Here is a 72,089-nt window from a genome sequence, read left to right on the forward strand (position 1 = left end):
AGTTTTTATTCATTGATTTCAAGTGCTCTCTGCTTTCACCTAAAAAGTAAATAAATGCATTTCCTAATGTTTTACCCTTAGTTCTCTTTTTCTCTATAGTTTCTATAACCAATCTCATCCAGTGTCTCTCTGTAGAGCACGCCCCCCCCCTTCCCCGCCGCTTTCTTTCCTTGAGGTGCATACCCTTGTTCTCTTTTTTCTAAGCTCCAAGGGCCTTCTTTTGCCTCTATGACTTGTTTCCTGCATCCACTCTGCCCAGCTGGCTGACTTCTACCTCTGTGATTTTCTAGATAAATTCTACTTATATTTGAGTTCTTGCCTCAGAATTCTTTCATAACCAAACTCATGGACCAAGGTCTAACTTCACTGGTAACATCTGATGCCATTCACTGTTAGCAGTTAGTGTTATTAGTGATACCACTCATACGATTATTCTGTACTAAGAATTGCTACTCTATTTAAATATGCAGCAACTCAGCCAATCAGTTTAAGGTTAATTTCTTCAATTTAGAAGTGTCTGCCAACTTATTTTGATGAATAATTTAAGGCACATATATTTTACTCAGAGACTATTTCTTTCACTAGGTGTTTATACTAGGAAACTTAAGTGAATTAGATCAAGTGTCGAGCCTAATTGATCAATATATGGTTTCTTTACTTTTTTAAGTGTAAAATTAATGTAGGCTTTTTTACAAATGCAAAATATTCTTTAGTACATATATAATAACTGAAACCCTAGTTCCCAGAAATAGCCACTATTCAAAGTGTTTGGTATGTTTATTTCTTACAATTTGTTCTACAAGCACACATGTTTATTTTTTGTTGTTGCTGATGTTGTTCTCTATCTCTGCCTCTGTCTCTTTCCTCACCGCTGCGTTTGTATGTATGCTTGTGTGTATTCATGTATATATACACAAAAGAATCTATGTAAATATATTACATGACATGTGGATATTGCAGTAGGCAGAATAATGGGCCCCCAAAGGTGTCCACATCCTATTCCTCAGATCCTGTAAATATGGTACTCTGCATGACAAAAGGAACTTTGCAGATGCAATTAAGGTTAAGGATTCTGAGATGGGGATATTATCATGAATTATTCACTTGGGCCCAATATAATCTCATGAGTTCTAAAAAGTGGAAGAGGAAAGCAGAACAGTGAATCAGATGAATGTGACATTAGAAGGACGTGACCTGCCCTCGTTGGCTTTAACAATGAAGAAAGAGAGCCATAAGCCAAATAATGTCATGACCTCTAGAAACTGGAAACTGGTCTCAGTTTACAGCCAGCATGAAAATGCAGACACCGTCATGCACCTGTAAGGTGATGAATTCTGCCAGTAAATGAATAAGCAAGGAAACATAATCTCCTTTAGAGCCTCCAGTAAGAAAGGCAGCCCTACTGACACCTTGATTTTAGCCTAAAGATATCCAAGTCTGACTTCCAAACTACCAAACTGTGAGATAAGCTATTTGTGTTGGTTAAGCCACTAAAGTTGTGGTAATCCGATAGGACAGTGATAGAAAACTGATACAGATATAAACATATTTCTATAGTTATGAACATAGTTTTACAACTTCATTAAAAAATAAATTCATGTGTACACCTGAAATTTATGTTACTAATTAATGCGATCCCAATAAATTTAATAAGAAAATACACATGAATTACAAAGAAAAATCACAGCATTGCACATCCTATATAATAAAGAGGTAATATGCAAATTGACCATCACTCCAACACACAAGATGTCCACCACAAGATGGCCAGCAGGGGAGGGCAGTTGTGCGTGATCAGGCCTGCAGCCAAGGGCAGTTGTGGGCAAGCAGGCCAGCAGGGGAGGGCAGTTAGGAGTGACCGAGCCAGCAGAGGAGGGAAGTTGGGGAGACCAGGCCTGCAGAAAAGGGCAATTGGGGAGGACCAGGCCTGCAGGGGAGGGTAGTTGGGGGCAACCAGGCCAGTAGGGGAGAGCAGTTAGGGGTGACCAGGCTGGTGGGAAGGGCAGTTAGGGCCAATCGACTGGCAGGGGAGGGCAGTTAGAGGTGACCAGCCCTGCAGGGGATGGCAGTTGGGGGTTATCAGGCCTGCAGAGGAGGGCAGTTGGGGGTGATTGGGTCGGCAGGGGAGCAGTTAGATGTTGATCAGGCTGGCAGGCAGAAGCGGTTAGGGGCAATCAGGCAGGCAGGCAGGCGAGTGGTTGGGAGCCAGCGGTCCCGGATTGTGAGAGGGGTCTCAGATTGGAGAGGGTGCAGGCTAGGCTGAGGGACACACACACCCCCTGTGCACAAATTTCGTGCACCATGCCTCTAGTTATAGTTATAATTTTGTAGGATAAATTGTTAAAAATAGAGTAGCTCACACAAAGAGTAGTTTTATCAGATGCAGACAGTTACCCTTTAAAAAGTTCTACCAATTAATATTTACACCAGTAATATATGGGAATGTTTATATTCCACATCCTTGCTAAAACTAGATATTGTTGGTTATTTTAATGTTATGGCCTTTCCCTTTTCCAGGAATCAAAATTGCTTTTACAACTATTTAGTACCACTATTTATTCTTTGTCTGAACCTCACATGTATTCTAATGTGACACTTTAGAGACCCACACATGATTGCATAAGAATGTCCTTTTGACCTTGTGTATTTTCTTAGTGTCTATGATGAATTGGCAGTATAAAATTAATTATTAACTCATAAAATACTTAAAGACACTTTTGAATAAAAGGTCCATACTCCCAAGCCCCAAAGTGTGGGGAAGCACAGGACTTGGTTGGAAAGTCTGTAAGGAGGAATCTCCGAAAGGTTGGGGGCTTCTAGGGAGACCTTGTTGAAGGTGGCAGACCCTGCCTTGACTTTTCCAAACAAGTCTGAGCCCTCGGGTGTTTTACTGGAATCTTTATATTTAGACTTCAAAACGTCTTCGCTTAAAGACACTGCAGATGCATGTGTCTTCTCAAGGATGCTTACCCTGCTGATAGTATCGATAGTTAATTTTAGTTCAAGCTGTTGCTACAATAAAAGCCTAAGGAGGTGCCGAAACCAGTTTGGCTCAATGGATAGAGTGTCAGCCTGCGGACTCAAGGGTCCCAGGTTCGATTCCGGTCGGGGGCATGTACCTTGGTTGCGGGCACATCCCCAGTAGAGGGTGTGCAAGAGGCAGCTGATCGATGTTTCTCTCTCATCGATGTTTCTAACTCTCTATCCCTCTCTCTTCCTCTCTGTAAAAAATCAATAAAATATATATTAAAAAAAAAAAAAAGCCTAAGGAGGTAGGTGAATGGGGCTGTCTGGTTCCTTTAGCCAGGCAGTTCTTTAGCCCTCTCTTTCACAGAAACATGTGTCAGAGTCCGTCGCTCAGGGTCTGCTGGTCAGCCCCAGCACCAAAGCTTTGTGCTTGGACTCAGCTGTTGGAGCAGCTAACTGTCCATGTTCAGTTGGCTACTTCATGTGCCACAATTGATGATGTCAAGACCTATACTTGCCCTGACGCCAGTGCTTCTGTCCAGTCTCTTCCTACTGTCAACCTAAGAAACATCCAAACCTGGAGAATTTATATGAGTTTATTTGAGCCAAACTGACAACAGTTGCCAGTAAGCAAAATCTCAATGGAGTGAGAAAATGCTCCAGGGAATTACAGTTTTGCAGTTCATTTTATACGTCAGAAACGAAGAGGGCTGCATCAAATCTTTTGGTCGTAGATTAGGGGATGAGAGAAAGCAAATAGGAGAAAATTCTAGGTTTGCATAAAAAGCCAGACGGAGAGAGACATACTTCTTTTACGTTGGTGGGTTCCAGGATAGTTAAGGATTAACATTTACAACACATACAGATGGTATGTGGGCAGCGAGATAACAATGAGGGGTTCTGAGGCCATGTGCTCTGGTGTTGGCGGTTGTGGCTTCAAGAGCTAGGAAAAAATTACTCTGGCATTTCAAAGGTGTATGATCCTGGATGCATAAGAATAATGAACAGAAGTCACTTTAGGTACAGATTGGCCTTTTCTAAGGAAGGTATTGGTGTGGAACGTGATTACCTGCGATGGCCTGCCCAGTTAGGAGTTTGTGATCAGACTGTCTTGTGTGGTGACTTTTGGCCACTGAGCTTGTCAGGCCTGCCATGTGGCCCCCTGAAGCTCGTCAGGCTTATTGCATAGCCCCTTTTTTGTTCACACTACCTGCACAACTTCAGAAAGTATTAGTAACTGCCCCAAGTTCAGAAAGTATTAGTTCCTAAGTAACTTTAAGAAAAGTTAGTGGGGTGCCTTGGGATGTTTTGTGAATACATAACTAATATTCAGTGAGTTAAGCTAAAAGTATCCAATCATGTCTGACTCAGAGAAGTCTTTCATGAGGAATTTACTTAAAATTACACTTTCTTACCAAATGTTCTCAAATTCCTCCTAGATTATCCTTAGTTGGTTTTTTTTAATTATAAGATGTATATTTTTTAAATCATGGTACTTACCATCCATTTAAATTTAGTCATATTTGCCTGAGACTTAAGTCTTTTTTCTTGTTTCCTTGAATCTTTTTTTAGTCCCTCTTCTAAAACTATCTGTGCCTAATGGGTTGTTGCTATTTTATTTGTATTGTTGCTTTTGCTTTTTGATTTTAAATTATTTAATTTTGACACTTAAAAGTATAGTCTCTCCCCACCCCCCTCTCTCTCTCAGCTCTGCTACATATTAAAACCAAACAGTTTTCAATTTCTATGCATGGGGGATGGTGGGCTATCTAGTTCACCCAGTTGGGTTCACCAGAAGTTTTATTTTGAAATTTAAAGTAAGGTTGATGTGAAGAATTTATGCTTTTATTTTTCTCGAGCTGCACTGACAGAGCAATCCTTGCCAAAATAGTGTATTTTGCATTGACAATCGCTCCTTTATTTTGGCTACAAAGTCACATGGAGAATTTTCAAAGAGATTAAAACACTCCTCTCTAAAAGCCTGGAAAGAAAAGTAGGAACATATTCATATATTGGTAGGACTTTCTTCTAGAAGAGGGAGTATAGTATTTTCTATAGCTCCACAAAGAGTGCTAGGACCAATGTATGAAATGGATAGGGAAACTCATTTTAACTTAGTTTATGGACAGTTTGCAGCAGTTTGTCCTGGCTTTGGGAGTGTCAGTTGCCTATTCTTGGCTGTTTCAGAACAAAGTATTATAACCAACTGCTTGGAGTGTTGAAGAGATTGATCTACTAAGACCGTGGTTGGCAAACTGCGGCTCGGAAGCCATATGCAGCTCTTTGGCCCCTTGAGTGTGGCTCTTCCACAAAATACCACAGCCTGGATGAGTCTATTTTGAAGAAGTAGCGTTAGAAGAAGTTTAAGTTTAAAAAATTTGGCTCTCAAAAGAAACTTCAATCGTTGTGCTGTTGATATTTGGCTCTGTTGACTAATGAGTTTGCCGACCACTGTACTAAGAGAAATGATGTCCAGCTGAATTTTTACTATCCTTTTACACTGTAAATTCTGAATTGCCATAACTCCTGCAAAGCACCAGTAGATGCAAGCCTGGTGTAATCAAAGGGGGGAGTTAATGAGCCTAAACCAGGTAATTCCAGTCAGTAAAATTTTTCAGATCTACATGTTAGTATTGGTAGAGGGTGTCACTAAACTTCCCACAGGAGGAGATTAAGGGAAAAGAAATTTCAGGTCCAGAGGCAAAGATGCCACAGGGAGAACTAGGAAGACAAGAACTGTCTAGGGAGCTTGAACGTATCTAGGAGGAAATCAAAATTGAAAGAGAAATTTTGGAGAAGCCAACATATTCTCTCTTCCTTGTTGAACCAAATCTAAAAATTCCTCATCTTATTTTTTGAATAAAAAAATAGCATTGATACTTACTTGAAAAATAGCTTTGACATTTCTTTCAATACTCTTCCTGAACAAGATGTACAGAATATAAAAATTAATGTTGTGGAATAAAGATATTTCATATCTTGCAGCAAATTCTAAACCTACAAAAGCCATTAAAATGTATGTATAAAACTCTATTTTAATAAATCTTCTTGAGAGCATATTATATTCTTCTAATGAATCATAAAATAGTACTGAGATATAGTAGTTAACAGAATATATATGTATATTTCTCAACTATGAAGTCATTAATGGTAATTTGAGACATTCTGTTTTTATTCTTTCATTTTTTTTTTCTTTAAAAGAAAATTAAACACCATACTCAATTTATTTTGAAAGAAGCAGGAACAGAAAAATGTTACCACCAAGTTGTCACACACACACACACGCACACACAAATGCACACACACAAGTGCTTTGGTCCTTATTCAGTCAATAAAAAATGAATTTCTCGCTAATAGATGCATTCAATTAATCAAAAATTTGAAGATTTTCTTCATGAAATGCACCAAACTAGGTGCTATTAAAATACAATAGGTGCTATTCATACAAAGGTGAATGAAGAAAAGCCTGCCTTACAGGAATACAAATGCTTTTGAGAATATAGATTATCCTAATATATAAAAACCAAGGGTCCATAACGACTGACCGAAGGCTCAACCAAACACCAGAAGTCAGTCCTGCAGTCAGTGCTGGGTCGCCGTGGTGACCCAGCACTGACTGCTGAGGGAGCTGCGGATAAGGCTCAGAGAGAGGCCCGAAGAGAGAGGCAGGGTCTGATCCACAGCCTCCGTGGAAGCTGTTGATCAGCCATTGCCTCTCTTTTTTTCTCTGGGCTTCGCCAGCAGCCGCACCTCTGTTTCTCTCCAGGCCTCCGTGGGGGCTGCTGATCAGCCCCGCCTCTCTGATCAGGCCCGGAGATAGGCCCAGAGATGCTGACTGGCATGGAAACCGACCGATCAGAACCAAATCTGGGTGAACTGTGGGGAGCCAATGGCTGCCTAGGAGGTGGAGCTTATGACACTGACTGGTATAGAAACTGAACAATCTGAACCAAATTGGCTGACAGGGGAAAGCCGTTAGGGGCGATATCAGGCCTGCAGGGTAGGGCAGTTGGGGGCAAGATCAGGCCAGCAAGAGAGGCAGTTAGGAGTGACCAGGCAGGCAGAGGCAGTTAGGGGTGATCAAGCCAGCAGGGGAGAGCAGTTGGGGGCGAGATCAGGCCAGCAGGGGAGGGCAGTTGGGGGTGAGATCAGGCCAGCAGGGGAGGGCCATTGGGGGCAAGATCTGGCCTGCACAGGAGGGCAGTTGGGGGCAACCAGGCCAGCAGGGGAGGGCAGTTGGTGGCAAAATCAGGCCGGCAGGGGAGGGCAGGTTGGGGTGATCAGGCAGGCAGAGGCAATTGGGGGCAAGATCAGGCCGGCACAGGAGGGCAGTTGGGGGCGAGATCAAGCTGGCAGGGGAGGGCAGTTAGGGGTGATCAGGCAGGCAGGCAGAGGCAGTTAGGAGTGATCAGGCAGGCAGGTGAGTGGTTAGGAGCCAGTGGTCCCAGATTGCAAGAGGGATGTCCCTGTGGGATCAGGCCTAAACCAGCAGTCGGACATCCCCCAAGGGGGTCCCCGATTGTAGAAGGTGCAGGTTGGGCTGAGGGAACTCCCCTCTGTGCATGAATTTTGTGCACCGGGCCACTAGTATATGTATAATTGAAGTAATCCAAGCAGTGGTAAGTGGGTAACTAATATAAACCACACCATGTCTATCTGTATCTCTCTTGATAGATGTCAAGTGTCTAGAAGACAGATTTCTTATGAATTAGTGTATTTGGAAAGTAGGCAACACCTAAATATTGTGAATAAATGAATAAGCAAATGAAACATCTATAATAATAAAAGTATAATATGCAAATCGACTGAACAGCCGAACAGTGGAATGACCTTCTAGACGACCACACTATGACACCCACTGGCACCAGGCCAGCCAAGGCGGGTGCGATGCAGTTGGTTGGGGGGCCCTGCCATCATCCCATGATCACCTTGGGATGAACTGTGGGGAGCCAATGGCAGCAGGCTGCAGCAGGCTGCAGCAGGTGGGCGCCAGCCAGCAGGCTGCAGCAGGTGGGCGGGGCCTCCCTCTGAGGGGTGATCCATTGTGGAGCCCCAGCCGGGTGAGCAGGGTCTAACTCTTTGGGGCAATTGATTACAGAGCCCCGCAATCGATTGCCCTGCAGAGGGAGGCCCAGGCTACCTGGCCAGTGGCACTGTGGTGGGTGGGCAGGGCCTCCCTCTATGGGGTAATTGATTGCAGGGCTCTCGGACTGCAAGAGGGTGCAGACTAGGCTGAGGAACCCGCACGCCCCCCCCCCCAAGTGCATGAATTTCATGCACCAGGCCTCTAGTCTACACTAATAAAAGAGTAAGATGCAAATTGACTATACCTTCACAACGCCCACCAGCCAATCAGGAGTATGCAAATTAACCCAACAAAGATGGTGATTTAACTTGCATATGCAGGTGCGGAGCGGCCAGGGGCAGGATGCTTGCGTCATCGCTGTGGAGACGATGCAGGCATTCCTCACCGCTCCCAGCAGCTCATGGCCTATGGGCAGTGTGGGAAGGTGGAAAGGTGGCTCAGGCCAGAGTGAAGGCGGTGCCCTCAGCCAGGGGAAGAAAGGCCCATTCTTGCACGAATCTTCGTGCATCAGGCCTCTAGTATTATCATAAAACTAACATATTGAGCAATATTAACAAACTAAAACCATCCTACAACAATCAGAGTAATGGTTGATAAATAAAAACCCCAGGTTAGATAAATGTATTTAGTTTTAATTCTGTAGATATATTTGAAGGATGGTGTTTCTCTCACATCCAAAGAATATTTTAAGGCTAATAATAATAATAATGAGTATACAGTACATCTACGATCTTCCTTCTCACACATCATTTTTAAATAAACCTGAGCATCTTGTAATGGATGTAATGTTTACTAAATACTTACTGTTCATTGCTTTATTTACTTAACACATTTATTGAACACTAAGGCTACTGGAACAAATGACCATAAACTTGGTAGCTTAAAAAAACACAATTTCTTGAAGTTCAGGAGTTCAGAAGTCTGAATCAGTTTCACTGGGTGAAATCCCATTGTTGGCACAGTCACTCACCTGTAGGAGGATTAGGGGAGAATCTGTTTTCTTGCCTTTTCTAGCTTCTAAAGCTGCATTCTTTCAGTTGAAGCCCCTTCCCCAATCTTCACAGCCAGCAGCACAGTATTTTGCTTCAGTGGTCACCTTGCCTTCTAATCTGTCAAATCTCCCTCTGTCTGTCTCTTATAAATAAAAATAATAGTTAGGGCCCATCCAGAGAATCCCTATCTCAAAACCCTTAATCACATCTGCAAAGTCCCTTTTGCCATATCAAGTAGCATTTACAGGTTGAGAGGATTAGGACTTAGATATTTTGGGGGGGCCATTATTCACCCTACTACAAACAGTACTGTGGCATATGTCAGTAGGTGCTGGAGGAAGGAGACTCAGAGACTCAGATATTTCTGTATCTGCGCTCATAGAGCTTGGCATTATGGAGAATAGAAGAAATGTATAAAGCATAGACCTGCTTTTTAATTGGATTCTCTAGCAAAGGAATGCATTAGCAGAGAATAAATGCATTTTTTCCTATTTTTATTCTAACAAGAAAATTGCCAGCTACCTCTTAGAATAAGCAGGCACAGAAAATCACCTTTCAGCAGATACTGTTGAGAAAAATTAACTTTTTCTTTCTTATATAAAGACAGGATGAGTGGGCTCATCTATCTTAGGAAAAAAACAAGCCTTTTTTTTTTTTTCTTTATGTCAACAGAGGGTGTTGTTACAGCAGAGGAATCTTGTTTGGTTAAGGAATCTTAAGGAATCTAAGGTATCCTGCAAAGGAGGAAACTCAAACCCTAAATGCCTTAGGAAATGACCTAGTAAAATCTGGACTTTAAAAGTGGTGTAACATTTAGGGCTTGGCTGGTTAAGGTGTGAAACTAATGCCTGATTACAACACATGAAACTTCCTTCCTTCCTTCCAAACACTGAGAGGCTCCCTATCACCCTGTCTTCCCTCCCTGGAAGTGCTGCATCTCCCCGCTTGCCCAGCTTTCAACTACAGGCATGCATCCATCTCAGCTGCCACCATCCTTCGGATGCCTTATGGCATGTGACCTGACTGGGAATCAAACCCACAACCCTTTGGTATATGGGATGACACTCCAACCAACTGAGCCACACCAGCCAGGGTGAATGATACGCTTTTTATTGAAACTACACTGGTCCTTGTACCTATCAACATCAAATACAGTTAACCAAAAGAATATCTACCACTTCTAATGCGAGGACCAGGAGTACACTTAGGTGTGTCTGCCCCCAAAATGGTATTAAAGAATTTGATGGCTTATAACTGGCACTGGGAGAAGACTTTCACTGAATGATTGTTTTATTCCTCTGAACACCTAAAAACCTATATTCACCACCACTTATATTGGACACTGGAAGACTGATGTGTGGTAATATTGTCAGATGCTGTCAATTTTATGGCAAAGCTTTTGTACCCTTTTTATTACCTTTCCATAAGCAGGTACATCCCATAGGAGAACTAAGCTGCAATGTGATAAGCTATATATTCCAAGATCTTGGATTGGGCCCAAGTATCTTGGTAAAGTCTGTCTCCTCTTTCTCTACTCTATTCTCTGCTGAGGTAAATCTTATTCATTTCCTGCCCAATATCCATTCTTTGCTTCTTTCTTAGTAACAGAACTCTGACTTAATTGGGGGTAGGAGTTGTTGAGCACAGGTGAAAGGCCACACTTCTAAGAGTCCTTTGCAGCTGCATATGGCTGAATGACTCAATTACAGTCAATCATGTGAAAGCATAAATGGTTGGATTGTACTTCCCAGAAAACTCATTATTTTAATAAGTAGCCAGAAGAGCCATCCTTGCCCTTTTCAACAGTTCCTGCTACCACTTCCTTCTACTTGCTGACTAGGATTCAGACAAGATGTCTAGAGCACAGCAGCCATCCTTAACTATAAGGTAGATATGAGGATGAAAACCAGCATATTGATAGAGGATAGAAGCCAACAATTAGGACTGTGGAGCAAAAAAATAAGTAAAACGAAATAAAATAAAATAAAATAAAAAGAGGAGTCTGTGGAGTTACAACTGTGGCGTTACCTTATGATCCCTGGACTCCTTTATACAAGGAAATAGCAAAGCAAAGCTGAGTCTTATTTACAAAACTGTTGAGTATTCTGTTTTATGTAATTAAAGCTAATCCTAACTGGCATAATTTCTCGAATACTATATATTTTGTATGTGTCTGAGGCTCATTAAAATGGAGACAAAGAAAGGAATGGTGGTAGGTATAAAAGTTTGCACAGGACTGGGAAATAAGAGGATCTTTATTGCTAATGCCAAAAGAGAAGATGGTTCTGTTGTTCTAGTAGCAAGACAAGATTAACTCCAACGATCTTATGAGGTGGAAACTATTATAATAATCAATGGTAATTAGGAAAAACTAAAGGCTACTATTAGGTTAATGCATGAGAATAGAATTTGATAAGAGAGAAGTATTTAAACTTTTTTGAAAAATGTTTTATTATTTTTTACTAATTAAATTTACTGGGGTGACATTGGTAAAGAGCATTATATTGGTTTCAAGTGTACATTGTTATGATACATGATCTGCATATCGCATTATGTACCACCACCCATATGTAAACTTTTAAAATACATAATTATGTATAAGTTAATTTTCAAAAGCAAAGAAGCCAATTAAAAATTAGTTAAGAATTGACAACAGGCATTTCACAGAAGCACAAATAGTCACTAAGCATACACAAAGATGCACAACCCAGATAGCAAGGGGGAAAATGCAAATTAAAAGAGACTATTTCCGGGCAAAAGTTTTGAATCTAACCACAGCAGGTGTCATGGATAATGATGTGCCAGCTTAGCCCATGTGAAATGGATTTAAGTATATGTGAATCTCAAAACCTCAGTGTGTAGTGAAAAAAGAAGAGTATGATTCATTATATAAAATATACCACCAGGATAACTATATTTTTATGGAATCATACATATATAACTTGTTTAAAGTAAGGGGATGATTAATACAAAATTCAGCATAATGGTATTTGATAATGATAGCTGGCTATTCTTTTTATTATTCTTTAAAATGTGCAAATATGGGATAATTTATATATGTATACTTCACAATTAATATGTGTTTAAAAAATTCAGTGAGATTTTAAGGAGTGCAAATTGAGTACATCAGTAAGTTCTAAACTGTGCGGCAGGATTTCCTTGTTACCATGTAACCAAACAAAATAGATAATTCTCTTGGCTTCTGAGGCTGATGTAAGATGGTACCTTCAGCTGTAACCACTATTTCAAAAGTTCTTTTTTTCTTCACACCCTCCTCACTGTTCTCAATTACCTCTATAAGTATTGTAATACAAAGGTGATGTTCTATAATACTTTGCAAATTAAAAATGTCACCTTCATCTGTCTGCTTTGGCCTTCCAAGTAAAGTTCCATTAAACACAACGCGGTTCCTTAATTTAAAAAGGTTGAAAATAACCAGTGTACTGGAGTTAAACGCACAAACAAATTAGCAGCTCCTGTTAGGTTATCAAAATCAGCTGACAGTTACTGGTGAGAGCATCCCAGTGGAACCTTAGAGGACCAGTTTCTAAGAGGGGGGCGAGTCATCTACCCACGGAGAAAGAGGACGGGAATCCACCCTGACTGTATTTCGACCTTTTCTCCACTATTAATTAGCTCAGGACACACTAAAAACCTCTCCGCTCTCATCCACTTCCATCCACTTCCATCCACTTCCCTCCCCATCCGCATTGCCAGAGGGGCCTTTGCCAGGGGAACCAGAGCCCCGCCCCCGCAGTAAGCCCCGCCCCCTCAGCAAGCCCCGCCCCTCAGCAAGCCCCGCCCCCGGCTCCCGGAACGCTCCGCGCGCGCCCGTTCGGAGGAGGGGCAGGTTGGCCGAGCCGCCGCAGGCCGCAGGCGCCCTCCCGCTGCCCTCCCAACCTCGGCAGCTCGGCCGGCGGAATCGCTGCCAGTGGCCGGATTCCCAGACCACGGTGAGTAACCTGGGGGAGTCGGGGCCCCGCACTCGCGGGTGCGGCGGGCACGGGGGGGTCCAGTGCCTGCGCCTGCGCGCTGGTTCGCCAGCCAATCTGCTCGCCGCTCCCGTGCACCCTGGGGCCGGCGGCGGGAGGTGGGAGCGGCGAGCCTCGGACCCCGGGCCGCTGCGCTCTGTCCCTCGGACCCCTTATTTCCGCCTGGGTTGGTTTTATTGCCTTCTACCTGGCTTTCCCCCCCGCCCCGTCGGTGTCCTCCCCGCCACTTGGGCATGGAGCCTCCACTTGCCTCGGTTTTCCCTCCCTGTCCCGAGCAAATTGGGAACTGGGGAGCGAGGACCCCACCTTGTCCCTCTGTCCCCGCGGCGGCCGGGCCGGGAGCGAGGGGCGGGGGCAGCGAGGCCGGCCCGGGGCGGGGGCAGCGGCCGTGCGGTCCCTTCTCCCCTGCTTTTAGGCGTGGGGAGCCGAGAGCGAGGATGGCGGGGCCCCACAGAGACGTTTTTTCCGTTCACCTGCTAACATGTTGGGCACTGTCATCGTAGACTTATATTCTGCGAAGTCTCAGGGTGCAACTCTGGTGGATGGGTGTCTTTTTTTTTTTCATTTTCCAAAGGAGGAAATTGAAATTCAGGCAGTTGTGATAGTTTGTTTTGGTTTTATTATTGCAAGACTCTACAGATAGCTGTTAAGGGGAAATGTAGAAGTGATTAAAAAAAAAAAAAAAAAGCAAGGGAGAATACCGTTATATGAACTTAAAAAAAAAAAAGACAAAAGGGACTGAAATGGGTTATTTAAACAATAGTTGAAAATATTAATACAAAATGAAATTTAGAGATTGGCAAGGATATGTCACATTGCAAATCATGCTCATGATGTTACTCTATTCATGTTAAGCTATATGTAAGCCCCTTGAGTGCAGTGAATATTGGGATTTTTCAGGCTCCACGCCTCAAACATTGGTCACGTGATGAATAGTAAGCGTATGATCAGAAAAGAAGCTGTTTTGAGATGAAATTTGGGCTACAATTTTTGAGTAGGTAACAGTTAATCACTGTTTAATGAAAATATGGTCACAGGTCAGCAGTGTTATATTCTGTAAACTTGGTGTGTCTAATACGTTGTAGGAAGGTGGGATGGCGTGAGGGCAAAAGCTTGAGTTCTGGAGCTAGACTGGCCCCGCGGCCTTGCTAGTTGTTTAACCTCAGGCAAGTAGAAAGTTATCAAGGGCTCTGTGCTGTAGTTACATCAGGTGTAAAATAGCGTGAAAAGGGATTTCTACTTCCTAGATTGTTGTGAAGATTAAAACAGAAGGATGAGATTACGCTTAACTGAATTTTTGTTAGCCAGAGGGTACAAGTGTTTACTTAAAACCGACCTGCAGACCTGGGCAGGAAGCCTTGGTTCTGAAACTGATTTTGAAAGTTCCAGCTATGTCCTACAGTACTAGTGTATTTCTAGTGGCTTCATAGAAAATAAAATTAGAAGAAAACAATACTAAAAAAAGAAAAGCACCAGAAGTCTGTATAAAAGAGAATTAAAAGGTGAAATTTTTTTGGCTTTTCTGAATAACAAGATAACAGTAAATACTTTTTTAAATAATAGTTAAATCATACGGCTTCTGGATCCCTTGGTCCTCACTAAACCTCCAAGTCAAAAACAAGCACTTCAAAGATTAAAAACGCAACACACCAATGTAGAAACCATAAAGTTTAGAAAGAACCTATGATGTAATGTGAACTGTCCTTTGCAGATAACAGATTTTCAATAGCCAATACCTGGAGTCGGTTCCTGCTTTGAGAACCTATACATCTATAATTAACTTGCAGGTTTTTGTTTTTTTTTCTCTCAAGTGACTTCTGAAACTTCTTTTGTGGAACTCAAATAAGTAGTTCCTCTATACCTTTCCTGTGAGATCATTACACCTGCTAGGCATTTCAGTGGTCATTGTGGTTTTGCTATGTTGGACATAATTTTTATTAAAATTGATTTTTTAAATTTTTGGATCTGTCTGTATACCTATGATTCTTCCTGTATAATCAGTTCACTGTAGACTATAAACATGTTAAGTATATGTATATGTATAGTCATTAGAATCTGTCTATACACATATTGTCCAAATACGTACCAGTATCAGAACAAAAAGGCCAGAAATTAAATTGTTTAAGATGGACACTTAACAGTCACTGACTATGTATAAGATATATTGGGCTCTACTAGACTGTAGAAGTAAGGTTCTATTATATTCCCTATGTAGTAGGGAATATAATACATGTAAATAAATTTTAAAAAATGTATTGCATAATGTTATTTATTTACATGTATTATATTCCCTATAGGTAATATAATACATGTAAATAAATAACATGATGCAATACATTTTTTAAAATGCCAATTTAAAAAGCAGGTAACGCTGTAATAATAGAATATGTGAGAAAGTGAGTGCTTTTCTCTCTGGAACCATTAGAGGTATCAAGAAGAAGAGGCAACATTCCAGCTTTGTCTTGAAGGATAAGTAGTATTTTAAAAGTTAGCCATATAGACAATAGGCATTTAAAGAGAATAAATCATGTTTTAGTTTTCAATTTTTTGCCTGACACCCAGCTTTGATAGTAGTCATTGTCATCATAAATGCTTGTTCATGTTTATTCAGTGTAACGTAAGCCAGAAAGATTCTAAGAATTTTATAATGTTAACTTATTTTATCCTCACAAAAATCCTGAGTGAGGTGATAACTCGTATAGATGAAAAAAAAGAAAAAAAAAAAAAGGCAGGGAAAGGTCAGTTCACTTGTAGAGGTGAAATAGCTAAAAAGGATACAACTGGAATTTGAACCTGGGCATCTGAACTGTAGAGCCCATACTTTTAATCACAATGACCTGCTGCCTTGCTTATGGTTGAGATGACATTTACTGTTATTTGAGATATGATGGTTGGGATAGAACCAGTGGGTCATCTATAATGATGTGATAAATTTTCTTAAGGGAATGTAAAAAAAAAAAAGAGAGGGTCCAGTTTAAGAAATTACATTGACAGGCAAGAGGGGAAAAAAGGCATCAATTTTCGTAAATGGAATTTTTTGTTGTTTTATGTTCATATGTAGATCTGAGAAGTTTATATATTACAAATATTTAAAAAATCAGAACTAGCCCTAACCGGTTTGGCCCAGTGGATAGAGAGTCAGCCTGCGGACTGAAGGGTCCCAGGTTCGATTCCGGTCAAAGGCATGTACCTTGGTTGCGGGCACATCCCCAGTAGGGATGTGCAGGAGGCAGCTGATTGATGTTTCTCTCTCATCGATGTTTCTAACTCTCTATCCTTCTCCCTTCCTCTCTGTAAAAAATCAATAAAATATATTTATAAAAATCAGAACTATGTTGCCTATATTTCTTTTCTTTTTATTTATTTTTAAATACAATCAATATTTATCAATTGATTAAGACATTACTCTTTTATACTTTCTTTTACATACATTATCTTGCATGGTTCACAGAACAACTTTGTCAGAAAGCAAAACAGGCAATATACTCTTTTGCAAGAAGAGATTAAGTTACTTACTCAGGGTCACACAACTAAATCAACATGACTGATTCTTCCATTCCAAGATCAATATTCTTTCCATTATATATCCTGACTCTCATGCATTTCACCACTGAGCTAGTCAATGTCTCAAAAGTCAATGTCTTGCTGATTTCTAAATTCAGTAGTTATTTCTCCATCCTCTGTGACTCATCAATATTCATTACCATTGATTATTTTCTTATAAAATATCTACCCCAAACTTTTCTTATAAGGATTGCTTTCATTTTAGAAGACAGAGTAAGAAAACATAACTATATTTTCTCACCCAGAAGTAATCATTATACATATTTATTTTCTCCCTCTGTGTGTATCTTTAATATAACTGAGATAATGTTATATTCATAATTTTTTCTACTTCATGGAAATTTAAGGACAACAAATCACAGGTAACCAAAAATAGTTATATCATTCCTTTATTCTTATCTACAGGGCTGCCACATTCCATAGGTAGGAATTTCACTCCCTGGAGTCCCTCAGTGCAGAGCTTGAAAGAGTACATGAGTTGGCCCTTCCCAGAAATAAGCAGGAGTTAGGTTAACAGCGTATGCCCTCCAGTTTTCTTTCTTTATTTTTCCTTTTTAATTTTCAAACATGTTTAGACTTAAAAGTTTCAAAAATAATACAAAGAATTAAACAGTTCTCCTTTGTTTTTTTCTGAAGCTTCATCAAATGGTAATATTTTACCACATTTGCTTTATCATTGTACACGTACACACTTACATAGTACATTGTATACAATTACATATATGTAATTGTATGCATGTGTGCACATGTGTGTGCAGATATAAATATACATAGACCTGTGTGTGTCTAACATTTTGATGTTTCCTCATACTTAGATCCAGATTAAATTTTGAAAGATACCACAGCAGTGATTCTGTGTCCTAAAGACATTCTCTCAGGAGATTCATGATATCTCCTTCCAAAATTAACTGAAGAACTTAATTTTTATCACTTGTCTAATAACGTGGTTCTGTACTATTACTATTTTCCCTTTGTAGTTAATTAGATATCTTTGGGGGAGATGTCCTGTTTCTCATCAAACTTTTTCTCATTTAATATCCATTGATAACTCTTGCCTCATAATTATTGTTATGATAGTTGCCAAATGATGATAATCTAATTCCATCTAAATTTATTAGTTGACTTTCTAATATGAGTCTACTTTATTCCACTTATTTTTGCATTTAAAAAAAATATAGATTCAGTAGTTCTCACTTTATTTTAATGCCTTAGTTTATTCTTATTCCATATTTTCATGCTGAAATTGTCCCAGATTTCACCAGTGGTTGCCCTGTCAGGCTGGATATAATTCCTACATTTTTGTGTGCACTTCCCTACTTTCTAGGCTTACCTTATAAATTTCCACCCACAGTCTTAGAATCAACATTTCTCCAAAGAACCTGGTTCTTTTAAGTAGAGAAGGGTACTTAAAAACCAAAATCTTGGCATCAGATGTGTTAATTGCTGCTGATGATGCTTTGGTTCTAGACTCAGTGGTCAGAGCTAGGAAATGTGAATATATTTACATGTACACACACACACACACACACACACACACACACCCCTACACCTATCTATTGATGGTAAAAGCCCCACATCCATACTGAAACTGCCAATTACAATCTAACAACACAATTTTTATTCTAGTCTCCTACTTTTTTATAACTCACTTTTTTTTTTTTTTGTCAGTGAAAATTCTGGGCCCCATTTTCCAGAATATATTGCTTATTTGCTTACTTCTAGAATACACATTAAGTACTTCAAGATTTGCTAACCGATACCATTACAAAAAAAACACAACTTACTAACTGGAGTTCAACATTTAATATAGATATGTTTGTTTTAAGTGTGCTAAATATAAAATGGCTCAACAAATAAGACTGTGCAAAGTTATAATCAGAGAAGAGTCTTTCATTCCCCAACCCTTCTATTTCATTTTCATCTCCTACATATTTTCCACCTTGTTCCTCCTCACCCCTTTTAAATAATCAACCTAATTAAAGTCTTGTTTAGTCTTTGTGTTTCTTTTGCTCATGAGAAAATGTATGCTTTCTATTTGCATTTGGCTTTTTTCACTTAGCAGTATATCCAAAAAAAATCACTTTATGGGATTTCAAGAATCTCTTCCTCATTTTTTTCCCCGCTGAATATGCCAACCACTACAATTACAAACAAAACTGTATGTGAACTTATGTACTATTGTTTGTGTATTTTCAAGCTAAATTCTATGAAGTAGGATTGATGACTCAAAAGGTAAATGGATGTGTAATTTTGTTAGGTATTGCCAAATTCCCAAAAAGGTTGCACCAATTTGCCTTCACTGGCAATATATGGGAGTGCTTGTTTTTTCACTCTTGCAAGAGGATGTATTTTTATGCTTTCCCCCCCCCCCATTGTCTTATGTAAGAAATGATACCTTTGTAGTTTTAATTTTCATTTTTCTAATTTTGGGTAAGGTGGGTCTTGCAAATATATATTCACTCAGTTTGCCAGTTGTCCTTTTACTTTCTTTATAGTGTTTTCTGATTGTTAGGATGTCCCCCATACATTTTTTTGATAGCTCAATTGAAGTTTCTTTCTTTTCAGATTTAACCCATTGGAATTAAAAATTACTCAAAGTGTGTATATATTTTGGGACACTGTATATATTTTTAAAGATTTTATGTAGTTACTATCCTTTATTACTTCTGAATTTTGAGTCATAAGTTATAAAGCCTATCACTATACTCAGGTTATAAGCAAATTCAGGTGGGATTATTTATTTAATCATTTGAATGATTCTGAGCCTTACAAGTTGCATTATTCTTTGGGAGGTTTGGGTCCAAAAGAGGGGGGGTGGGATTTAAAACCCCTGTTTCAAAAGTAGCAGCAGAGAAGCAGAGATCATAAGTAGAATGTGGCAGCTGAGAAAATGAACTGAGTTTTTAGCAGTTGTAGGACTCTGTGGGGACCAAAATTGGAATTGAGAGTCCTTTCCAATCCATGAAAGACTCATGCTTTGATTTTAGAACCTATGGTTGTTGTTGAGTAAGGATGAATCAGAAATAAAACAAATATTGATAGGGACTTAAGCCCAATTTTGAAGATTCCAGTTTGTGATTAGATTAAGATAATTCTCTACTCCAGCAGACTAAGAAGCAAAAAATAAGCTTTCTCAAAGGAAAATAATATTAGGGCCTCACGTTGTCTCTAAAATTTTTATATACAGTATGCAGCATTCAATAAAAATAAACCTAGTTTACAAAAAAAAGATAGTGAATGACCAGATATTAAGAAACAAACAAACAAACAAAACATTAAACAGGCAATAGAAATAGAATCTTTAAGATCCAGATTCAGGTTATTAGAGTTGCACTTTATATAAATGCAATTACAATATTCAAGGAAGTAAGAGAGAAGATAGATAATTATAATAGAGACTGATCTTTGGAAAAAGTGGAATGTAAATTCTAAGACTAAAATGTCTTTAAAGAATCTAGAAAGAAAAAAAAAACAATAGTTGAGTTTTCAACAGAAACAGTGAAAGGCAGAAGATAGTAGGGAATGCTGAATGAAAATAATTGCCAATATAGAAATCTAAATATACATGTTAAAGAGAAGGAAAAATAAAGGTATTTTCAAATGAACTAATATGGAAAGAACTTACCAGCAGCAGGCTACAATAAAGGCCCTAGTAAAGGAATAATTTCTTCACTCTAAGGAAATTATTTTTAATAGAAGTATGGAGATGCAGGAAGATGTGAAGATCAAAGCAAAGGGTAAATATAATGAACATTGACTATACAAAACAATATAATAGCTGATTGGGTTTATGATATACTAGGGGCCCAGTGCATGAATTCGTGCACCTTGAAAGGAACTGTGGACTGCGATGCTGCTGTGGGCACAGCCTCTGTGCCCTCGCCTGGCTCCTCCCGCCACAGCCCCCGGTGCCATGTCTGCCAGCAGCCCTGCTCCCGCTGTCACTGCTCCCACATGCTGATGGTGTGGCCCTGTTCGCACCTGCTGACTGCATGGAGCAATTGAGGCTGCTGACTGTGTGGAGTGATTGGGGCCTGCACTAGCAGCAGGTGCAAGCAGGGCCGTCGCCAGCAGCAGGTGCAGAGGCGGTTGCCGGCCCTGATCGACCCTCAGGAGCAGGGGCAGGTGGAGAAGCCCTGAGGGGTGATCAGGGCCAGCAGCTGCTGCTCACACCCACTGACGAGCGTCAGGCAATCGGGGCTGGTGCAAACAGCGGCTCTGGCGCCGGCAGCAGGTGCAAGCAGGGCTGGTGCCGGTAGCAGGTGTGAGCGCCGGTGGGACAGTGGTGCTTGGGAGCAGAGAATTTTCAGTAACCACCAGAAGCTCACCCTAATGACAGCGACCAGTGCCCTGCCTTGGTCTGGTGTCCCCACTCACCTGCTCCACCATCCTGCCGTGGCTGACGCCCACCATGTTCTGCGCTCTGCCGCCTGCTGCCCATGCCCACCATGTTTCGCACACACCCACTGGTGGTCAGTACACATCACAGCGACCGGTTGTTTGGTTGTTCAGTTGTTCCACCGTTTGGTCTATTTGCATATTAACCTTTTATTACATAGGATTATATAGGATGTAAAAAAATAAAATACACTTAAATAGAAGCAAAAAGTTGGGGCAAGCATAAAGACAATATATATTTTTTTCTGTGGCTAATTTTAATATTTTTCTCCCCATCTTTGGTTTTCAGCTGTTTTTCTATGATATGTATACAAAACCATATATAGTATGGTCTTACTAATATTTATTCTGTTTTAGGTTCAAATTGCATCTTCAGTCTGTGAGTTGATATGTTTTCTTAGCTTTGGAAAATTATCAATTATATCTCCAAATATTGCTTTGACTCCATTATTACTCTCTTATCTCCCATTTTGGAATATGTTATTCACATGTTAGAATTTTATGTCCCATGTATTTCTTTAATTTTTTTAAACTTACCTCCTTTTGTCTCTTCAGTCTGAATAGTTACTTCTAAACTGTCTTTCCTTTTCCTCATTCTCTAAATGTATATATTTTAGGAAAGATTGACAGTCCAATTTGAGAATAGTGCTGCAATGTGGAGTTTGAAGTCATATTTGAAGGGGCTATAGCATCTTGGTTTCAAGAACTTTTAAAAACTTAAGTTGCTGATATTTGTTCAGCATAAAACTCCGTATTAAAGAGTAAGGTCTGGAAATAATTTTTAAATTGATTAAGTGGGAACAAAATAGAAGTGAAGGAAATAAAAACTTCCAGGTAATTATGGGAATGGAAAAAAACCTAACTGATCTCAGAAAAATTTTAGGCCATATCAAGACTTCACATAAGTAGCAGAAAAATGATCTCTGTAGAGTTGTGAGGCTGGAAAACTATTACAATTCAACATTTATTTCCAAAAATTAAGGGGAAATTCATGTTATATACTCACATATGTTCTCAATAGGTTCTGTGACTGTAAGCAAAACAATTTATAACAAAACCAATTTTACCATAATCTAATTGCTTATAAACCAAACTTAAGTTCCTACATCTCGTCAACATTGTAACAAAAGAGCATTTAACAAAATGAAGTTATTTGAGGACCTTGCTGCCTTTACCAACAGAAAATGATTACAGTCAAATCCCATAAAAAGTAATTATAGGCAAAAAGTTATCATACTTGTAAACTCGGAAAGCATGCTGGAGATGTGCTCACAAAACATCTGACAACTGTACCCTAATATTTAAGTTAAAGCAAACAAAATAATTAGTGAGGTATGAATGAATAAGTAAATGACAAATATGAAAACTCAGAAATTAGGTAATATTAATCAGAAAATATTTAGAATAAAAGCTTCATAAATGATTTGATAAATGAAGACTAAAAGACAAGCACAACAGATAAATCCTTATGAGAAATACAGGGTAAAGAGAAACTTAAAAATCAAAATAAAATGAAGAGGTGAAAAAGCAAGTGCATTTGTAAAAATTCAGCAAAAATTCAAAGGAAGTAGTAGGACTTCCCGTAGAAGAAAGGCAAAGCAATGTAACAGAACAAATTTAAATAGAAAATAATTTGATGACAGTAAAAAAGTGGATGTCACCCAGCTGTCTTTGCTCAGTAGTTGAGCATCAATCTATGAACCAGGAGGTCCCAGTTCCATTCCCTGTGAGGGCACATGCCCTGGTTTTGGGCTCAATATCCAGTGTGGGGCATGCAGGAGGCAGCTGACCAATGATTCTCTTTCATCATTGATGCTTCTAGCTCTCTCTCCCTTTCCCCTCCTCTCTGAAACCAATAAAAATATATTGGGGGGATGGGGAGGGAGTGGATGTCAATAGGTTAGCTCATTTCTCAATGGGAAGATAAGTTTCTGTATTGTTTCTGTTTTTGCTATGAATTTTAAGGCATGGCTATTTGAAGAATGAAAGAAATTGGTGAGGTAATAGGTTTGATGAAAAATGAGAAGGAATGAAATAATTCTTTTTAGAAAAGTGAACATACTAGGGAATAGTAATAGGATTGTTAAGCAGTTGAGTGTTGATTTTATTTTTTTTAATTTATTGATTAAGGTATCACATATTTGTCATCAACCCCCCCCATTCCCTTCCCAAACCCCCCCACACACATGCCCCCCTCCCCCTGTTGTCCGTGATCACTGGTTAGGCTCCTATGCAAGCACACAAGTCCTTTGGTTGGTCTATCTCCCTTGTCCCCACCCTCCCCTACTTTCCCTCTGAGGTCTGACAGTCTGATCAATGCTGTTCTTGTTCTTCAGTCTATGTTGTTCATCTTTTCCCCTAGATGAGTGAGCCCATGTGATACTAGGAATACACTTATAGGAACCGAAAATGAGACAAGCAATAATAGTTATGCTGAGAGGCAAATGAGTCAGTCTATAGTGATTTTCTTTCTGGGCCAACAGTTCTTTTGAGTCCCGGTTTCTATGTCCAACAGTTGTTTATGTGTTCATAACAGCAATGATATTTCAGTTCTGGATGGTGGACAAATGGTGGTAATGCAGGTCCGACCCTCTCAGGTTTGGTCCTGGGCAATCTGCAGTGACGCACATCTGCTGACTGCTAGTATGGCAAGGCATTGTCAGCGTCTTCCATCTCTGGACTGTTTCTCTTCTGACTTCATGGCTGGAGCACTCCTGTCAATTCCTCTCTGTTGCAGGAATCCACATGTCTCGGAGTTGTTTTCTGAAAATATACAAACATATTCTCAACCAAAAGTTAATAAAGGAATCTTTTCTATAAAAAAAAAAATTATTTATATAAAAAATGTTCCGTCATTTCGAGGTATGTACATACATGCTTTATGTTTTTTATTATTTATTTACCACAAGTAAAGGTCAGGAATTGTTATCTCTCCTTTAATTTTTTTTTTTTTATTGTTTCACTTCATTACTGCCGTGTATGTGCTCCATGTGAGTGACATAGGTGCTTATGTAAGTGGGTTCTGACTTACGGCGAAAATCAAGTTACGTCACACCATAGGAATGGATCTCCAATGTAACCCGAGGACCTACTGTATACTAGAGGCCCAGTGCACGAATTCATGCACCATTGGGGTCCCTCGGCCTGGCCTGCAGGATTGGGCCCAAACTGGCTCTCCGACATCCCCCGAGGGGTCCCAGATTGGAGGAGGGCACAGGCCAGGGTGAGGGACCCCACTGGTGCACAATTCAGGGCTGGAGAGGGATGCGGGAGGTTGGCCAGGGCGGGTCCGCGGGAGGGTTTCAGGGTACGTCCGTTCTGTCTAGCTTAGTCCCGATCAGCCAGACCCCAGCAGCAAGCTAACCTGCTGGTTGGAGCATCTGTCCCCTGGTGGTCAGTGCACATCATAGGGACTGGTCGGCCAGTTGACTGCCCCCCTGGTGGTCAGTGCAAGTCATAGCAAGTGGTTGAGCGGCCTTAGCATACATTAGCATATTACCCTTTGATTGGTTGAGCAGACAACTGAAAGACCGGACACTTAGCATATTAGGCTTTTATTATATAGGATATGTATGAATATGCATGTACATATATATATATACATATATATATATACACACACACACACACACACACACACACATAAAAGAATTATCTTATTAATCAACCTAGCATACTTCAATTTTATATAATACAGTTGCTCAATTGAAAATGAGTTCTGCATCTTTTTGTTTTCTAGAGGTTTTTTTGTTTCTGTTTTTGTGTTTTGATATTTCAACCAAATAAAGTAATTTTTTGTTTGTTCCTGGGAGAACAAAAAGAATTCAACTCTTTCTCATTTTAAAGTCAACTATGTCAACTTTTATAATGCTTGTTTTAGCTTAAATCTTATGTTATTGATTGATTACATAACATACTTTAATGAGTTCAGCCTGTTGGTGTGGTCACAGTTTATTCATGTAATAACAGTATTAAAATATAACTTTATGGGTGGGGTCCCTAAATTAGATTATTAGGATCAACAAAAGGTGTTGCTTTTATAATCTTAAAGTTTAGGAAGGAGAATGACATTAGAGCATTTTCATCCAACTAGTGGATTAATATAATTCCAAAACAAAATCCCCAGACCCATCTACCTACTTCTTTGCTAAAAGTCCATTTTCATGGCTTTTTATAAGAGTGAAGGAACTAATGTGATGGAATGTATGGATGGGGAAGTGGCAAAGAAGGTTTAGTAATCAATATTGTTTCCCAGAAGTTTTGTATATTTCATATACATTGAATTATATATATAACTACACATATTTGATATGTAAGGTATCCATATATCTCTATATAAGATGAATATGCACATTATATATTTGTGTATATATATGTTCCTATGTATGATTTATATATGGTATATGGATGTACCATAGCTACTTAAATAAAAATTTGAAACCAGGAAAATAAAATTAATATTGGTTAGGTATGCTTATGTTTGGGAAAAACTATTTTAAAAAAGGGTGAGGGGATATTAAACACAAAACTCAAGTGGTTTCCCTTAAGCAAAGAGAAGGATTAGGGCTGGTGATGGGCAAAAGACACAAAAGGTGGAGATAGACTTTTAAAAGCTGGCACTTTTATTTTCTAATGTTTGTTTCAAACTAAACATATTTTTTAAAATATTAATCTTTGGGTGTGATATTGTTCACAGTTAAAGTTGACTTTGAGGAGAGTCTCTGAATTTTAGCCTTTAAAGAATTAATGCTTGCTCATCTTAGTATTTCTTACGTATATGCATAGTAGAAGCATCAGTTTATAGACAGTTTTTGTGTGTGACAAATACTTGGGTTTTAGATTAAATTTTACTTGTGTGTCTTTTCCATCATGGTTAACTTATTTTAACTTAATGCTTTAGAGTAACAACAAAGTGATAAATAGTAGAAAATCATATTTTATAAATACAATCAATATAAACGTTTCATCAAATAACTAATAAAAAATTGTGCATAAAAAGACTTAAATATTTTATCCTGTATACATATATACCTATGTACATAAACACACCCTATATGTATGTGTATATATACACACTTAATAAAACAAAGAACATACATGAAACCACTTTAGAAGTTGTAAGTTAATTTTATAACCTCTGTTCAATGTGATTTTCAAAGTGATAAAGTAATATTTTTAAAAATCAGGAATCTAAGTTGTGATCATTTAAATTTTTTATCTCATTCTATTCCATATAACAAATGTCATTTAAAATGGGTGATTACTCCCTTCTTGTTTAATAATTATTTTTTGTTGAAAAAATTAGTTTCTTGAAAATCTCACAAGTATTTCCTTTTTTAAACTATGAACCTTAACTTTATATTTAGAAAATTTTAGTCCCTGTACATAAAATGTTTTAATTATATTCAGTATTTGTAAAATCTTCCCAAATGATGAAAAATATGTTTGTTTTGTTAAGTAATATTTTCAAAATGTTTATCTGACAAAATATAATTATGGTATTTCCAAATACTGCATTTAGTCTAGCCATATATAGATTCTGTTGTAGACATAAGTATTTGACATAATTAATACCCTAATGTACTGTTAAATTTTTTTCAATGTAATGAACTTGGTGCATTTGAGTTTTCATTTTTTAATACATTGGAAAATATTAATAATACCACTTACTAATTACTGTTTTTCAATAAATTACAGCTAAACATTTATCATTTTGGAGTTTAAAGTATGTCATCATGGCAAAGTTTCGAAGAAGGACTTGCATCATTTTGTCACTTTTTATTCTATTTATTTTTTCTGTGATGATGGGTTTAAAAATGCTGAGACCAAATAAAGGTACTTTTGGAGCTCCTTTTGGACTTGATCTTCTTCCAGAAGTTCGTCGACAAATTCCTCGCTTGGGGAAAATTTTTGATTCTGAAATGAGTGACACAATCAACAGTGAAACAAATATCAAGAATTTAAAAAACGTTGAATTTACTGTGAAACCTCTCAAAGCCTCTGAACCTTACCTGGAAGACCTGCCACCTCTGAATTATTATTTACATGTATTTTATTACAGTTGGTATGGAAACCCACAATTTGATGGTAAATACATACACTGGAACCATTCAATGCTGAAGCATTGGGACCCTAGAATAAACAACAATTATCCACAAGGGAAACACAAACCTCCAGATGACATTGGCTCCAGCTTTTACCCGGAGTTGGGAACTTACAGCTCTCGGGATCCTTCTGTCATCGAAACTCACATGAAACAGATATACTCAGCTTCAATTGGTAATTATTGTATTCTATTGTGTGTGTATGAGTGTAAAATATATAGTTCTTGTAGAAAATTAAGTTACTACCTAATCTTCACATTATTAAGTATAAGTGTAGACTTATAAACTCCAATTAAACTATATATGTTCTTAAACATACAGAAAACCACTTTTTTTTTTAATCCTCACCCAAGGATATATTTTTTTAATTGATTTTTAGAGAGAGTAGAAGGGAGGGGGGAGAGAAAGAGAGAAACATCAATGTGAGACAGACATCGATTGGTTGACCAGGGCCAGGGATAGAGCCTGAAACCCCAGGTACATGTCCTTGACCAGGAATCGAACCTACAATCCTTCCGTGCATGGGGTGACACGCTAACCACTGAACAACACTAACAAGGGCAGAAACCGCCTTTTAACACTAATTTAATTTTAAAATTTTGTAGGATTTCTGGATATATTTTTACTAAATTTCTAATTTACTATTTTCAAATTTTATTACATTTTTATTTATGTAAGAGACCATGAATTCTGCCCTTTAAGTATACAGCTCAATGATGTTTTTCAAAGATGTACACCTGTTTAAATACCACCCGTCATGAAATAAAATACTGTATAGCCCAAAAAGTCTTGTCATGATTCCCTTATTGAGCCCCACCATTCCACCCCAGAAATCCATGAATGTAATTTCTATAACTGTAGAGAAGTTGTGAATGTTCTCTTACTACATAAAATAGAATTATTCAGCATTTGTGTGTGTGGTCTTTTGCTCGGTGCTATTTTGAAATTTACCTATGTTAATGATATCAGTACTTTATTATTGTTGAATAGTATTCCATTGTAATGATTATAGCCATTTGTTTCTGCATTCATCTTGATGGACATTTGGCCTATTTCTAGGGTTAGGCATATAGCATATGATTTGGTCTTTTTTCTCTGTTTTTTTAAACTAGTCTGACAATCTCTTCTCTTTTTAAAAAATATGTCTTATTGATTTCAAAGAAGAACGGAGAGGGAGAGAGAGAACCATCAGTGATGAGAGAGAATCATTGACTGGCTGCCTCTTGCATGCCCACAACTGGAGATCTGGCCTACAACCCAGGCATGTGACCTGGCCAGGAATCGAACTGTGACCTCCTGGTTCATAGGTTGATGCTCAGCCACTGAGCCACACTGGCTTGGCAATCTCTTCTTTTTTAATTTTTGTGTTTATTTCATTTACATTTAGGTACGGTTGATTTTAAAAGTTTCATTTTACTATTTCTTTATCCCATCTGTTCTGCTCCTTTCCCCCTCTCTTCCTTCTCTTATATTGAATATGTTTTTGCTGTTTGATATTCTCCTTTGGTTTATTACATATACTCCATTTTATTTATTTTACAATTGTTCCAACATTTACAATATGCATCTTTAAATAAGTAGGTGAGAAGTCACCAGTAATTTTTATTCTTGTTCCCCCTTTTCTTCAACTTTCTAATTCTCACTAATTTCTGGCACTCCAGTTATACATATTTGATAGAGACATATTGTCCCACTAGTAAATAATATGAGAAAAATATTGGGTGCCTAAAAATTCTTCAGGTCATTATATATGTTTTATAAAAACCTCCCTCTTTTGGTTCCTTTTGTCTTGTTAGTATTCCTAACACTAGGGCCATAAGAAGAAATTAGGTATTCTCACATTTTGGTAGTTGTACAAAAGGTACAAACTCACTATCAATCGTCTATGTATGTAGAGACCAAAACAATACAGAATTTTGTGAATCTACATCAACTATGTGTAAGATGGCTTGTTTTTCTTCTGTGGGATTTTTTTTTAACCATTTAAAACAAATCTAAGTTTATAGTATATACTTATAGCTCTAATTTCTATGTTCTATGACATAAATTATGACAAAATAGGATTGGTAAATTGAGATAGCATTAACTAGTGCATGTGTATGTGTCTGTATCTATTTGCAATTTACTTTCTGGGGGGAAGACCTTTCAAATGACTTTTTCCTATTTTCTACAAAGAATTTGTATTACAGTCAATTCTTTTTTATTTCAAGGTTGATGTGTTTGTGGCTATAAAAGCCATGCTTGATTGACAGAAAAAAAAAAGGATATTCATGGTAGTTTTAGTTTTCTTAATGCAAACTGAACTGTATACAATAAGGCTGTTTTTCCCTTCGATCAGATGCATGACTGTTTATATGTGAGCAATATGTAAATGGCATATTGCATATATTATAGTTTAATTATGATTAAGAAAAAGTTTCAGTTCATATTTAGTTCTAAGCCTATCCAATGTTTATGAAGACCATTCCCCCTGCAAATTACATATTACTACATAATATGTATGAACATGAGTCCTTTCAAATAAAACATTGTCAACAATACAATTTTAAATTTTTAAAATCTTCCCAGTTGTTGGCAATAATTATTTTTGACATTATAGCAGATGTTCACCTTCCTCCCCCATTAACCCCCTCCACCCTGCTCCCACCCGTCCTCAGGTCTTCCCCGCACTATTGTCTATCCGTGGGCTATGCTTATGTGCATATAAATTCATTGGTTAATCTCTTCCCGAATTATCTTAAATTTTGACAATTTCAGTATTGATGCAAATATTTCTTTGGTAGATTTTCTGCAGGAGACAATTAAAAAACAACTTCATAGTAAAAAAAAATGACATAACCCATTGGTAAATAAATAATTTATTTCCTTATTAGTTAAATATTGAATTATACTAATCATTTTTAATTGAGATATGATTGCATTTAACATTTGGTAAATTTAAGGTTTATAGCATATTGATTTGATACATTTACATTGCAGTATGCTTGCCATTGTCGCATTAGTTAACCTATCACATCACATAATTATTATTTATTCTAGTGATAGGAACAATTAAGATCTAGTCTCCTAGCAAGTTCAATGTTTATAATATTTTTGTTTATACTCACTGTATATTAGATCTCTAGGTTGTCTTATTTATATAGTAGTTGCAAGTATGTGCCTTTAACAACATATACCCTTTTCCCCACTCTCCATCTGCTAGTAACCACCATTCCACTCTGTTTTTCTTTGAGCTTTCTTTGTTGTTGTTTTTTAGATTCCACATATAAGAGATACCTTACATTATTTGTGCTTCTATGTCTGACTAATCCCAGAGCAATTGGGTATGTTGTTTTGTGTTCTTTTACCCATTATTTTTCCTCATTATATTTCATTTTGGTAATTTTTTGTGACTTGCTAGAATTACCTCTTTCCTCACTTCTGTTGAGTCTATTTATGAGTCTGTTGAAGATATTCTTCATCTCTTAATATGATTTTCATTTGCAGTATTTCTGTTTGATTCTTTTATCTCTGCTATTTTCCACCTGAATTTACCTATTGGCTATCTTTCCCTTTAGATCCTTTATCATGTAATCATAGTGATTTTATGCTTCCTGTTTAATGACTTCAGCATTTGTTTCTTGTCTGAATTTGGTTTCATTGATTGCTTTCTCTTGTCAGTGAGTTGTTTTCCTTGCTTATTTATATGCCGTTTAATTTTTATGTGCTTTGTAATGTTCCATGTCATTCTGTATAGTGATAATAGTGTTTATGTCTGGGAATGGAATTGCCTTTCTTTCGGATAAATCTTTAGTTTGAAAAAATGTTTGAGATATTTTAAAGGGGCACTATATGTAAGTTTCCTATAATGTAAGAGAAGCTTTCATAAGCTCTGTGGAGTTAAAGGTATCCAAATTTATTTACTATTTTACTGTTTTCTTGTTATTGTTTTTTTGTAATTAATTTTGGGGGAACTTACTCTGTGTGATGCATGTTTTCATATATATCTTTTTTCCTTAATCTTCACCCCAGGATATGTTCTTTTTTTAAAGTTGATTTTAGAGAGCAAGAGGAAGCGGGGGTATGGAGGGAGGGAGAGTGAGAGAGAGAGAGACTGATATGGGAGAGACCTTGATTGGCTGCCTCTCAAATGCACCTTGGCCAGGGATCGAACCTGCAGCCTGGGTACCCTGAATGGGAATCAAACCCACAACCTTTCTGTGTATAGGATGACACTCCAACCAATTGAGCCATACTGGCTAGGGCTGATTTATATTTTTTAAACAGACTTTTAGGTTATGAATTTATTCCCATTTTACACATGTGAAAACTTAAGTAACATTACTTACATAAAAATAAACACCTGTCAAACAACATAACTGGGACTTGATTCTCCAAGTCTATCAATTTCATATCTGGTGTTCTTAACTATTACCTTGTTTCAATGCAGTATTTAACTTAACGGGGAAAAAATGGGTGTCAGTTATATTGAAGGTCATTCTTTGATAAGTTCTTTGGAGGGATGACACCATCAATATGACATGATCTGCATTTAACATACTTATATTCTAAGAATGGATTTCAATGAGTATTACTTTTCATTAAGCAATTGGAAAGGTAGAAATACATAGTAATCGGTATTACTTATAAATGATACCTGATTGATGTGTTTTACAGGAATCTGGTGACTATGAAGGACTCATTTACCATTGTAAATGGTCCAGGTTACAATCATCATTGGCTTGGTTCCCAGACTACTACTAACGTAGAGCTCATGAGTGAGTTTTCTGTACTATACAGCAGGTCCTCAAATAATGTTTGTTCTATGTCTTTTGTTATAACATTGACGAGATGCCATAGTGTTGCCAGTGGAAATGGGATACTTCCACGGAGTTGTGAAAAAAGCATTTTGGAGACTCAGGCATAGGAGGATGTGAATAGTGGCAGTATTTTTGGAGTGGAAACCTAGGACTGCCCCAGGTGCCCCATGTCTCATCCAAGACCAGGTGGCTGAGCTCCATCTCTCTGTGGAAGTCTGGGGCCTGGTCAGCATAGGTACACAACCCACCAAGAGGGTCAGGATCCAGAACTGTACTGCCATCACCTTGGGCTCCTAGTCCAACATAGTCTCTGCCCCTGGCTGCCCTCTGGCCTGATCAGCACCGTGCTTAACTCGTGTGGCTGCAATGGGAAGAGAGAAGGTGTGAAGAAACCAGCCCCTGGCATTTGTTAATAAGCTTTGATCATATTACTTTGGGCTTGTGAAGGGATAAGCTTTCTTTCAAAGTAACCATTCTTTTCTAATTTTTCCTGGGCTTGCGCTGGGTCCTCCCCCTATGCAATCCCTTTCCTTGGTCTTTGGGGTTCTGTGCCCTTATCCTATCCAGTCCTTTTCTCAGGTTTTTCCAGGCTGTTATGTCCCATTTTGGCTCCTACTGCAGTGGTCTAATAGTTTTGCTTCCTCATCTGACTTCTACTGCACGTGCCTCAGTATAAGAATCTCTTTAACTGATTCTCTTCCCCCGCCCCCCCCCCCCCACCTTCGTATTCTATAGGAAGGTGCTGGTTGTTCCCTGGAAAGTTGGTCCTTCTTACCTGGTGGAGGGAGGGATGTTAATCCCCTTGGCAGGGCAATGCAGCTATCCCCTGGAGTGTCTGGAAGTTGAATCTTCCAGACTTAAATCAGGCTATCTGCGTTAAATGAAGACTTACTGTACAAAGATAAGATTGGATTGTGAAGCACAGTATGGGATAGCATTAGGCACATGGAGGTGATAATGGATACAATAAAGAAATTGAAGTACAGTAATAGGATAAGGGTGAACAAAGAATATCCTCCCCAAGTCTTAGCACCTTTATTCATAATTGTCCCAAACTTGAAGCAACCAAGATGCCCTTCAGTAGGTGAACAAAGTGTGTACATTTCTACAATGGGATACTATCCTATATAATAAAAGCCTAATATACTAAGTGTCTAGTTGTCCAGTCGTCCGTTCAACCAAAGCATAATATGCTAATGATATGCTAAGGCTGCTCAACTGCTCACTATGATGTGCACTGACCACGAGGAGGCCGACAGTCGACCAGTGGCTATGATGTGCACTGACCACCAGGGGGCAGACACTCCGACTGGTAGGTTAGCTTGCTACTGGGGTCCAGCCAATCGGGACTGAGTAAGACAGGCTGGACATGCACTGGATCCCTCCCGTGGTCCCTCCCTGGCCCTGATTATGCACCAGTGGGGTCCTTCGGCCTGGCCTGTGCCCTCTCACAATCCAGGACCCCTCAGGGGATGTCAGAGAGCCGGTTTCGGCCTGATCCCACGTGCCAGGCTGAGGGACCCCACTGGTGCACGAATCCATGCACCGGGGCTCTAGTTTAGCAATAAAAAGAATGAACAATAAATCCATAAAAACACATAAGTGAACCTTAAATGCATATTGCTAAGTGTGAGAAGCCAGTCCGAACAAAAGTTACTTTTTTTATTTCACCTATATGACATTCTGGAAAAAGAAAAACTATAAAAACAGTAACCAGATCAATTATTGTTCAGGGAGTTGAGGTGGAGAGAAGGAGGATAAATAGGTGGAGCACACAGAGTTTTGAGAGCAGTAAAACTAATCTAGATGATACTGTAATAGTGGTCACACAACACGTATTTATTTATCAAAAGCCATAGAACCGTACAACACAAGAGTGAACCCTAGTGTAATCTGTGGACTTTAGTTAATAATGATGTATCAATATTAGTTCATCAGTTTTAACAAATGTACCACACTAAAACAAGATGTTAACTATATGGGATGGAGAGGGGTTGGGTAAACAGGGAGTACATATATGGAATACTGTACTTTTTGTACAGTTTTTCTGTAAACCTAACATTTGTTTTAAAAAATAGAAACCTGTTAATTCAAAGTTACTGATGCCTGATAAAGAGTTCATAAAATTGATTATACAAAGTAATCTAATAACCGCAGGTGGTATCTAACTAATGTAACAAAAATGTTAAGGTAAAGATATTTCTTTTTTGTTAAAACTTTAATTCTTATTGTGCCCCTCCACCACTTTTTTTTTTTATTTTTTTTTTAAGAATACCTGCAGTCATTCTTGTTTCTGTATTCATTTTTTTTTTTCTTTTTCTTTTTGGTCTTTTCTGTTAGGTGTATTAGCCCTTTCTTGGTACCCACCTGATTCACATGATGAGAATGGAGTACCTACTGATGACTTGGTACCAACTATTTTGGATAAAGCTCATAAATACAATCTAAAGGTACTTTATTTCATGTATTTTAAATTTTTGTTGAGATATAATTAACATATGACATTATATTTGTTTCAGGTGTTCATTATAATACAACATTTGTATATATTTGAAACGATCATCACAATAAGTCTAGTTAATATCCATCATTATACATAGTAACAATATCTTGTCTTGTGATGAGAATTTATAAGATCTATTTTCTTAGTAACTTTCACATATGCAATACAGTTATTATAGTTATTAACTATAGTTACTATGTTTTACTTTACATGCCAGGACTTAATAATTTTATGACTGGAAGTTTGTACCTTTCATCATCTTCAAATATTTTGCTCCACCCCCATCTCAGGAAACTATGATCTGTTCTCTGCAGCTCTGAGTGGTTGGTTGTGTGTGTGTGTGTTTAAGATTCCACATTTAAGTGAGATTGTGTGGTATTTGTCTTTCTCTGACAGACTTATTTTACTTAGCATAATGCCATCAACATCCTTCCATGTTGTAACAAATTGCAAGATTTCCTTCTGTTTTTATAGCTGAATATATATACCACATTTTCTTTATCCATTCATTGGCAAATGGACACTACATTGTTCCCATTTCTTGGCTGTTGTAAATAATGATGCATTAAGTATTCCAGTGTTTTTTCCACTTAGTGTTTCTGTTTCCTTCATATAGTAGTTCTATTTTTACTTTTCTGAAGAAACTCCTTACTGTTTACCATAGTGTTTGCACTAATTTATATTCCCTTTTCTCCATATCCTTGCAAACCCTTATTTCCACCCTTTTTGATAGTAATTCTAACAGATGTGAGATGATATCTCTCTGTGGCTTTGATTTTCATTTCCCTGATGATTAGTGATGTTAAAGTATCTTTTCATTTATTTGTTGGGATATGGATTTTTTCTTTGGGGGTTTGGGGGAGAGTCTATTCAGAATCTCTACCCATTTTTAAATCAGATTTGTGTTTTTGTTTTTATTGCTATTGTGTTGTATGAGTTCTTTATATATTTTGAATATTAACCCCTTATAAATTATTTGTAAATATTTTATCCCATTTGGTAAGTTGCCTTTTATTTTGTTGATGGTTCCTTTGCTGTGCAGAAAGAAGCTTCTTAGGTTGATATAGTTCCATATTTTTTTATTTTTCTTAAGATACTTTTTTATTTTTCTTGTTATTTTTCTAATGGATTGCACAGTAGCATATTTTTAAATCTATACTTGTGAGTTTTCTTCCTGTAATTGATTTCTAGTTTCACATCATTGTGATCTCAAAAGATGCTTGATATGATTTCAATCTTCTTAAAATTTTAAGACTTGTTTTGTGGCCTAACATTTGATGTGTCCAAAAGAATGTTCCATGTGCACCCGAGAAGAATATTTTGATTCTTTTGGATTGAATTCTTTTGGTTATGTTAATTGCATCTGGTATAACATGTCTTTATTAATTTTTTGTCTGGATGATTTATCCAGTGATCCTACTACTATTATTTTAATTTTGCCTACTTCAGTCTTTTAAGTTTTTTAATATTTGCTTTTTATATTTAGGTTTCCCTATATTGGTTGAGTAAATATTTAGAAATGTTTATATATAGTCTCTTGTTGGATTAACACCTTTATACAGGGTATGGAAAAAGTAGGTTTCCAACCCGGCTGGTGTGGGTCAGTGGTTAATGGTCAACCTATGAACCAGGAGGTCAGGGTTAGATTCCTGGTCAGGGCACATGCCCAGTTTTCAAGTTTGATTCCCAGTGGGGGGCGTGCAAGAAGCAGCCAATCAATGATTCTCTCTGATCACTAATGTGGCTATCTCTATCTCCCTCTCTCTGAAATTAATCTATATATTACCTAATAAAAGAGTAATATGCAAATTGACCATACCTTCGCTACACCCACCAGCCACGCCCACCAGGAAAGCATCCGCTGGAGGCTTTTCCGGCCTTGGGCACGAGCGGGGAGCCTGCGATGGATCGCAGGGAACTGGGGGTCTGCTCCTGTGGTGGGTTGCAGGGAGCTGGGGTCCCCTGCCCAATGGGCGGTGTCTGCGATCACAGGGAGCTGGAGGTCCCCTTCCCAGGCCTAAAGCTTTGGCCAGAGGCTTTAGGCCTGGGCAGGGCACAGCCCGTGATTGGTGTGAACTGTAGAGGAAATACCTTTTCTGACTGCACATTGGCTAAGCTTCCTGTATGCCACTGGTAATATTCTTAGTAACTTGGGTAGTAAGATCCAAAAAGGTGATCTCGGGTTTTTCCACCACACTTCTGGAAAAGAAAACGAAGGTTTTCTGGAGGGCTAAGAAATGTCATATCCTGCCCTAGCCAGTTTGACTCAGTGGATAGAGCCTCGACCTGCCAACAGCAGAGTCTGGGTTTGATTCTGATCAAGGGCATGTACCTAGGTTGCAGGCTCCTACCTGGCCGGGGCCCAGATCAGGGCTCACGCAGGAGGCAACCAATCAAAGTGTTCCTCTCACTTTGATGTTTCTCTCTGTCTTTCCCTTTCTCTTCCACATTCTCTAAAAGTCAATGGAAACATATCCTTAGGTGAGGATAAAAAAAAAAAAGGAAAGAAAGAAATGCATATCCTATGAAAGACACATCTTGAAAATGCCTAAAGAAAGTTGTCAATTTTTCTTAGTGAAGGGACTGGAGTCGTGTTGGTGAAAACACCTTGGTGGCTGTGGTGACTGGCAGTGTCTGCAGCAGCGGGGTGATGGGGCTGGTGCCTTCCCCTGATCAGCCCGGTTGCCTCCCACAAAGGGAGGCCAGACTATGGCTTAGGCCCGCTTCCTGTGGGGATCGGGCCTAAGCCATCAGTAGGACATCCCCTGAGGGCTCCCAGTATGTGAGAGGGGGCATGTTGGGCTGGGGGACCCCCCCTCCACCCCCAGTGCACAAATTTCGTGCACCAGGCCCCTAATCCTTTCTAATGAGTGTAATATGCAAATTAACCATCACTCCGCTACACAAGCCATGCCCACCAGCCAATCAGAGCGAGTATGCAAATAAACCCAACCAAGATGGTGGTTAATTTGCATAGATAGGCGCCCTGAGCGGACCCCCTGAAGCGGATCACAGGGAGCTGGGGTCCGCTCCGGCACCAGGCCGAAAATCTCCGGCAGCAGCTTTTGGCCTGGTGATGGAGCAGACCCCCTGCAATCGATAGCAGGGGGCTGGGTGTCTGCTCTGGCCCCAGGCCGAAAAAGCCTCCGGCGGAGGCTTTCGGCCTGGTGCACAAGCGGACCCCCTGTGATTGATGACAGGGAGCTGGGAGTCTGCTTTGGCCTGGTGCATGAGCGGACCCCCTGCGATTGATGACAGGGAGCTGGGAGTCTGCTCCGGCCCCAGGCCGAAAGCCACCGGTGGAGGCTTTTGGCCTGGTGCCAGAGCAGACCCCCTGCAATCGATCGCAGGGAGCTGGGGGTTGCTTCGGCCTGGGCAGGAGGGGACCCTCTGCAATTGATCACAGGGAGCTGGGTTTCCGCTCCTGCCCCAGAGGCTTTCGGTCTGAGCAGGCCTGGGCAGGGCTGAGCCGGTGATCAGAGGGAGCTGGAGGGGCCTGCCCAGACCTAAAGCTTCGGCCAGAGGCTTTAGGCCAGGGCAGGGCCCAGCCCTCCATTGGTGTGAACTATAGAGGAAACACCTTTTCTGACTGCACACTGGCTAAGCTTCCTGTATGCCACTGGTAATATTCTTAGTAACTTGGGTAATAAGAATCCAAAAAGGTGATCTAGGGTTTTTCCACCACACTTCTGGAGAAAAAAATGAAGGTCCGCTGCTGGAAGGCTAAGAAATGTCATACTCTGCCCTAGCCGGTTTGACTCAGGGGATAATGCCTGGGCCTGCAGACAGCAGGGTCTGAGTTCGATTCTGATCAAGGGCATGTACCTAGGTTGCAGGCTCCTCCCTGTCCGGGGCCCAGATCAGGGCTCATGCAGGAGGCAACCAATCAAAGTGTTCCTCTCACTTTGATGTTTCTCTCTGTCTTTCCCTTTCTCTTCCACATTCTCTAAAAGTCAATGGAAACATATCCTCAGTGAGGATAAAAAATAAAGAAATGCATATCCTGTGAAAGACACATCTTGAAAAAGCCTAAAGAAAGTTGCCATTTTTTTCTTGGTGAAGGGACTGGAGTCCGTGTTGATAAAAACACCTTGGTGGCTGTGGTGACTGGCAGTGTCTGCAGCAGCGGGGTGATGGGGCTGGTGCCTTCCCCTGATCAGCCCGGTTGCCTCCCACAAAGGGAGGCCAGACTGCGGCTTAGGCCCAGTACTCATGGGGCGCAGGCCTAAGCCGTCAGTAGGACATCCCCTGAGGGCTCCCAGTATGTGAGAGGGACCCCCGACCCCCCCCCCAGTGCACGAATTTCGTGCACCAGGCCCCTAGTACTAGTGTATAAAAGGCTATATGCTATATGCTAAGTGTTGCTATGACACACACTGACCACCAGGGGGCAGACAACCCAGGAGTTGCCATGAAGCACACTGGTGAGACACAGACCCCACCCAACAAATTGCAACTGATGCTGCCGAGACCCATGGCCAGCCCAGAAATGGTCGCTGTGGGCGCTGGGTAATGATGTCATGTAGCAACGTCCAGCTTCCTCTCCCTAGCGACTAGTAACCTCCTTGCACTTTCTTCACCCCAGGAACACGACTTGCTTTATAGCCAGGTGGAAACATTTACACTTTAACCAAATGTCTGTGAAGCATTTTCCCGTGCCTCATCTCATTTGATCCTCACAGCAGTCCTGGAGTAGGCAGATAGGAGACGGTGTGGAATCCTATTTTATTTTCATTTGTTGATTTGCTTTATAGCTTTTTTGTAATTCCTTTGCTTTTCTTGTTTTCTTCCCTTTATGATTTTCTATAGAAGTAGGCTTATATTTTTTCTCTTTATTTTATGTGTATATACTATAGGTTTTTACTTGTTATCATAAGACTTCCATATAACAACTTATATTTGTATTACTGTGTTTTGTTGATAAATTTGAATGCATTCTGAAGTTGTACATTTACATGTTTTTACGTTTCCCATAACAAATTATTGTAGTTATTTTTACTATTTCTGCTTTAATACTAGCTTTGTAAGTGATTAATTCATCACTTTTACATTAGATTTTTCTGAATTTTAATATATATTTTAAGCAGTGAGATTTATACTTTTATGTTTTTCTATTACAAATTAGCTCCTTTTTCTTTAAGCTAAGGAAGTCCCTTTAACATTTTTTTTGAAAGGCTGGTTGATCATGAACTTCTCTAACTTTTACTTTTATGGAAAAATCTCATTTAGTTCTGAAGGATAACTTTGCTACAGAGAGTATTCTAGTTTGTAAATTTTCTTTTAAAAAGTGCTTTAAATATATTGTGCCACTCCTTTCTAGCCTATATTTCTGTTGAAAAATCTGTTGATATTATAGGGGTTCCCTTGAACATAACATACCATTTTTTTTCTTTTGCTTCTTTTAAGATTTCTTTAACTTTTGACTATAATGTACCTTAGGAGTCTCTTTCAGTACATTTTATTTGGAACTCTCTGGGATTTCTGGACTAGATGCCTGTTCTTCCGCATATTAGGGAAGTTTTCTACCCCTTTTATTTAGAGATCCCTATAATGCAAATATTGGGCTTTTTTGATATTGTCCCACAAGTCCCTTAAGTTCTCTCATTTTCATTTTTCTTTTGCTGCTGATTGGATGAGTACCACTGCCTTGTCATTGAGTTCATTGAGTCTCCTGCTTTTTCTAGTCTGCCACTGAACGCCCCTCCCCCCCATTGTATATTTCAGTACAATTATTTTCTTTAACTCCATCATTTGTGTTTGATACTTTCTTATATTTTCTGTTTATTGAAATTCTCTCTGTGTTCATGAATTGTTCTCCTCACCTTGTTGAACATCTTAAAACAATTATTTTGAACTATTCATGTGGAAAACGTTTCTCGTTTCCTATTGCTGCATTACAAATTACCCCAAAACTCGGCAGTTTAGAACAACACATTTATCATCTTATACATCTTACAAATTAAATGGTTCCCTGTAATCGACATTGTCATCAATACTTGTTATATGTTGATTTATTGATGACAGTCATTCTGACAGGTGTGAGGTGATATCTCATTGTGGCTTTAATTTGCATTTCCCTGATTGGTGATGTTGAACATCTTTTCATATGTCAATTGGCCATGTGTATGTCCTCCTTAGAGAAATGTCTCTTCAGGTCCTATGCCCATTTTTTAATTGCATTTTTTATCTTCTTAGTATTAAGTTGTATGAGTTCCTTATATATTTTGGATATTAAACCCTTATCAGGTAATATTATTGGTGAATAGCTTACTCCATTGAGTAGGTTGTCTTATTGATGGTTTCTTTTGTTATGCAAAACCTTTTAGTTTAATGGTTTCTCATTTGTATATTTTTTCCTTTGCCTTGCCCAAGGAGACATATCCAAAAAAGTATTACTAAAAGCAATGTCAAAGAGTTTATTGCCTGTGTTTTCTTCTGTTTGTTTTATGGTTTCAGATCTAAGATTTAAAACTTTAATCTACTTTTAGTTTATTTCTTGTGTGTGGAGTCCAAATGTGGTCTTTTTTAAATTTTTTTTATATGTTTCTGTTCAGTTTTTTTAGCATCCTTTATTGAAGAGACTGGCTTTACCCCACTGCATATTCTTGCCTCCTTTGTCATAGATTGATCTTTTGGTAAGGGTTTATTTCTGGGCTTTCTATTCTGTTCCATTGATCTTTGTATCTGTTTTTAAACCGGTGCCATGTTGTTTTGATTAATATAGCCTTGTAGTGTAGTTAGATATCAAATAGTGTGAACTTCCAACTGTGTTCTTTTTTCTCAAGATAGCTTTTATTGTTCGTGGCTTTTTAAGATGGTTATAGGTTTGTGAAAAACGTCATTAGTATTTTGATAGACTTTGAGTTAAATTTATAGATTGCTTTGGGTAGTATGGGCATTTTAATGATGTTAATTGTTCCTATCCATGAGCATGGTATATGGTTTGATTTATTTGTACCTTCAATTTTTTTAAGTGTCTTATTTTTTGAGTAATAGGTTTTTCACCTCCTTGGATAAATTTATTCTTAGGTATTTTAATTACTTAATTCAATTGTAAATGTTAATTTATCTTTCTGATAATCTTTGGTGGATAATATTAAGCAATCGATTGCATTTTTTATTTTGTTTTCTGCCACTGTAATGGATTAATTTATTAGTTCTAATAGTTATTTGGTGGAATCCTTAGTGTTTTTACTATATATAGTTTATGCCATCTGCAAATAACAGTCTTAATACTTCCCTTCCAATTTGCATGGTTGTCATATTTCACATCGTTTTATCTTGTATACCCTAAAGTAGCTATTTTAGTTGTTCTTACTGCCTTTGTCTTGCAATCTTTTTATCAATATTATAAGTAATGAAATTCCTTTATTATATATTTACCTTTCCCAGTAAAATTTATACTTTCAGATGTTTTATTATTTAGCCCCCTTTCTTTTCAGCTTAAAGTCTAACTTTTCCTTGTAAGGTTGGTTTTGTAGTGCTGTATTCCATTAGCTTGTCTGGAAAACTTATTTCTCCTTCAATTCTGAATGATATATTTGCTAGGCTGAGTATTCTTGTTTGGAAAGTGTTTTTTGTTTTTCTTTCAGCACTTTGAATATGTTATATCACTCCCTTCTGGTCTGCAGAGTTTCTGCTGAAAATTGTATAAATTCCCTTCTGTATATCAAGTTGTTTTTCTTCTTACTGCTTTTAAAATTATCTTCTTGTCTGACTTTTTAATTGATATGTCTTGCTGTGGGTCTCTTTGGGTTCATTTCATTTGGAACCCTCGGCTTTTTTGATCTGGAAGTGTTTTCTTCCCAGGTTAGGGAAGTTTGCAGCTCCTCTCTCTTTTTTTTCCTGGAACTCTTGCAATGCAAATTCTAGTCAGCTTGATTTTTTAGATAAGTTTCTTAATCTAGCTTCACCTTCTTTTCATTCCTGTTACTCTTACGGGGGGGGGGGGGGGGGGGGGGGGGGTGGTGACTTTTTCTGGCCTGTCTTTACGCTTACTAATTCTGTCTTCTAGTGAAACCTCTAGTACATTTCTCAGTTTACTTATTGTATTCTTTAGCTATCTATGTTTGGTACTTTCTTATATTTTTCTTCACTTTATTGAAGTTCTCACTGTGACCACTCATTCTTCTCCCAAGCCTTGTTTATAAGCAACTTTATGGTCATTAATTTGAACTCTTCATTAGTACCTCCCCAAGATTTTATCTTTATCTGGTGCATATTTCTGTATTTCTTTGATTGCTTAACTCTGTGTTTGTTTCTTTGCATAAGATGAAACAGCCATCTCTCCCAGTCTTGAGGGTTTTACTTTGTTTAGGACAGTGGTGGGGAACGTCCGGCCCTGTCAAGGCATTAGGGGTGAGTTAATTAAATGTTTGACGAAATATGGCAGGCTAATTTCTACGTTGATAATTTTATATGGGCTGTGAAGTGATGTTATAAATACCTAAATGGCTCTTGGCAGAAAAAAGGTTCCCTACCCCTGGTTTAGGAGATTAACCTTATCACTCACCGTGATCTAGACCTTGGTTGTCTCTAAAACCTTTTAAAACCTTTTTTCTAATTGATTTCAGAGAGGAAGGGGGAGATAAAAACATCAGCGATGAGAGAGAATCATCAATCGGCTGCCTCCTACAAGCTCCACACTGGGGATGGAGCCTGTAACCCAGGCATGTGTCCTGACTGGGAATCGAACTGCAGCCTCCTGATTCATAGGTCGATGTTCAACCACTGAGCCATGCAGGCCAGGCTAAAACCTTTTTTGATTATCTAAGCCCGTGGTCGGCAAACTGCGGCTTGTGAGCCACATGCGGCTCTTTGGCCCCTTGAGTGTGGCTCTTCCACAAAATACCACGGCCTGGGCGAGTCTATTTTGAAGAAGTGGTGTTAGAAGAAGTTTAAAAAATTTGGCTCTCAAGAGAAATTTCAGTTGTTGTACTGTTGATATTTGGCTCTGTTGACTAATGAGTTTGCTGACCACTGATCTAAGCAGTCTATTTTATTTTTAATAATCCATAATAGTTCTGGATGTGCAAAGACCAGTTGATTCCTTATAGGAGAGTGTCTCAACACCTAGATTCAGGCTTTTGTAAGCCAGACCCTTGGGCAGCAGCTTTTGAAGAATGCAAATATATGTATTCTGTGGGACCAAAAGTGTAAGCCCCATCAGCCACTAGAGCCAGGCTATTTAGAGGTGTCCCCTGAGTGGCTGTCTTAAAAATTGGTGTTTTAGTCAAGTGTAAGCTCCTTTCTGAGAAGTACTGGTAAGCTATAGTGGGGTAGAGAGAGAGCACCGATATGCATTTCCTGAGAGCATTTCTGTAGCCCCTACATGTGTGCCAGGCTTGTCCCAGGCAAGTAGGCCTGTTTCACAAGTAAGGACAGGGATATGTTTCAGTCTTCTGTCTCTGTAGTGCCTGGTGGTAGCCTGCCAAGACCTGTCTCTCTAATTGTCATATTCCCTTGGTACCCAGGAACACAAGCCCCCTTGGCTACCAGAGCCAGGCAATTAAGGATTATCCCCTGGACTGTAGCCACAAATCCAGGTCACCAGACACATGTAAGAACTTACCCTCCAAGAGATGCTGGTGCTCTGGAATGTGGCAGAGGGAGTGTGAAGGTAATTCCTGGCCTCTAACATCTCAGGGAAGGTTTTCAGTCACTCGTAGATGTGTGTTAAATGAGATGCCTGTTTCTCAGCTTACAGCTGTGATGATAAGGTAATAGGCCTCTTTCACAGAAATGCTGAGCCTCTGGCTCTGTTGTGCCCTAGGGGTAGTAGCTGTTTAAGACTCTTCATGTGTTACAGTCCTGTGGGACCCACTGCAGAAGTCAGCTGGCCCCTAGAGCCAGGTGACGTAGATGTATCCACTGGTAACAGCTGCAAAAATCAGGCCACCAGCGGAGAATATAAGCTCTGTTCTGGAAGATAATGGTGAGCTTGTGTGAATGCAGTCATTGTCCTCTGTTCCCTGAGAGCACCGCAGTAGCCTTATATATGTGTACCCATCAGGCCAGATCTTCTGAACAAGCAAATGGGCCTCTTTCTCAGAAACACTGGGGATGTTCCTTACTCATCTAGCTGTTGCAATGCCCTGGGAGTGGTAGTCTAACAAGATTGCTACAGTCCCATGGGACCCAAGAACACCACCTCTCTGGCCTCTAGAGCCAGGCGATCAGGGGTAATAGCCCTGGGCGGTAGCCACGAAACACAGGGCACCAGACCTGTATAGAAGATCCTATCTGCGAGATATTATCACTTTGGAGTACTACTGGCTGGATCCACTGTGAAGACAATATCCACCTAAAAAAGAGAAAAGGAAGAAGAATAAAAAAGGTAGCACCCAGCAGCTTTAGCAAGACAGAGGGCACACAGAAAGATGGTGCCCACCAGCCTCCTTTCTCCAAGAGTATCCCAGCAGGACCCTGTTTCTCACATAAAGTCTGGGTACTTTTCCAAGGATTGCTTCTGCACTGGGCAGTTGAGCCTGTGCATAAGCCCTTTTAAGAGCTATTTCTCAGTTCACCATAGTCCCTTGGTAACCAGCCCCATTGGTCATTAAATATAGATGCTTCGTGCTTGTCTCTCAGATGCTGGTATTAAAAGTTAGGTTGCCTGATGTTGGGTATGAACCCTTTGCTTCTCATGGAGAAGCTCCTGGTTTCCACTTTTCTGTCAATTGTGGGTCACTGTTCCATGGAAGAGTTTGTGAGATTCTGTCTCAGCCTTTCCTACCTGCTCCAATGTGGGTTTCCTCTTGATTGGCAGATAAAGGAGTTGCTCCACCAGTTTTTAGGTGTTTGTTTTTGTCAAAGGAAATTGTTCCATATGTAGCTATAGATTTGGTGTGTCATCCTATCTAATAAAAGAGTAATATGCAGATTGACCATCACTCCAACACACAAGATCAAGACAGCTGCCCCTATGTGGTCAAAGATCCTACCCCCATGTGGACACAAGATGGCCAGCAGGGGAGGGCAGTTGGGAGGGACCAGGCCTGCAAGGGAAGGCAATTGAGAGGGACCAGGCCTGCAAGGGAGGGCAGTTGGAGGCGATCAACCCTGCAGAGGAGGGCAGTTAGGGGTGACCAGGCCGGCAGAGGAGGGAAGTTGGGGGCAAACAGGCTGGCAGGGGAGCAGTTGGACATCAATCAGGCTGGCATGGGAGTGGTTAGGGGGTGATCAGGCTGGCAGGCAGAAGCGGTTAGGGGAAATCAGGAAGGCAGGCAGGTGAGCAGTTGGGAGCCAGCAGTCCTGGATTGTAAGAGGGATGTCCGACGGCCCGTTTAGGCCCGATCCACTGGGATCAGGTCTAAACAGGCCATTGGACATCCCTTGAGGGGTCCCAGATAGGAGAGGGTGTAGGCTGGGCTGAGGGACACCGCCCCCCCCCAGTGCATGAATTTCGTGCACTGGGCCTCTAGTTTAAGATAAAAACTGTGAATACAGTGGGTATATAAGTACCATAGCATAATAAAGACTATATATGACAAACCTACAGTTAACATACTTCGTGATGAAAAATTGAGAGCTTTTTCTGTAAGATCACAAATAAGACAAGGATGCCCACTCTCACCACTTTTATTCAACATAGTACTGTCGGTCCTAGACAGAGCAATTATGTAAGGAAAATAAAGAAAAGGCATCCAGATTGGGAAGAGAAGTAAAACCATCACCATTTGTATATGGCATGATTTTATATAGAGAAAAACTTAAAGACTTCACCTCAAAAAGACTATTAGGGATAGTAAGTGAATACAGTAATGTTGCAAGGTACAAAATCAGTATACAAAAATCTGTTGCATTTCCATATACTAACAACAAAGTATCTGAAAGAGAAAAATACCTAGCAATAAACTTAACACAGGAGAGGTAAGACCTGCACACTGAACACTACAAACCATTGTTGAAAGAATCTGAAGAAGTCCCAAAATGGAAAGATAGGCTCCATTCATGGATTGGAGGAATAGACTAACATTGTTAAAATTCCCATATTTCCTAAAGCAATCTACAGATTCCATGCAATCTCTATTAAATCCCAATGGCATTTTTTACAGAAATCGAACAAAATACCCTAAAATTTTTATGGAACAACAAAAGACCCTAAATAGCCAAAGCAATCCTCAGAAGAAAAAAAAAAACAAAGAATGAGGCATCACACTCTCCAATTTCAAACTATACTACAGTGCTCTATACTTAAACAGTATGGTGTTGGCAGAAAAACAGACCTATATACTAATGGAAAAGAGTTGAGAGCAGAGAAATAGACCAACAAATATAAGGACAACTAATTTGGAACAAAGAGGACAAGACTATACAATGGAGAAAGTCTTTTCCATAAGTGGTACTGGGAAAACTGGACAACCACGTGCAAAAAAATGAAATTAGAACACTATCTTTCACCATACACAAAATTTATCTTAAAATGGACTTGTATGTAAGATCTTGAGACAATAAAATACCTAGAAGAAAAGTAGGCACTAAATTTAGTGGACATAAGTTTTAGTGATGTTTTTGTGTGAATTTGACTCCAAAGGCATGGGAAATAAAAACAAATAGCACTACATCAAACTGAAAAGCTTTTGTGCTAAGGAAACTGCCAACAAAGCAACCAATCAAATGGGAGAAGGGGTTAATATCCAAATAAAAATCTCATACCAGCACCACAACAACAAAACAGATTAAAGATTGAGCAGAGGGTCTGAATAGACACTTCTCCAGGGAAGACATTCAGATGGCCAATAGGCACATGAAGAGATGTTCAACTTCGCCAATTAGGAAAGTGCAAATTAAAACCACAATGAGATGTCACCTAACACATGTTAAAAGGGCTGTAACTAAAAAGACAAATAAATATTGGAGAAGATGTGGAGGAAAGGGAACTCTGGTACACTGCTGGTGGTAATGTAAGTTGGGGCAGCCACTATGGCAAACAGTATGAAGGTTTTTAAAAAAATGAGTAGAACTACCAAATAATCCAGCAATTCCTCTTCTGGGTATTCATCTGAAATGAAAACACTAATTTGAAAAGATATATGTACCCCTATGTTCATTGCAATATTATTTACAATAGCCAAGATATGAAAGAAGTGTGTATCGACAGGTGAGGTAAATATACACAGTGGAATATTACTCAGCCATAAAAAAGATGAATATTGCCATTGGTGATGACATGGGTGAGTCTCAAGAGTATGATACTAAGTCAAATCAGTCAGAGAAAAAGACAAAGAATATGATTACAGTCATGTAGGATGAAAAACAAAATGTAAAAACAAAACAAAAACTCATAGATTCAGACAACAGATTGATGTTACCAGAGGGGGAGGGGGTAACGGTAGGGCAAAGTGGGGTCAAATATGTGGTGAAATTGGAAACTAGAATTTTTATGGGGATCACATAACAGATGTTGAATTATAATGTTGAACACCTGAAATTTTTATGTTATTAATGTTACCTCAATTTTTAAAAAATGGAGTCTTCTATGCACAGTATTTTAAAAATATTTTTGGTTACTGCTTCTATTACAGTAGAGATCTATAAACCATGTCAATAATAATGAGCATTCTGAAAATTATTGCCCTTTATAGTACAAGTGAATATTAATAGTATAAATTAAATATACATTATTTTGTAAAATTCTACTTTAGTTACATAGAAGAATTTATCATTTAAAGGTATTTGCTGTTGACTCCATTTAAGTGTACACATAATGATCAGATCTGAAAAAAAGAATCCAGATTTTTCTTGACTATGGTTTGCTTGCTTTGGGTTTCTTTTTGTTGTTTTTGCACCTTTCTTAAAAAAATAGTTATGTCTGAATATATAATATATCCCGATTTATTATTTCTTTAAATTTTTATTTATTGATTTGAACAAGAGAAACCGATTTGTTTTTCTACTTACTTAAGCATTTATTGGTTGATTCTTGTATGTGCCCTGACCTTGGGATCCAACCCACAGTATTGGTGTATTTGGATGATGCTCTAACCAACTGAACTACCTGGCCAAGCCCTCCCTATTTTTCCTTTATCAGGAATTAACATACAGGAAGAAGTATTCCACAGTGGTTGAACATTTGGGCTCTGAAGTCAGATTGCCCTCAATGCCTCTGGCTGGCTGGGTGTGACTAGTTACAAAACCTTTCTTAAATCTGCCTCCCTTAGAAAATGAAGATAGTAATTGTAACTACCTTATAACATCGTCAGAATTAACTGAGGTAAAATGTATAAAATACTTAGCATGTTATTTAATAGAAAAAGCTCTTAGTAAATATTATTATTAAAATTCTCTGGTAACTCCTATGTTCAATAACATCATTTTTTAAATTAAGGTTATTAAATCATGGGATTAATTTAAAACATAGGATATACTTTTATATTTACATCATAGATGATTTTTTCTTTAATCAATATTTTTGTTTTAGGTCGCTTTTCACATTGAACCATATAGAAATCGAGATGCTCAAAACATGTACAGAAATGTCAAATACATTATAGACAAGTGAGTTTCTACTGTGTTTATAAATTAATTTTGTAGTGGATATTGAAATCATTTTGAGGAACATTTGAGGTTCCTTACAGTTCACTTTCTATATGAATAATTAAAGATTTCTCTTTAGTATTTTACATATATTTTAGGCTATTTGTGATTTCTTCATACTGACATTTTAAAATTACAAAAGTTTTTAAATCTTATGGATATAGAGTTTTGTCTTTTTAAAAGAAGGTTCAGATTATGAAGTGTGAACTGCTTTTATAACAGTAGACCCAACATTAATATTTTCATTTATACTTAGTCTGATTATAAGAATTTAATAATTCAGTTTCACTTTGTTCATGAGTACTATTGATAATAGTCTGACAGATGCCATACTCTGACAAAAAAGCTTGTCAGCAACAGTTGGCCATTAGTATTGATACCAAAAAAAAAGCAGTCTATATATTCATATAGAAAATGTACTTTTCATGGCATTCATCATCATTTGTAGACCTCAATATAAGAATTTATTGTTTAGTAATGTCTTAATATCTAGTATTTCTTTTCCTAATGAATAAAATTAAAATGCACTTTTAGTAATTACACTTATATAACTGACTCCCCAAAGAAGGTGAACAATGTGTGTAAACTCTGATTACCTTGATTTTCATACATAATTATTATCTATGGCAAATAAAATGTGAATGTTCATTTCACTTTTACCTATGTTTTATTCTAGATACGGAAATCATCCGGCCTTTTACAGGTACAAGACTAAGACCGGCAGTTCTCTTCCTATGTTTTATGTCTATGATTCCTATGTTACAGAGCCTGAACAATGGGCCAGTCTGTTAACCACCTCAGGGTCTCAGAGCATTCGCAATTCTCCTTATGATGCATTGTTTATTGCTCTTCTAGTAGAAGACAAGCATAAATATGATATCCTTCAAAGTGGTTTTAATGGAATTTATACGTATTTTGCCACAAATGGCTTTACTTATGGCTCATCATATGAGAATTGGGCTAAAATAAAATTATTTTGTGATCACTTCCAACTACTATTTATCCCAAGTGTGGGCCCAGGATACATAGATACCAGCATCCGTCCATGGAACACTCAAAACACTCGGAACCGAATCAATGGGAAGTATTATGAAACTGCTCTGAGTTTGGCCCTCCAAGCGCACCCTAGTGTAATTTCTATCACATCTTTCAATGAGTGGCACGAAGGAACTCAGATTGAAAAAGCTGTGCCCAAACGAACCAGTAAAAGAGTGTACCTGGATTACCGGCCTCATAGACCAAGTCTTTACCTGGAACTAACTCGCAAGTGGTCTGAAAAATACAGTAAGGAAAGAGCGACTTACGCTTTAGAACACCAGCTGCCTGTTTCTCCATCTTAATGCACTATTTAATGTTTCATAATTATAGAAAACACCTAATTTCAGTAAATGTCTATTGTTTGAGTGACGGAACGAAAACTGTCAAAATCAGTATGCATTGTTACTATTTTCTTTTATAACAAATAATTTGTACTTTTTTAATTTGTACTTTTAGCAGTATTACCATAACATCGTTCACAATGCTGTACTGAGAAAATGCCTGAGAGAAAATTATGCAAAAACATTCCCTGTGCCATCTTCTGCTAAATTTCTGACTAAAATTGAAATGCTGCTTTCATGGCAGTTTTTTATTTTACAATAGATAAATGCTTATTACATAAAATAATTAGCACATAGTTCTTTCTATCCTACTGTATTCTGGGCCCAAAGAAATAGGATTGTATATTTGTTAATGTACTTGTTTCATCTCTTAAGTTTTTTCAATGATTCAATAAACTTTATGGTATTAGTATTTAGATTCTGGATAACTCTTTAATAATAAATAATTCTTACAAAAATAAAATCATATATCTTAAACCTTACTGTGAACCATATTGCATTCGGAAGGCCTGCCTTCTGCAGCACAATATGTATTATCATTCGCAGATTTTTGGTTACCTAGAGCTTGCTAGATGTTTTACATGTATAATGTTTCTGCTTTATAATGCTGAATTCCAGATTTTAGAAGTTAAAGTTTTTTATAAAAGTTAATGATTGCTTCTCAATTAAGAAAACATAGTTGTTTCACATTTATTATATACTAGAGGCCTGGTGTACGAATTTGTGCACCAGTGGGGTCCCTCAGCCTGGCCTGTGGGATTGAACTGAAACCGGCTCTCCGACATCCCCCGAGGGGGTCCCGGGTTGCGAGAGAGCGCAGGCCAGTCCAAGGGACCCCAGCAGTGCACCATCGGGGCTGGGGAGGGATGCAGGAGGTTGCCCAGCTGGGGAGAGACCACGGGAGGGCTTCAGGGTGTGTCTGGCCCATCTTGCTCAGTCCCAATCAGCCAGACCCCAGCAGCAAGCTAATCTACTGGTTGGAGCATCTTCCCCCTGGTGGTCAGTGCACGTCATAGCGACTGTCAACCAGTCGACTGTCTGCCCCCTGATGATCAGTGCACGTCCTAGTGAGCGGTTGAGCGGCCTTAGCATATCATTAGAATATTACACTTTGATTGGTTGAATGACCGACTGGACAACCAGACAGCATATTAGGCTTTTAATATTTAGGATAGATATAATGTCCAAAATGTTATCGTTTTTAGAGATAACACTTTAGTCTTTATTTTTTTCAGTTTAATCGGAAACCTACTGTTAGATAAGAAAAAAGTTGATACTACTTTTAGATTGCCTCCTTTTATGAAATTAAGCTACTTTTACCAAAAGTAATTGAGAACATTTACTTAGCTTATTTTAGTTTTTTAGGGACATAGAAATGAAAATTTCTTTATATGTTAAATTCATTCCTGAAGTTTTACATTTGATTAAGACTTAATGATGGAAATAATAATTTTGTTTCAAAGACAATATTTTAAAGTTATTGTTAATAGTATTCCAATTATATATACTTTCATGGTTCCTATCAGGTAAAATACTTGTGGTCAATTGTTTGTCATATTATGACAAATTAAACACCTGTATGCTAAAAATGAATTTCCTTATTTTAAAAACTAGAGAATAAAATATATTCTATTATTATAGTTAATATTTATAACTAGAACTGTAGTAAAAAGTCTAATATATGTTACTACATGAATATTATTTCTTATTTATTAAAGAGAAGCAATAGGGTAATATTAAACAATGCATATAAATCTTTAAAGTATAAAGACAGTCAAACAAATTAGCAGTGGAATTTATCATAAAATGGTCCATCATAGGATGAAATTTTATTTTTAACCAGCAATTTTGAAGTAAAAGAACATTTTTATAACTTAGAATTTGCCATTTCTCAAAAAATGATCAGGCCACAGGAAATTACTATAATAGTAACAATCCACTTTCTGTAGGAAATCACAAGAAAAAAATCACTATATGACATAACCAAGCATCTTCATAGGAATACTCATGGATATAACCTGTGGATATTTTTTCTTATATCCAGTTAACCACTATATATAATGGATATAAACTCTATGTCATAACTAATAATATTTTATAACATTCCATGTTTTATTAAATATTGGTTAGAGAAATAGCTACTACAGAGGAATTTTTGTCATTGCTTATATTGTATATTTGAATTCACTATGGTAGGGAATACATTTTTTAAAATAGTTCTAAGATTAAGGGAGAGTGTATAAACATGGTCAGCATATCCTCAACACGGATACCACTACTTCCTATCCTGCTCGTAGGGCAGAAATAGGTAACCTACTACAGCACAGTTTAACTCTGACCTTCGTGTGGTTCCCAACACATTACCCTACTAGCCAGTAACAAGCAGTCAGTTTTCAAAGTAAGATAAGACAGATTCTGACTTCATTACAGAAAGTTATTGAGGGAAGAATTTTGGAATCTGATCACATAGTGGTTTAACCCTTTGCACTTGCTTGCTTTTTTCTCGATTCCTTTATTCTAATGCTAACCGTGTCGAGTCACACTCGACATCCGAGTGCAAAAGGTTAATACTTTATAATTATACTAGAGGCCCAGTGCACGATATTCATGCACTCAGGGGTTAGGGGGAGGGTCCCTCAGCCTGGCCTGTGCCCTTTAGCAGTCCAGGAGCCCTCAGGGGATGTCCAACTGATAGCTTAGTGCTGCCGCTGAGGCGGGAGAGGCTCCCACCATAGTCGCTGTGCTCATGAGCTGTCAGCCCGGCTTGTGGCTGAGTGGCGCTCCCCTTGTGGGAGCACACTGACCACCAGGGGGAGCTCCTGCGTTAAGCGTCTGCCCCTGGTTGTCAGTGCGCATCATAGTGACTGGTCGCATCATAGTGACTGGTTGTTCAGCCGTTTGGTCGATTTGCATATTACCCTTTTATATAGGATGAATATCATGTTTTTCTCCTTTTTTAAACAAAAGTTATTGGGAATTATCTCTGATAGTTTTGTTATTATTAGGGAGGAATGCTTTCAAACTCTCAGGTATTCATTACAGCTGCCTTTACCATTTGACTAGTAACAGTTTCGATCACAAGTAAATAAGAGTAAAGAATCATTTCTAATTTTAAAACTATAGGTTTTAATCCAATAAACTAAAATAACCGTTAAAAGAAAAAGCAGTGTAATATATACAATGCATGAATTCTACTGAATTATTTTATGGTTTAATCCAATTGTTTTGACTACAGAAACCAAATATTTCTTTCATTGCTCCCCTTAAGGACCTGTACTGTCAAAACTGCTATTTTTATTTATATAAGTTGCATGTTAACATTTTTTTGTTTTAAGAGTATGTAATTAAAAGATGATTATTTTGTTATATGGAGTAGTTAATTTTCATCTAATAAAAGCATAAATGAAATATGTTATATCTTAGATAAAAAATGTATTCCTTTCTATTTATGCAGTGTTGTGTGTGTTTTTTTTAATGTCTGATCAACAAATGAAAAGGTAGTATTCATCACACAATAATTCTCTATTTGAGATATGTAGCATTTACAAAGTAGATATCTTTAATTGTACATGCTTTTGGAATCTGTGCATCTGAGTTACACACAAAAAAAAACTTTCTTTTTTAAGTTGGGAGGTGCTTTGTTATTTTATCCTTTGGGCATAATTATATATTAGCTCTGACATCCTTTAGAAAATTGATCTTCCCCCAAAACAGCAAAAGTAACACGCTACCTGAAAAGCATACTAAGTTCATAACTTTGTGCTTTTTCAAACTAATCAGTTAATCAATTTAAATCCTGCTACTGCTCTTAAACTCTATAGTTCGTACAGAAACAGTGCTTGAAAATCTATACTTAAATTTTGAATTAAGGTCAACACCCTCATGTCTCATAGTACAGAGCTACTTTATTTACAACCAGCAAAATTTCAATTATTTTTCTAAATATCTACAATTTCAAAATAAAAAATTGATCTAGCCACAAGCAAAAGAGTTTTTTGGCTCAGAAAGTCCTCTTTTTTAAAATGTACTTCAAATTAACTTTTATACTGACTTTGTTATATATCCACATAAAGGCTAAATGTTATTGTATGCCTGATATATGGTTATTAATTTTGAAAATTCAATTACTACTTTGACTTAATTAAAGAGACTCGTTTATTCTTAGTCAAATCAAAAAAACTTAGTAATCGTGCTGTTCTATTTCAGCTATCAATGAAGGGAGCATTTTTTAATGTGATTAGCTTTTGTTGTTATATGGTTACTATTTAATTGATGACATCAAAGACAAAATAGCCCGGCCAGCCTGGTTTAGTGGTTGAGCATCGACCTGTGAACCAAGAGGTTAAGGTTCGATTCCTGGTCAGGGCATATTCTCAGGTTACAGGCTCCATCCACAATAGGGGGTGTGCAGGAGGCAGCTGATCAATGATTCCCTTTCATCATTGATATTTCTATCTCTCCCTCTCTTTTCCTCTCAGAAATCAATACAAATATATTTTTTAAAAAGAAAATAATTTCAGTCCTAATCAGATAGTCTTAGATCTAAAATTTACTAATCTCAAAACAGTAGCACTTTTCCTATTGAATGTTCTAGATTTCATTTTTAAAAAAGCATCATGTACATTGAATTTTAAGTTTTCTATTTTTATGCAAATTAACAATACATTTAAACAAAGATAAAAAGCTTTTTAGAAGCTGCCCCATTGAAATAACTATTTCATGACACAAAGCAATGATGTACCATGGTAAGATAATTCTATCTATAATTCAACTTATGGTATATTATTGTATCCCTTTGTGCTTTTGTGTTTGACTTTTTGAAAGAATAGGACAGAAATCTGAGCAAAGATCATTGTAAACAACACAAAATAAAGTGACAAACTTCAGCTACTCAATAACATTTAAAATATATGCATAAAAGTATTTTTGAGTCGATTTTACAAAAACTATTATCAAACCACTATATCACCATGTTAACTTGATAACTATCTAATATAATGTGGTCTTGACCCTGATCTTGAAAATAGCAAATGCAAAATAGAAAAATATATAAAATAAATTCCACTGTAATGCATGCAGTAAACTTAAGCAATTTATATGTTTGAACACAAGTCACCTAGGAGTATCATGCCACCATTTTTTCTGTTTGTATATACTAAACATATTCTTATTGAACAGTTCTGTTCTACATATAGTTTTTTAATTATCCAGACTTACATTAGTCATGTTTCAGACTATTAAGCCATTAATATTAAAATGGTGCAATTGAATCTCTGACTACATGAAAAAATTCAACTGCAAATCCGATTGCTATATTCTTAAAAATTTGCTATGTTGCTATATTTATTTAATTAAAGTGCATTCTTAAAAATTATGCTCTTTTTAGGTATTTTGTATGAAAAATATTTAATGACAATGATATGAATAGGAGCTGAGCTCATATTCTATTTTTCCTCATTTGAGTATTGTGTTTATAGTTAAAGACTTAATCTCCAAATAAAATATTTTTTAATATACATTATTTTTTCATTTCACTTTTTCTTGAGTCATTCTTAATTAGACTTTAGGTCATGTCTCCTTTTATTAGAATATGACGCTTTTCTAAAAGGATGTCAAAATTTTTTCCACAAAAAATAATTATAAAATTAATATATAAATTATGAATGATGGAATTTTTTAAATGCACATATGACTGACTACACATTTGGTACTGACCCTTTGAGTAGTTACTATAAGATATCATATTGTTCTTATTGCCAGAAAAGAAGCACCTCCTTCCTTATGTGATGCAAACTTTACTTTGTTGGTATGTTTTAAAAAAATAAATTTCTCAAACAGGCTTTTATCTAGGATCAAAATGCAAAAACCTACAGGAACCTATCAGGTCATGTAAATAAATGCATCAGGTTTAAGACTTCCAGAGAGTCCTAGGTACAGTGGATAACTGTCACCTACAAGGATTAGTTGCTGATCAGCTCCTGTCCATGTCACCCTTCGTAGCTATGAGTCACTAAAATGAGGATATATATATATTTGTGTATCTATTTAAATTTTTCTAATTATAACGTGTTGGCAAATATTGCAAAGTTTTAAAAAAATATTTGCTGATTGGATTCATTTCATGGGTCATTAATTTGTGACCCCTGATATAAAGAATGTAAAACTTTTAATGAAAATATCCTCAAACTTTTATAATACTTAAGAGGATTTCATATGACTAGTCAATGTGATGATTATTGGATAAATAATCCAATAATTTATTCTAAGTATCCTATATAATAAAAGCCCAATATGCAAATCGACTGAACTGCAGAACTACTGGTTGCTATGACCCACACTGACCACCATGGGACAGACGCTCAATGCAGGAGCTGCTTCCTGGTGGTCAGTGAGCTCCTGCAGGGGGAGCCCCGCTCATCCAGAAGCCCGGTTCATGGATGGCAAGCTCAGCGGCGGTGGCAGAAGTATTTCCCGCCTCCGAGGCATTGCTAAGGATGTCCGACTGACAGGGAGAGGGCCTAAACCGTCAGTCGAACATCCCCTGAGGGCTTCCTGCAAGAGGGCGCAGGCCAGGCTGAGAAACCCCCCCAAGTGCACGAATCTCATGCACCAGGCCTTTCGTATAACGATAAAGGCAAGTCAGTGAAAGTGAATTCCTGAGGGTTCTGATTTTGTGATAGCTTTCCTCAGGTCTGATCTGATGCAAGATCAGAAATTAAAGCACTCCAAAGGGAGAGTTGGGTTCATATCCCAGCCAATCTTCTCTATTAATCCTCCCAATTTGGCTTTTGAATAGTGATTTGACTTAATTTATATTCACTGAGGGAAACTGGGATGCTTTTATTCTGTTGCTTATTAGATTTGAATCCATTTTGAAGCCTGGCAAGAAAAAAAAGGAACTGGGTTTGATTCTAGCCCCTTTACTGCAACCTACTTTCTACCTTTCGGTGGCCTGCTTATCTCCTTTGTTTCAAAAATGATATTAGTGACTTGTTAGAATACAAAACATGTGACAGTATATAGTCTCAGTGAAAAGTAGATCATGAATAGGAATACACTTATTGAACCCAGCATTAAATGCAAACTGATTATTGTGGCAAATAAACTGCTATACTGATAGTTAAGCTTTTGACTAGACAATATGAAAAGATATCTAATCATCTACGCATTGTGTAATGTCCACAGTACAAGATATAAACACATTTGTCAATAAAAATATAGCTGCCTTGGTATGAAGAAAGGAATAGATTAGTGCTCACCAAGGCTTAAGGGTTGGGGATGGGGTTGATTACAAAAGAGCAGCACAAGATAATTTGGGGGGTGAGCGATCTTCTATATCTTTATCAAGGTAATGATTACCTGACTCTCCATTTGCCAAGCTCCATGAGCTATACAATCCCTCACTCAACCAATACACATGCACACAAAACAGAATAAACTATCTGCATATGAATAATTTTAAAAACCTACAATGTGGTACTACTTAGTAAACACTCATAAAAATGGCTAAAATTAAAAAGACTAGCAATGCTAAAACTTATTATTTCTGGTAGTGGTATAAAATATTTCACCTTTCAAAAACCATTTGGCAGTTTCTTATAAATTTAAGCATATCTTTACCACATGACCAACAATTCCACTTCTAGCAGAATAGCTCATCTTCCTTATTCTCTCTTCCCTATCTCAATTCAGGACATTATCATTCAACCACTCAACCAGAAACATGGGGTCATTTTTGGCCTTATCACACTCTCATGCCCTGAATCCCATCAAACATTAAGTACTGATTCCTTTCCCGCTAGATGTCTCCTAAATATGTATGCTATTCTCTATCTGCACTGACTATATCCAGTTCATCATTTTTCACTTAGCCCATTTCATATTTTCAACTAGTTTATATACCTACAGTATTGACTGTTTCAAATCAATCTCTAGAATCAGAGTCAAGGTCATTTTCCCAGTTGCCTACCAAATAAAGCACAAACTTCTTCAGAAGGCATGTAAAATGTCCCATTACTGTTCTATGCCTACAGTGATAGTCTCATTTCCTGGTTCTTTATTTTTTATTAAATTTTCTTCTACAATAATATTTTACTTCAGAAGGGTCACCAAACACAACTTATTTCATAACCACATGAAGATTTGTGTGTGTGTCTGTGTATGTGTGTGTGTGTGTGTGTGATATCTTTTGCATTGTCCCTAATTTTGTTTACTCCTACTAGAAAGAGGAGGCGAGAAGGACAAAAAAGCAAAGTAAAAAGGAAATAATATTTCTAATAAGTATCTAATGCAGGCGTCCTCAAACTACGGCCCGCGGGCCACATGCGGGTGTTTTTGCCGTTTTGTTTTTTTACTTCAAAATAAGATATGTGCAGTGTGCATAGGAATTTGTTCATAGTTTTTTTTAAACTATAGTCCGGCCCTCCAACGGTCTGAGGGACAGTGAACTGGCCCCCTGTTTAAATAGTTTGAGGACCCCTGATCTAATGTATATCAAGCACCATGTTAAGTGTTGTATGTTATTTTATGTAATATACATGCAACATTCTGAGGGAGCCTTTATTTATTTTATAGTTAAAGTAACTATACATAAGGAAGTTGCCATGTCCCACAGCTGAGTAGAGATAGACCTGAACTGTCATTTTAATATAGGGTCCATTTATCTAGAAGTATTTCCCCACATTCACACAGATTAGACACTCAGAGTACACATTTAGCACTTACTACTTTTTTATTGAGATAAGCTTTTATACATGAGCATCTTTATATCTGCTATAAGCACCTTGAGGGTAGGGAATATCTTTTTTTACACTTTTTAAAAATATGTTTTTATTAATTTTGAGAGAGAGGGAGGGAGAGGGAGAGAGAGAAACATTGATGACAGAGAAACAACACTGTGATCGCTGCCTCCTGCACATCCCCCACCGGGGATCAAGCCTACAACCCAGCCATGTGCCCTGACCAGGAATCACACTGGTGACCTCTAGGTGCATGGGTCAACACTCAACCACTGAACTGGGCTAAATTTAGTGTTGTCATGGACCCAACACTCAATGTAATGAAATGCAGCATTTCCTGTAGCTGTGAAGCCTGGCCTCAGTTAGTATGTCCTTTCCACATTTATATCCCCTGTGCCTGACACAGTAGGGGCAAATTAAATGCTTATTGAACTTAACATAGATTAATATGAACACTGCATATACAAAACAATATGTTCCTTAGAGGTTTCTGTTCATAAATATTTTTAACATTATTTGATTCCTCGTAGGCTACTTGTAAGAAGATTGTAGATATGTTCCATGATTGATGGTTGTAGCCAAATAATATTGGTGTATATATATGTAATTTCCTTTTTATATTTACTAACTAAAACATTAAAAATAAAATTGTAGTTCTATTTCATAAGTTGTTTTTTGGTTAATGAGCCTTTCACACAAAGTCAATTTCAGGGAAGTTCTGTAAAGCAAATAAAGAAAAACTATATTGTTCCCTAAAAGTAAGGCTATTGCTGTTGATTTAATGTCTTAGTGGTAGAAATTCTGGAAGAGTCCCAGTTAAACAGACTTTTAATAAGTCATTTATTCTAACAAGTATTATGTTTGAAATAGTCATAGCTTCTGAGCTATTTGCGTAATCCCTGTGCTCTTTTCATTAAATGTTTTGCTAAATTTAACACTATTAAAACAGAACATGCACTAGAAATTTTTAAAAACTACATATTGATGTGCTTTTCAAACAAAAAGATTTAGAAAAGCATATGCTGCTGAATATTAACCTCATTTCTCCATTATTCCTAATTCCTCATAGATCAATAAATCTTTTTTTTCAAAATTCACATTTTATTTTTGTTGAAATAAACTATACAAAATTGACTTTCTTTACCAAAAATAACAGCACTATTTTCTGTATTAGCCCTAGATAACCACAAACCTGTAGGTTTTCCAGGTCTGCTTATAAACTAGAGTAGGATGTAGACTCATTGTATTCTGGGAAAAGACAGAATAAAAGAGACAAATCAATTGTCATTGTCTACGGCCTCTGATCCTGTCTTGACCATGAAATAGAAGTGTTCGATATATACCTGCTAAACAGCTTATGAAGATACAGGCTCAACAAAGGAATGTAAATAGCAATAACCAGTTGTGGCACAACAATGGCAGGCTCTTCTATTCAATCTTTAACTTTAACTTGTTCCTTTAAGATCACTGAGTAAAGACAAAATCTACACTGAAATCCTTGTTTGGCAAGCTCGCATGCTTATTTCACTATCTGGTAATTGCCTTAACTATCCATTACAGATTTTTAGTAGCTTACTTAAAACTCATGAGCTTCACTGTAAGATTTTATAAAATGTATTCCTCCCACACCTCCTCAAAATTTATTTCTTCAAAGAGCTTATAACTCAAAAAAAAAAAAAGTTAGTTCTTCAAAGCATGAGAGTTCAATCAGGGGTCATTTTAAACAGGCAGATTATCAATGGCTAATATACTCAAAATATTCAGTGATTAAGTGGCCCACATACACATTACAGCTTTTCTGTAACATGTTTTCAAATTTTTTCAATATCAAATATAAGAGAAAATCTACTTTTAAAGTCTCCTAGGTATTTTTAATGGTTCAGAAACCACCAATAAATAAATTTTAAGACAGTAGAATCAATTATCCTTACTATATATGACCAAGTCCCACAAATGCCATCCAGAATATTTAGTAATTGATTAAAGTATGAGGACTGAGTTGGATAAGCAGTTATCTTAGGAAACCAGATACTGGAAAAGCCCTACAAATCTTGAAGAGATTCTTACATATATTTCATTCTTACATATATTTCATTCTTTTTTCCCATTTTCTCAAACCTCCACTTCTTACTCTTCTGGCTAAACAATTAATGTTCCTGCTTCCTACTTAAAGTAGATGCAATTAAAGATGATACCTAATGAGCCATACCCTTATATAACCTCTGCCCCTAAAGTGTGGACAGGATCTTCTAACAGAATGTGACAAAGGTGAAGGGACTTTGAGGTTGTCATTAAGATCCCTAAGCAGTTGCTTAAATTAATCCAAAGGCAGATGATGAAATAAAATGAATGCACTATTTTCACGCCCAAAGAGTTCACAATTTAGAAAAGAAAATCTCTTTACATGACATGTTTTGATTGTTTCTTTTCTGCTTGCCCAGTGTCCCTTAACTCTTTCTGATAAAAATTCTGTCCTCTTTGAAGCACTCTCTTCCCTTAGTTTTGGTGACATCACCCACTTCTGGTTTTCCTTCTAACAGTGACTGCTCTTTTTCATTCTACCTTGCTTCATCTTCCCGCCTTTCTTAACCACTGGAGGTTACAGTCTCTTGGCTCTGCCTTGTACCTCTTCTCTTCCCTACCCACATTCCCTTCCCAGGCAGTCTTGTAGACATGGCTTTGAGTCTCACAGACATGCACAAAACCTCTAAAACAACATCTGTAGCATGTAACTCTCAAACTATATCTATAGCTCTAAGCTCATATCAAATTGGCACTGGATTTCTAGTAGGTAACTAAAATTTAACTTTTTCAAAATTGAACTCTTAATTTCTTTCCTTCCACAAATATTTGCTTTCTGAGGAAGTGGCTTCAGCATACTTTCTGTTCCAAATCATTGGAATCAATCTTGATTCCTGTCTTTATTTCAGATCCCAAGTCCATTCCTTTGTTGAGAAACTGCCTATTCTACCTTCAACATGTGTTCTAAATACCAACCTTTCTCATTCCACTCACTGGGATCACTGTGGTTCTAGCCACCACTTTTGCTTCCCTGGCTGTAGCTTCTCATCTTGTTTCTATTGTTGGAAACTTGCGATCTATCCTTTTGTTCAGTAGAGTGATCCTTTTCAATATGTTAAGTTACACCAGCTATTTCATTTCTAAAACCATCCAATGACGCCCCTCAACTCTAAGAATAAAATTACAAGTATTTATAGTACACATCTAAGCCTGCAGGATCTGGCCCTTGCTTCTGCCCTGACCTGCTTCCTTCATTCTTCCCTTGCTCGCTCCCCCCAGGCACACGGGCTTCTGTGCTGTCGCTACAGAACTCTGTGCAGTTGTGTTCCTTGGGTTCCTCCTTTCTTTTCCGTTGCTGTTTCCTCTTCCACGATGACCCTCCCATCTATTTGCAAAGATCACCGCTACCCTCATTTCATTTATGTCTCTGGCCAAAAGTCTCCAAACACCTTCCCCATATGCTATTTAAACAGCAGCCATATCTATTCCTTTCACTACTTCACTTTTCTCCAAGGCTCTTTTACCTGAAGACAAGATAACAGCTTTTTCTTTTTATGGCCTGTCATCTCTTCTGGAACACAAGCTCCATGCGGTGGGTCCTTTGTTTACTCACTGCTTTATCAGATGGCAGACAAGTTCATGGGGTACATGAAACAAGCTCAGAGGAGCAAATCATAGAGATACCAAAATATCATCATTTGTTGAGTTATAGAAAAGGCAGGTTTCTATTACATTTTTGTTGATGAAGAATTTGCTGTTATGCAATAGATCCATCACCTCTGTGCTAGAATTTATTTGTAGCTGTTTATGTTCTTTTGATGAACTTACCACATTTCAGATAGTTTCATTTTTTTCTTCTGGGAAATAGGGGATCTTGTTTCCATTATCCTTGTCCCTGACGACCACGATTCACCTAAAAAACAAATAAACAAACAAACAATAACAACCTAAATTTTAACTCAGTAAACTATCATAGCTGCATTTATCTACAGTAGTCTTTTAAGGAATTTTCATCAATGGATCATTTTCTACTCCAACATTTTCACTGAGAAAAATAATCAGTTAGGACATTTTGTAAGATTCATTACCTAATCGGTAATCCTCTAGTTAGCTTTGATCTTTTCCAGATGGTGAAAACATTAAAATGAACTTTCAAAAAACCTTTTAAAGACCTTTTCATTATCCTAGCTAGAAATACCTTCTACCTCCTTCCAATGTATGTGCCAATGTATCCATGGATGTTTTTGTGGCTATCACAAAGCTTTCCTTTTTTCTCCCTTTTCCTTTTTCATTATAAATATTACAAAAGAATCCTACTCACTCATTCTCAGCCTTAATTTGTTTCACATATTTCTCACACACCTGCTCATCCTCTCAGTCTGTAACACACAGCCCATTTGTCATTGAGTGCCTGACAATGGTGTTAAGCTTCTGCAGAGATGAGTCAGTGCCGAACATGTACAAGCCCATTGTGCATAATCACAACATCATCTCTTCTTAGTGCTTTTCCTTTTAAACGGCTTTCTCAAATTCTGGCCAAAAACGAAGATGAGAGTCTCCTACTAAAAATGCTTCGTTCTCAATGTGCTTGCACCTCTGACAAAATCAGACTTGATCGTACTATTATGGTAAACTATATGCATACAAGTACAACTTTAGGATGGGCTTTTAAATTTGCAGAAAACAATCACTGTGTGCCTTCAAATGAGCATTTCTTCCATTACTTCATTCCTCGTCTCCGTTTAGAATGTGTAGTTTTGTGCTTCTTGCATTTGAGATTAAAATCTGGCTCTATTAGTTTCCCTTAAAACTGCAAGTAGTTTCCATGGAAACCCAGCATGGCTTCTCCAATGTCAGTTCCTCAAACTAGCACTAGCAGTTTAGGGAGGATCCTTTATTGAAGTATGGCAATCTCTCCCATCTCTGTGAAGTGCGCAAGGAGCATTGGAACAAGAAGAGATAATCAGGGACAAACTATCCAGTTACATAGTATTTCCACACCTAAAAATATGACGCAAAGACCCATCGATTAAAAATCAGTGTTTTAAGAGCATAGTTCCCCTCCTGCATGCTAATAAAAAAGCAGTGGCAGAGAAACAAACACAGGAAACATTTTGATTTTCACAGAATATACTGGATAGCTGTGTCCTGCCTCTTCCGCTGCTTTCAAGTCTCCTTCACAAAGCAGAGGGGCTACTTCACACAGAGCTTCCTCCCCCAGCTGGGGACTCCTGGGCCTGGACAAGCACCGGGATAGAATACGGAAAACGGGCATTGAGAAAGTAGAGAGAAATATGGGCAGTAGGCTGTGGATTGAAGACCCCGAGCAGGCCTGTGTAGCAGGAAGGATGGCGAGTGATGGGCTGGGCCTGGGCTCCTGCCTTCCCCAGATAATACCACAGAGAAGGTCAAACACATGGGTCCACGTACACATGGATTTCCTTTCATGAGCACAGCCGGATGCTCCCCACTGGGGTCCAGGCCATGAAGTGAGCCTCGCTTCTCCATCTGCTGCCTGTACTGTTGTCTCAACAGACCTGCCACAATTCTTGCTGCTTCACACCTCTACCACATCCTCACCACAGTGTTCTGGCAATGACAAGAAGCAAACCAGTGATATGTGTGGCTCTAGCCACCAGATTGCCCCTTCAGGCTCCCAAGAGGACCTCTTAAAGATACAAAAGGGTTGTTTGGGGCTTTCCCCTGGATCACTTCCAAAACAAGCAAGGAAGAAAGAATTCAGCATGTTCCTGTCACTGCAGCCAGAATTCTGCTGACCAAATTGAGCAGAAGTCTGAGGCCACGAGTCCAAATAACCATGACCAAAAGAGGCTTTTAAAAATAAATTATTTTAGGAGTTTCTTTGAATAGTCCTGAAGTCTGAAATTTACCTGCCTGGTTATTTTGTGTTTTGTTTTTCTTCTTCCTTTAAAAGGAAATGAACTCATCCATAACTTACACAGTTTTCTTTTTGGGCACCGGTTGATTGAAATTTGGTTCCATTTACTAGAACAGTTACCCAGAGAGTGGCCACTGCTCCCCTTCCCCCTCCTCCCCCTCCTCCTTCTCCTCTTGACATTCCCTTTGACATTCCTCAATCTCAACACGTCCCCCTCATCTTTTCAAATCTTTTGTCACCTTAATATTTTTTCATTTGTTTTTTTTTTATGTTTATGAAAATTGAGCATGAAGAAGTTAAAAATAGTCATTTTGAAGTTATTTGTTGTGTGTGTCATTGTCTAGTCTGTCTTTGCCAAGTTATCTTTTCATTCTCTTTTCGTGTTCATTTTTGGCTTTGTCTTTCATATTAAATGCATTCCCTAGATTACCCTTGGCTGTCCACTCATATTTCAGAGTGGACCAAAAAAAGCTGATAGAAGCATCTGGGTAGGACATGTGTATGTTTAATGTGGGATGTTCATCTGAACCAGTTATTGAGAAACATCCTGTCGGCATCATTAGGCCTTTCCTCATGATTGATGCAGGCTACTTCTTTCAGTTTCCTGCCTGGTTGCTAGCATTCTGGGGGCAAATGAAGAAGAATGTTTGGGGACTCTGTAATCAGTATTTGCACTTTTATTTACCCCCTCTTTTTTTATAGACCCCAACTTTCATCTTGATCTTCTGTCTCCAGTCGCGAAACCCTTAGTTTGATCCAATCCATAAACTTCACTCACTGTCCGGAGGGAGGAAGAAGCACTGCTCAGTTGCAAGAGTGGGAAGGGCATGTGGAGGTCTACCAGCACCTTAAAGAGATTCTCAATCAGCCTTTATAGCCCTACTTTCTGACTAATTTCCAGAAGCATCTATTAAAGTGAATTCTGGAGGCTTCTGAAGTCTCTCCAGTACAAATAAAGTAGTTGTTTCTCTGCCTTCTACACCATTGGCACAGGGCTCAGTTTTCTTGGCTCTACCAAGTCAGCAGCTCCTTGTGCCTCTGCTTTCCAGCTTCCAAATTTTGTTGCTATTGTGTTTTCTCCAATTCTCATGGTTCTTGTCATTTTCCACCTTATAAACATTTTTGTATCATTTAATGGTATTATAGAAGAAGCAGAACATAACACATACATTCAACATGCAATCAGTTGGGGTTTTATTCATTATTTTGCTGCTACTATATATGACCCTAGAAAGCTGAAATCCTTAATGACATACCTGGAAAAGCCTCTGTAGATCATATACTCTCTCATTTCACAGATGAGAAACCTAACCTCAGGGAGGTTAACTGGCAAGTCGATAATGTATCAGAGTAGATTTGAGATTTGGACACAGACCTTTTGACATTGAAATTTCAGCTCTCACAGCCTCAGAATGTTAAAGCAATACTAGGTCTTAGAATTGATCTCATCAAAACCCTCATAAGCCAAATACCAGAGAAGTTAAAAGACTTATACCTGGTCATACTGCCAGGAAAAAAAATAGATCTTTTGGCAAATCAATCCATATTGTCACAAATGCTTTTTAGAATTTTTTTTTTCAAAGTTAGCAAAGATGGATTTAGAAGAGAGTAGACATGGTCAAGGTTCTGGATATTAAATGAAAAGTAAATGACATCTGTGTTTTGAAGTTCTCCTTGAGCCTTTACACTTAGACTGGCTCAGTCAATACTGGTGTTAGCCCTTAGCAAAGTTCTGGTCTGGGTTAGTCTCATTGCAAGTAGACTGCTAAGAAATAGTTGGATTATTCAGAACCCACACAAATCATATGATGGTAGAAGTGTCTTAACATGAAAGGTTTTCACATAGTAAATGTTGATTGAGATATGTAACCTGAGCTACTTGTAGCAATGATAAAATAACTTGATGAAAATGTTCAATCATTATAATACTAGAATCCTTCAACTTGAAGCTAAGAAATAAAAACAAACAAAAATATAAAACTTTCTATCTTTTTACCATCCTCATACTTGGGGAAAACAAAAAAAACATACATACAGACACACACACACACACACACACACACACACACACACACCTCGATTTATAAAAAGAAAATGCAAATGATTGGGTAGGTTAATGTTAGTTTCAGGGAATATTTACTGTCTTGCTATAAAACTTAGAAAATAGGATTTATAATAAAGTGCTAGCTTTAATTATAGCAAAGAGAATAGCAGTATAATAATTAACATGTAAAGTATATGCAAATAGACTATTATGATATGAAAAATCAAGCTGAGGTTCAGTGCTAAAAATCTGTATGTTTAGTGAAAACAAATAAAAATTAGGATTAATTCACCCCAATAGCCTCCAAGTAGCTTCAGAGAATATCCAAGAGGTTCATGACATGGAAGGAAAGGGAGTGTGATTGATGGCTTGTCTTAGTAAAAGGAATAACTCTAGTTTCTGGATATAACTTGCAAAACTGACCCAAGTATGGCTTAAGAAATAGAAGATGACTTCTCAAATTGACTAAATTCTTGAGACCAATCTTTTTAACTAGATTATTTTTCTGGTTAATAAACATCAGCTAATAATGTGAGACAGTTTCCCACCTATTAATTAAATTTGCTTTACCCCAAGTGACTGGTAAATCATTTGTGCTGAAAAGAGAAAGAGCATGCTAGAGGTCACCTAGCCTGGTTCCTGCAGTGAGCCCCTGTCTTGGCCCCATCTGGAACATTGAAACCAACACCCACAGTCAAGACTGATGTGAGAGAGATGTATCTTGCTAGTCATTAAAACTCTTTCTGTTGGCACTTGCTAAAATATATGTGGGTTCTTGAGCAGCACTGATTTTTGTCTTCCTGGGTCTGGGGTCAAGGTGCTACTATTTAAGTTAAATACAGGCTAGTCAAAGAAACATTCAGGAAAATACTGATTTCTTTCAGGCCATGGTTCACTCTCTCTTTTTGGTCTATATTATTGGTTGCTATTTCAAGGGGTCAGAAGGATTGCACCCTCTTTTTTTTTTTTTTTTTTTTTAAATCTCTCCAGTCAGGAATCTTTCTTCTCATTTTTTTTAAAGAGTTATGGAGATAATAGAAGGGAGGGAGGGAGGGGGGGGGAGAGGGAGAGAAAGAGAGAGAGAGATGAGAATGAAATAGTAGTTAGCTACCTCCTGCATACCTCCTACCGGGGACCAAGTCCCCAACCCAGGCATGTCCCTGGACCAGTAATCAAACCTACAACCTTTTAGTACATGGAAGCATGCCCAACCAACTGAGCCACACTGGCCAGGGCAGGCATTCTTATTTATAATCATTTCCAAACTCCAAATTAGGGAAACTGCCTGGACCATTTCTATGGTCTGAATGTTTGTGTCCTGTCTCCCCACCCCAAATTCATACATTCAAAACCTAATACCCAAAGATGATGGTATTAGGAGGTGAGGCCTGTAGGGGGTGCCTAGGTCATATGGGTGGAGCCCTTATGAATGAATTAGTCTTTTTATTAGAGTCCTCAGAGAGCTCCCCTGCCCCTTGTACCATGTGAAGACACAACAAGTCTGTGACCAGCAAATAGGCCCTCACCTAACCATGCCAGCCCTCTGATCTCAAACTTCCAGGCTCCAGAGCTATAGCAATATATGTCTGTTGTTTGTCAGCTGCCCAATCTATGCTCTTTTGTTTCAGCAGCTGGAACTAAGAAAGTCATTGTAATAGTGGTGATTATGATTAGACAGTAACATAAGTTTGTTACTAGAGGTCTCTTACTAGTGCCAGACACTGGACTGTAGATATAATATGTACGGTGGGTTTATATCCTGAACTATTAATTAATCTAATTATTTTCTCTAATCCCCTACCCCTCTTCTTTCACACTTGTAACCCAGGGGCATTTCCCCTCCATCTACCTTACACTAAAGGGAAAAGAAAGATTGGGGGAAAACACACCTGCCAACCAAAGGGGGGGAAATAGTTTTCTTTTTGGAGACAGACTTTTCGTTAGATAAAACAGGACTTTGGACAGGAGTGGGACAAAAGGACTAATTACAAGTTTTGGAGAGACATCCGAGATGAAGCTGCGGTGGTTCATGAAATCCCTCCACCCCATAAATCTATCAGCAGTGAACAACCTGACCTCCCATAGTTTGAAGCTTGTACGTTCCCCATTGAAGAGACGGTAGGAACATCCTCATGAAAATGGGGCTCATGGAAGACCCTCTCCCTGATCACAGCAGTGCTAAATTAACCAGCCGAGCAATACCCTGTGACTGCCGGCAACTCAGGCTCACTCTGATTACACACGTCAGGAAACTGGGGTTAAGTAACTTGTGAAAGAGCAGCTCTCCAGCCATTTTGGGAGCTGGGACACAAGTGCATGTAGCCTGGCATCTGAGCTTTCATTTCTCATAATAATCTACTACTTCCAAATATCCACTGCGAAATAATTCAGGATGAGGAGTCCCAGAAGACAATGTTGGGATTTTTTCCTTTTTCTTTCTCTTTATTACATTCTTATTTTCCTCATAGAGAGATCTGGATCAAGGGCGTTTCCAACAAAAAGAAAATAATAATGAGGGGGGGGGGGGTGTAAAAAACCAAAGCACCTCACCAATTCCTCTGCTGCTTGGGCTTTAGAATGTCAGTATCTCTTGCAGGTGTTCACATTTCAGATTTGTGGAGAACTGAATACAAGTTAGATAAATAGGCGTTTAATTGACAAAAACTGAAATTCAACCCAAGGGAGAGTATGTCAACCTTAGAATCAGCTGTATAATTCATCTGGTTTTTTAAATGTCAACCTCGCCCACCCACCTGCATTTCTGATAACTGTGCTGTGGTTTCCAAGGAGCTGTCTATAAATCTGGCCTCCTGGTGTCAATTGCTGCAGTGAGATTTGCACAAGAACAACGTAACTTTAGTTTATAAAATCAAGTTACACTGTCTTTTTTTTTTTTTTTTAGCACAAAAACCATGTAACTGTGAGATTGGTGATTATTTTTGATGCAATACTAAACACAGTTTCTAAAAGAAAAAAAAAATCATGTTTGTCTTTAATAAAAGGAAAAACTTTCCTGCAAAAGATACAATGAAGAAAATGAAAGAAAAGCAACAGACGGGAGACAATATTTGCAAAACACATATAATAAAAGGCATCTAAAATATACATAGAACTCTTAAAACAATTAAGTTAAATTATTAAATAATGGGCACAAGAACTGAACAAATACCTCATCGAAGAAGATGTAGCAAATAAGCATATGAAAAGATGCCCAGCATCATATGTCACCAGGGAAATGCAAATTAAAATGATAATGAGATGCCATTATATACATACTAGCATTCCCGTTGCAGGAAAAATCCTGCAATAGGGTTTCCTGCTGCACTCTACCCCGCCCTGCCTGCTCTCCTCCCTTCTCCCCCGCCCCGCGTTCTCCGCCAGCCTGCTCTCCTTCCTTCTCCCCCGGCCCCGCCTCCGCTTCTCCCTTCTCCCCCGGCCCCGCCTCCACTCCTCCCTTCTCCCCCGGCCCCGCCTCCGCTTCTCCCTTCTCCCCCGGCCCTGCCTCCACTCCTCCCTTCTCCCCCGGCCTGCCTCTACTCCTCCCTTCTCCCCCGGCCCCGTCTCCGCTCCTCCCTTCTCCTCCCCCCCGGCTTGCTTGCTTCTCTGCAGCTTTGCTCCTTTCTGCAGCTCTTGGCTTCTTTCTACGCTGTCTTGATATGCAAATTAGCCGCCATCTTTGTTGGGGTAATCTGCATATTCGTCCTGATTGGTTGGTGGGCGTGGCTTGGCTGGTGGGCGTGGCTTGGGCATAGCGAAGGTGTGGTCAATTTGCATATTTGTCTATTATTAGATAGGACTAGGGACCCAGTGCACGAATTTGTACACCTTGAAAGGAACTGTGGGCCACGAGGCTATGGTGGGCACAGGGGCAGGTCTCGGCCCATCCTCCGCACCCCCTCCTGGCCCTTCCTGCCACAGCCCCCAGTCCTATTTGCCTGCAGTCCTGCTCCCGCCACTGCCACTCCCATGACAGCGCCAGCCCCACTCGTACCCACTGATGGCACAGAGTGATTGGGGCCAGCGCCAGCAGCGGGTGCGAGTGGGACCGGCGCCCTCAGGGGTGATTGGGGCTGGCAGCCGCCGCTCGCTCCCGCTGACAGTGCCGAGCAATCAGGACTGGCGCCAAGCGCCAGCTGTGGGTGCGAGCGGGGCCATCACCAGCAGCGTGTGCAAGAGGCGGCTGCCGGCCCCGATCACCCCTCAGGAGCAGGGGGAGGTGGAGAAGCCCTGAGGGGCAATTGGGGCTGGCAGCCGTCGCTCGCACCCGCTGACTGTGCTGAGCGATCTGGGCCCTACTGGTGGTCAGCACACGTCATAGCGACCGGTTGTTCAGTTGTTTGGTTGTTCCGCTGTTTGGTCTATTTGCATATTAGGGTTTTATATAGAGAGATTAGAATGGCTAAAATCAAATGCTGGTTAGGACATAAAGCAACAGAAACTCCCAGTCATTATAGAAGGGAATGCAAAATGGTACAGCCACTTTGGGAGGCAGTCTGTCAGTTTCTTACAAAGTTGAACATAATCTTAACATGTAATTCAGCAATCAAGCTATTAGATATTTACCCAAAGGATTTAAAAACATATGTACACACAAAATCCCATGCACACATTTTTATAGCAGCTTCATTCATAATCACCCAAAACTGGATACAAACAAGATGTCCAAATGCATAATCAAGCTGTTTTACATCTATGCAATGAAATACTGTTCAGCAATAAAAAGGAATAAAGTGCCAAGTCACACAAACAGATGGATGGTTCTTAAATACATATTGCTAAAGGAAAGAAGCCAATCTGAAAAGACTACATACATATACTTTCAATTATATGACAGTCTGAAATGGCAAAAGTATAGAAACAATAAGCAGATCAGTGGCTTCCAGGGATTGGTGGTGGAAAGGGAGAATCACTTTAATGAATCACTGAAATACAGGGGATGGGAATTTGGGGGAGACCTAGCTTTCAGAAGGATACTGTAATTATGGATACATGAAGCTACGTCTTTCTCAGAACCCATAGAACTTACAGCACAAAGAGTGAAGCTTTATATATGCATATTTTAAGA

At 38.5% G+C, this 72,089-nt stretch overlaps 1 protein-coding gene across 2 annotated transcripts; it reads left to right on the plus strand.

Annotated features, from left to right (window-relative positions):
- The first annotated feature begins 12,877 nt into the window (after positions 1–12,877).
- MANEA (mannosidase endo-alpha) lies at positions 12,878–53,734 on the plus strand. 2 transcript variants are annotated; one of them, XM_008150867.3, is made up of 5 exons: positions 12,878–12,998; positions 26,697–27,278; positions 34,243–34,352; positions 48,828–48,904; positions 49,620–53,734. In XM_008150867.3, exons 2-5 carry the CDS (start codon positions 26,735–26,737, stop codon positions 50,281–50,283), a joined length of 1,395 nt encoding a protein of 464 aa, XP_008149089.2. In that variant the 5' UTR covers positions 12,878–12,998; positions 26,697–26,734; the 3' UTR covers positions 50,284–53,734. The 2 variants fall into 2 exon arrangements, with proteins under 2 accessions (XP_008149089.2, XP_054578179.1); XM_054722204.1 differs by lacking the exon at positions 12,878–12,998 and adding an exon at positions 20,299–20,338.
- Positions 53,735–72,089: the final 18,355 nt, after the last annotated feature.

Source organism: Eptesicus fuscus, chromosome 10 (genome assembly GCF_027574615.1).
Source record: "Eptesicus fuscus isolate TK198812 chromosome 10, DD_ASM_mEF_20220401, whole genome shotgun sequence".
NCBI classification, from domain to species: Eukaryota; Metazoa; Chordata; class Mammalia; order Chiroptera; family Vespertilionidae; genus Eptesicus; species Eptesicus fuscus.

Bases quoted from the DNA above. Each gene is read 5' to 3' on its own strand.
- MANEA (XM_054722204.1), top strand. From the start codon at position 20,302: ATGGAGATGCAGGAAGATGTGAAGATCAAAGCAAAGG. The intron at 27,279-34,242 runs GTAATTATTGTA...CTTTTCTGTTAG, and splicing joins GATATACTCAGCTTCAATTG to GTGTATTAGCCCTTTCTTGG. The intron at 34,353-48,827 runs GTACTTTATTTC...TTTTTGTTTTAG, and splicing joins CTCATAAATACAATCTAAAG to GTCGCTTTTCACATTGAACC.